The sequence below is a fragment of the Strix uralensis genome, chromosome 5 (genome assembly GCF_047716275.1).
Source record: "Strix uralensis isolate ZFMK-TIS-50842 chromosome 5, bStrUra1, whole genome shotgun sequence".
In the NCBI taxonomy this organism is placed as follows: Eukaryota; Metazoa; Chordata; class Aves; order Strigiformes; family Strigidae; genus Strix; species Strix uralensis.
Window position 1 is genome coordinate 69,228,792 of NC_133976.1, and position 67,033 is coordinate 69,295,824.

Consider the following 67,033-nt stretch of genomic DNA (forward strand, 5'->3'; position numbering starts at 1 on the left):
TAAAAGAAAAATAATCAGCTTCCCACGTTGAGGACAGCAGGATTTTGCCCCTTTTCATGGGAGATTGGCTTCCCAGTCAGGTAACCACGCCAAGAGTATTGGGAACGGAGCTCTTAATGCTCTTCACCCCATCCTAATTTTCACACAGATGCATATTTGCAAAGGACAATATTGGCTCTAATGGTAGCGTGAACTGTCTTTGTACAAGAAAAATTACTTTCTTGTGCAGCTAAGTAAGGGATTTTGGTGGGATTACAGGTTGAAGAGAGTTGGAGAAATGTGATTGACTGTATCCTAAGAACAGAACAAAACAAAGGAACCTGACATACATCTTCCTCCTAGTCCATGTCATATTGCCCTGGCAAAAGCGTCCCACAGTATACAGATCATGACCAACACATTTAGCTCTAGTGAAGTAAAGAAGCTACAAGAAGCTACAAACTGAGGATCAGTATATTGTGAACAATATACATGGGAGCATGGAACACAAAAAGTAAAACGAATCGTAGAGACCCATGTTCTTAATGCTGTTGAGAGGTGTCCTTTAAATGTAATTTTCTTTCCAAAAATCCTGGGTTAGAATGCAGTCACATAAGGGACGGGATGTATGGTAAGAGAAAGGAAAATTGTAGTAATGTTGCTTCGCTACTTCTAGTGAGATTGCATAACTGCTATCACATAAACCATGTTGGGATGGATATATATTTGGGCACTGCAATCCAATAGAGACCCAGATACTGATGCATCCTGGTTTCAGAATTAGTTCATTTGCTTTGGTGGGTTTTCATTCCATCCTCACTGCTTCTTCTAAAAGGGTTGTTTATTTTGTGATGTATTTAATTTCAGTGCCTCAAGATTCTGTGTGTGCACTCACACTGTTGGTGTTTGTGGGAGTATGCTTGCTTGAAATGGTGCTTTTAGTAACAAAAAATAGTCATATGTGTGCAAATCCAATCATTTACTGCCTTGTCTGAGAAATTAATTTGTTCCTGTTTCATCAGATGATCTTACTGACAACAATTTTGGGTCGACATAGCGCTTAGGGATATGGTGTAGTTGAGAATGGTCAGTGTTAGGTTAATGGTTGGACTAGGTGATCTTCAAGGTCTTTTCCAACCTAGATGATTCTGTGATTCTTTGATTCTGTAATTGTCAAAAAAGTTATTCAATAGCAGTGATATTCATGCCTTTTACATATTTTCTTCCTGAAACTTTATAGCCCACTTGAGCTCAGAGAAATCGTCTAGGAAACAGATCTCCAACAGAAATTTTTCAAAGCCTCTTTACCCTTTTAAGGGACTTTATGTGTGTATGTATTTTTATGTTTTGTGCTGTACTGTTCAGACTCAGCAAGGGATCATGAAGAATAATGATCTTGCTCAGCTGTGCACAGTATGGAGCACTGTACATACAGTCGCATTGAGGCCAGTTATGCAGTAGTTCATGAGATACAAACAAACAAAAGTTGATTCAATAATAATAATAATATGGTCCATATTGGCCAAGTTCAACTTGTAATGCTTTGTACTGAGTAGGAAGTTACCTGATTAATCAGATAACTTAATCTGAGGTGGGGCAGGCAAATGACAATCTTCCTAAAAGGGCAGATAATAATACTTAGTATGTTGCTCCCCCTGTCCTTTTTCCAAGGACAGGAATAGAAAAGCTTGTTATACCCACCGCAACAATGACCTGAATGAACTACAAGGAGAGGTGAGAGAATAACCAGTCAATGATGACAACTCAGTTCTTGGATCCTCCTGTGAAGCCTGACAAAAATGTTGCTGCGACAGTCACATACTGTCATTTGCTGGGAAGTGAACTAAGATCCTGGACTTGTTTCAACAGCCAACTGAACAATTAATTGTCAGATGATGATTTTTGGTCACTAGCCATCCTGACATTATGATAGTAGGAATGAAGATTTGATGCTCCACTTCTACCTTGTGGGCTTCATAAATGTGTCTGTGTGCAGTAGGTTTTGGTCTTTCAGATTGTGATCCAAAGTCTACCAAAGTCAATGAAAAGACTTTAGACCTTGTGTTCAGTAAATGTTAAATACCCTTTCCCAGAAAACTCTGTATCTAAAGTCAGTGAAGTTCAAGTCCATGGATCATACACGGTCCTTCTAGCTCTGTATCATCTGGACCTTGGTGATCTAGGAACCAACAGCTGTCTCACTTTGGTAGTTCTGTTGAAATCTGTTGCTGAGTACCATGGCCAGGTGTTCACAGAGTGGTTTTTATCACAAGCATCCATTATAACACTTAATCCATCCTTATTGATGGGCAGCCTTTTGAAGAAGAAGCTTCAGATGTTGTGCTTACTCCAGGATGGAAGCCAAATTCCATCCTCCTGTGTGCTGAAACTGACTGCTCTTCCTAGGCAAGACTAAAGGATTTGCCCCTTAACTTCATAACCATTACATAATTGACTTGTAACAGAGTTAAGTGACTATCCCTAGTTTGGGAGTGTAGTTTTTTCCTATCCTTCTTTCATTTTTCTCAGCTGTTAGCACTGCACTGCGTGACACGCTCAGTCACTTCATTGCTTTCCCAGCCTACAGCAGTCAAAGCTAATGGCTGTTCAGCAGCATAAATGAACCCCTTTGTCTGCCCTGTATAACCCAAGGGCAGATTCTAGCCCCATATATTTAAATTATGTATGTGTTCACCATTATTCTTAGTTCATGTTTTCTTTAAATCTTTCATGAAGTTACTTAATTCCTTTAATTCTGAATTTTCAGGAGCAGTTTCATTTTTAGCCTCTAAAAAGCCTCTCTGAAATTGTGCCCACTCTACTTTCGAAGCCAGTTCAGGGACTCATCACTCCTTCTTACCATTCAGTATTCCCTCTACTCTTCCCATGACAAGGCAGATAAATTGATATTAATGCTACATAAGGGAGATCAAGGGCACATTACAGTGGCCTGATTTGCCTGAATGCAGTCTTTCTGCTACAGACCTTCAACAGAAAGTCCTGTTAAATTCTGTGGACATTCCATTAATTCCATGAGCATCAGTGCAAGTTCCCTCCCTTTACTAAATTTTTTTGAATAAACAGACCACCTAGAAAGTTTCATGACCTTTTACGATATGTTCAGACACATGTAAAATATAACTGTTGCTTAATGGGCTGCTACTCGCTTGAAGTCAAGTCCTTTGACTACCATTCTTGCAGAAATAAGAGTAGTTGACTTGTTTCTTCCACTGCAGTAGACTTGATCCAAATCCTATTGAAACCAACAGGTTTTTTTTTTTTCTAACTTGTGAGATATGGCTCACACTCAGCTTAAGTGGCTCACAAGGATTTCAATTATTTTTATGCTTTTGAAAAATAAGCCCAGTCACAAGTAGTGGTACCTACTTTAAACGTGAATGTTCCTGGTGATAAAGAAGATTCATAGAGCGGATGCTGAATGAGTAGGGCCTATCTACTCATGTGTTTAACTCTCACAAGTGCAGAGAGTGATAGCAATGGCATATATTTCCTAAGAACTTTACCCTACAACAGCTAGAGATAACTTATCAGAATAAACACTGATGGGACAAAGTTTCCATCTAGTAAGTCCGTGCCAGCCAGGAATCTTGACATCTATTATAAAGCAGCAAAATTAATTTTTCACTTCTGCACTTTTGTGCAATAGTTTTAACAAAGAATACTGGTTGTATCCCTGTCTAAATTCCTTAGAGAATCAAAGTTCATTGTATAACACTGGAAGGAAGGAAAAGAGTATTGTATTGTAATGTCTTTCTGCAGACTGAGTGGTGGTTAAAATATACTAGCCAGGGTTTTTCTCAGAGTCTTTTATCTGTTTGTTTTACATACTGGCAATGGTGGAGGATTATCATAGAATCATAGAATCATAGAATGGTTTGGGTTGGAAGGGACCTTTAAGATCATGTAGTTCCAACTCGCTGCCATGGGCAGGGACACCTTCCACTAGACCAGGTTCCTCAAAGCCCCATCCAACCTGGACTTGAACAATTCCAGGGAGGGGGCAGCTTCTCTGGGCAACCTGTGCCAGGGCCTCACCACCCTCATAGTGAAAAACATGTTGTAATAAAATGTGGTTTAATTTCTCCACTTTTGTTGTGGTATCAATGCTCTAAATGTAGCATAATTTATTAAAAATAATATGAGTAATGTTATTTGATATTTTAATTGGAGCAGTAGTTACATGTTCCAGTTTAGCTACATGCTCTAAAAGCATAAAATAAAAGACAGACCTGTCACAATGCCTTAAAGTGGATATATATACTTAACTGTGCTATTGCTTTAATGTCAATAATGTGTATATTGTATACAACTTTAGGTGTGACCATAACTCATTGCAAGTTTCAGACTTACATTGGAGCAGTGGTAAATTTTGTTTACATTTACTACTAGTTTAACAAGCAATAAGATAGCGTGGTGGGAAGATTCAGAGGTTATACTCTATACATTCTGAGGCCTGATTATGTACTGCACAACCCAGTGATGATTCCTGTTACATTTGTGGAAATACATGAAAGAAACTACAGAGCGATTTGGATAGAAGGAGTTCAGGTATTTATGGAAGCTCCCTGTTGTTGGCCTTGTGGGGGCTGGGTGAGTTGAACTTCTCCCACAGTGCTTAACTTCTTCCTTACAACCTGCAGGTATTGACTTACGCAATTCAGTGTTGTTTCTTGTGATCATGTTGCAAGTTCTTTGATACTTGATGTTTTTCCTGAAATCCAAATCCTTCAGGCAGTGAATCTGTGAGAATTTTTCTTGGTAATCCTTTGTGCTAATAGGGCAGGAGGGAGTTAAAAAATGTGGCTGAGTACAGCCCTAAAGGTCAAGCCAGCAGAATACATAACTCTGAGAAACAGTGCTCTCATTTAAAAAAGGAAAATCCATTATAAATATTTTTACTTACAGACTTTGCTTTTTCTAAACCTGATTTTTTTTTTCTTTTAAATTGGTTTACTTTCTGAATCAGTTACTTTGGTTTTAGCTTGGGTCAAAGGTTTGGCAACTGTTTCCCCTCATTTTTATTATAATTAGACAATCCTGATTTTTATATTCTCTATTAAAAGATTATTTTTAAACTGCAAATTCTGCAAGGCCTACTTCTCTGGTCAGTACAGAGTGTCCTCACATCATGTTGCTCTTAATGGAAATTAGTTGTATTGTGCCTACAGACCTTGGAGCAATTTTGTAGATATTAGATTCTTAGACATCTGTGGTGGTTTATTATTGATTAAAGAATGAGAGGAAATCTCATGGCTTAGGACCTTGTGCTGGGATTTATGAATTACCTTTTTTCCTGTGTGACCCTTGGCAGGTCATTGAATCTGTCTTTCAGTTTCCCATCCGTGAAGCAGGGAATAACGATGATTTTCTGCTGCTGCTCTTTGTCCATCATGCCTACATAAATAGTTCGCTCTTTGGAACAGGTCTTGTTACTTGCTAGGACAAGGAAATCTCATTCTGGGTTAGGATCTGAACTGTAATACAAATAATTACTATCAGCATTAAACAGTCAAAGGTATTACATCCAAGATGCATTTGTCCTGAGGCCCACATAGTTCTTAAAATGATGGATTTTTAATTGATTATTTGGAATGAGACCTTTTTACAGACTAGCTAAATCACTTAAGGCCCACGCATGCTAGCTATATTTAGAGGTGAGGAGGTGGCAGAGTAATTCTTAAAGTGCTCTGTTTCTAATAACCCAGGTGAGTGACAGTCTGTGAGTGTTGCCTCTTTTAAAACAAACATGACTTACAACCCCCAGGCGGTAAGCATGTGCAGGCTAGAAATTGTATTGAACTGTCCCCATTCAAGAAACAATGAATACAGCCATAATCATAAACATTTGATTTAATAATTTCACATTACTACAAGAGGGTAGGCATACTAATGGCTTGGCATCTATAACAGCAAAATGCAAAAAGGCTGTGTAAAATCTGTATGTGGGGTTTAAGGTGAGTCTGGAGTAAACAAGGCAATATTTTGATCCCACAGCACACCCTGATTTCAGAAAGCAGAGATGTAACTGGAGTATTACACGTTGTTATGAATTCTGCAGAAACTACATCTTTACAAAAATAAGATTCTCTCCAGTGTCCGAATCAAAGGCAAAATGTAAATGCCTTCTAGATGCCTTGATATTTAATTCTCACTGAAATGGACCCCCCCACATATGGCTGTTTCCCAAGCATTTCTTGTCCCAAACAATTACCATCACCCATGAATGATCTTAGAGCGTACATGGTGATATGAAGCTATGTCCTTAGAAACTGCCAGGGAGGTGCACAGGAGGAGCGAGTACCACCCTAGCCTTTTCATATCTCTGACCAAATCTAAAATTAAGCAGCTAAACAGGGAAAAGCTGGTTTCCCAGTGGGAGACGGAATGCTGCTGTATTCTTGAAAGGTGCTTTAATGCCACTTGTGCTCCTGGGGACAATGGGCCCAAGTGATTCTCATTTTGTGTCCTAAGCTTGTCACTGACCTTGGCACCCAGCCACATTGCACTGTTTTCTGTAAGATTACCCAAGTCAAGCTTATCTCTGGGAATCTAAGACAGCATTGCCAGGAACTCCCACTGATGCAACAACTTTCTTTCATCATGAGCTGCAAAGTTAAAAGCACACTTTGGTCTTAACTGCAGTACCAATGCTCGGCCAGGCTCTGGAATAGCCATATCTTTGTTCCAGCAGATTCGCATTAAAGAAGTTAATGGCTACGTGAAAAAATGAAGCCAGTTCTAACTACTTACCTTCTTAAGGTAGTTTCACTAGAAATTAGATATGGTCCTTCTTCCCCCAAATCATTGCCTCTTTTTTAATAGTTCCCATGTTTCATTTCCAAGAATTCATATTCCATGAGCATGAAGTGACATTTTTGTGTAGTTTGCCAGTTAATGCAATACAACATGTAACAACACTGAAAACTAGTTAGGTTGAAGACACTATGCAGAGGCTTTCGTTCAGAATTTCCTTGCCTCTTGCTTCCTTTAGATCAAACACAATATTGATTCTGCATTTGCCTCCCAGTTCAGTTTCTCAACAGTGAAACTAGTGACAGGTGAGAGCTGGGCGTAATACCTGCTTAACAGCAAGTGCACACCCAGCTCTGCTATTGCTAATGAAAACTCCTCTTGTCAAAAAATCAGGTAGACATTACTCAGTGGTTTTGCACCAGACTAGGAATCTGTGCATTTTAAAACCTCTTCTTTATGTGGGCTTGAGGGAGCCTGACAGACCTGGAAAATAAAGACCCAGCACCATGTAGCAAGGACTTGGTAGCAGAAACTGTTCGATGTCCTCCCACCAATCTGCAAATGTGCCTTCAATTCCGACCCACCTTACTGGGTGGTGTCTCATGTAACCCTTTCTCTTTTTAAGTTTTACGTATGTAAATAACTGTATAATACTTATATATAATCTCTTCCATCAATGTAAGTAGGCCTCCAAGCTCTGAAACTACCAGGGTGTACTAGATATAAGCTGCATCTGGTACCTGGGGGTGTCATACAAGCTAAGATCAGCTTAATAAAAGTACCGGAAGACTGAGAATTAGTAATATCTGCAACGTGCAGTGCTTTATGCAATATCTCCTTAACTGGAAGTATTTCGTTCAAGTTATTGCCTAAGATTTAGATTCTGTTCTACTTTCAGAAGTTCCTTTATTTCTACACCACTACAGTTAACTATTTATTTGCAGCTAACCACATTGAGCTGCTCATTGTCTTTGTCAGTTTGGGCTGGTCAGTTTACAATTGCTAAACATCTGAAATATGAGATTTAACATCTTTTCCAAACATTTGTGTTGGAATTCTATATATAAGTAAGTCTGCATAAATTTCAGTCTCTTTTTGTATCTTGTAAAGTTCTTGGCTTCCAAGAGAAATTAATTTCAAAGTCCAATTATATGCTGGGTAAAAAGGTATTGTTTTTTCAGGGTTGGGTTTTATTCTTCCGAATGGCATTGAATTGAATTTGTCTTCTGATTCTGTATTATGAGACAGTGAGAAAATAAGGTCTTTATATCTTAGTTACTGATACACACTTTCAGGATTATTCTTTTTATAAAGGACGCTCATTAGTTTCAGGGATAGATGCAGTGATTAACAGATGAATCACACTTACATTTCAAGTTAATATTCTCAGGTTTTTTTCTTCCTTAATATTTGCTACTATCACAACCAATTTCCAAGAAGGCTTTCCATCTGCTGCTTGTGACCCCCCCCACCCCCCTACCTGCTATAGTGAACATTTCTCTTCCAACCACACTGGCTCCAAAGTCCAATAGAAACAGTGGAAGATTCCCATTGATTTCAAAAAGCCTGCAATCAGGTCATAGTGAAGTTAAAGCGACAGGTTTTTTTCTTTTTTTTTTTTTCCCTTCTAACTCAGCCTGGGAAGATTTGGCACCGCTTCTAGACTGCTTCAGTCTCTCTCTGCCCAGGATTTAGTTTTATTAATGTATGCAGGAAAAGTATAGTACAGAAGGTGACCTTTTCTCCTAAAACCATGCCTGTTTATTCCCTTTAAGTTTCTACTTAATAGGCTGTTGCCCTGAGTTGTAGCTCCTGTTTCCTACAAGAACTAGCTTGCTTTGTTTGTCTCCCCCCACAATACAGGACTTTTCTCCTGAAATCATATCCCATATAAGCCATTAGTCTAATCAGTCCAACTCTTGATGAAGCTGATAAATCAACAGTAATCTAAACCCCAGCCTCCCTTCAAGTGCCAGCCTATGTCAAAGGGCTTTGGAGTTCATGCCATTCTATGTAATGAGCTCTGCCCTGGGAAGACGGAGAAAGTACAGCTTGATAGATGATGAACGTTTGAGATTCTTTCTCCTTCTGAGCAGGATTGTGATTTTCTTGCATTTCAGTAAAATAATAAAAGCTAATTTAATCAGTGTGTTGGTGGTGGTTAGATGTGGATGCTTGACCGCTAAAAACTGAGCTGGCAAGCTACACGCTCCTTTCTCCTTAAAGTCACTTAAGAGAAGGGAAAATGATTATCTAGAGTGAGCTGTCAACCTTTATGCCAGCTTTGCTCCTGATATGATTTATAAAACAGCTAAGATAACCTCTTGGGGGGAGCTTTACAATGGAAATAGCAAGTGATTGTTATTCTAATGAACATAACACTGTCACAAGTTTAAAGTTCAAATCTGAGGTACGAAGGTTTGGGGGAAAAAAAGAGTCCGTAAAATATGAATGTGACAGCATATGTGTTCCTTGCCTGCACAGTGTATGAAACAGGAGAAATAGGCAAACTTTATTTTTCTAATGAGGTTTAAAATATTTTTCAGTCTTTATCAGGCAGAAGTTCCTCAATACTGGTTCATTTTTTGTTGCAGGTTTTTTTGCTTCACACTCTCCCTGATTGAGATGAGGGATTTTTCTCAGAGCAAGTTGTGTGCCCTTTGGTCCTTCAGCATTGCAAAATGTACTGTCACAGTTGGCACTCATTAAATAAGGCTTTATTGGTAGCTGCAGCCAACAGGCAGAAGGCTGAATGGACTACAGGAATTTAAACTCCTGGAGGAGGCTTGTTCTGACCAGCATTTAGAAACACCAAGTGAGGATTTATTGGAGAACTTACTTCTTCCCATTCTCTTAAAAAAAAAAAAAAAAAAAAAAAAAAAACCACCAAGGAAAAGAAAGAATCCCATTACTGGGTATCTGACAGCTTTCACTGATACCTAGCTTACTTCAGAACTGTTTTGAAAATAAAAACAGATCCTTTTCTAGAAAGTTACATGCAAAAGAACAAAAAGAAAAACCTTAGAAAGTTTATAAATCAATGGCAGGTTAACCTGCCCCTGAACTTACCCAGCATATTTTTTATGACAAGAGCTGTATGAATGCAATTTAGATAGTCAGTGAACCATAGTATCTGCAGGTTTGCTGAGGCTGATAGCTTTTCACTGTTTGGTCAGTATCTTTCTGCTCAAGACTAGAGTTGCACTAGATCCTTGCTATCAGCTGAAGTAGAAAGAGTCAGCTGAGTAGAAAAGGATAGTGAGCTAAAACTTTTAACAAAGCTGTAAAAACACTTAGAGTAATTCTGCTTATTAGCCTCACTTTCTGTAGGTGTATCTCACTTTGAAGCCTTGTATTAGTAGGAAGCTCACATGCTGTACTAGCTTCTGGGTGCGCTACCCAGTTGGAAATGATGTGGTGGCATCTCGTGGAGTCCAAGAATTCTGTGTTGGTCTTTCCTCAATGGCCCAGCCCCCCCTCCAGGTACAGAAGGAGACAACGTGCATGCGGCAAACTCCTGCCTCTGTGGAACCATAGAACTTTTCAGTGGGACACCAGTCGAATGCTTATGACCTGGAAGAAATATTGAATGTATCAGAAATTTAAAAAAAAAACCCTTCTGCTGGTTTGGTACAGTTCATGTGAGTTTTGCAGAAGGTGTTCCCAGCCAGTAGGAATACATGCCACTGCCATGTACTTGCTTGCTGTGGAGTCCTGCCATGCTGAAGTTCCGTAACTAGCAGCAGTATTAATTTAATCCCACTTATTTCTCCTTCTCACACAAAAGCTGTGTATTTACAGAAAGGTACTGAATAGCCTGAAGACATAAAGCGTTAAAAAAGAAGAAGTATAGATCTAAGTTATGTTTTCCAATGTGGCACACGATTGCAGCTCACTTTACTGTGTTGCAAAAACAAAAATGTAATCTAAACTACTTTCAAAAAACCAAAACCATGATTGAGAAGTATTTTCTTAAGCCTTATCTGCTTAAGTAACTAACTGGTGGGACAGAAAAAGAAAGATGGATGTCCAGAAACCCCCAACATCCTTTTTGAATTTCTGCAAAAAGAAAAGGAAAATGAACAGATCCTATCATTCTCCAGCTGTTCCCAAATGATAGATGCTACCACAGCATTAGGGGGTTTGCATTTACTCTGGGAACCTGACTGCATATGGGAACTACCTGACATTCAGGGAGCAGCAGCCAGGTGACAAGTACCCTGTCCCTCTGTGGCACAAAATGCGAACTGAGTGGGGACGATGTAGCTCAATATTTCTTTCCACAATAATGTCTTCTGAGATACAGTCAGCACAGGTTTGGATTAGGGAATACAAAAGCTCAGTATCACAGCTTCTTGAAAAAATCAGGAAAACACTGGAAATTCTTTCTCTGTTTTTCAGCAAAGTTTGAATTTCCACAGGGAAAATAAAATCAGTAATTCCTGACAAATATGAAGCTTAGTATCAAAAAACTTTGAAGCTAATAAAAATAAGCAGCCTCTCTGTTTTTCATTAGCAGGTGTCTGAAGCCTTGTTGGGTCTGTTACTGGCACAGAGACATGCTAAATGCAGTATTTTGCCACCACCATGGGATGATTTATCTATGGAATATAATTTTTTATGCAGCTGTTATACCTCAAGTGGTAAATAAGGCTTTGTCTGTGCTCCAAAATTGTGCCACTTTAAATATACCACTGTAGTTAGAGTAATACAACCCATTGGTTGTTGTTACAGCCCTGTAAAACAGCATCCAGTCATGTAGTCATCCCTGTACAGTGAGGGAAGAATATCTGTGGTGATTTTGTACTGCATTGCACACTGAAGTTTTATTGGTGTTACGGTAACAGCTAAAAGAAAATAGACAACCAAAATGTTATGCTGGTTAAGGTCCTGAGTGCCGATAAGGCCCAAATCAGAAAAATCGTGAGCAGCTTCACGTACAAACCACATTTTCCTGTGGTCAGGGATAATGGCAACACATTATGTGCTGTATTATATATCATTAACAATGACAAGAGTGTGGCAAAAACTTTGCTGACGCAGGAAAATATGAGTCCTGGCAGTAGCCTTACAACTGAGCACAGAAGAATTTCTCAGGATCCAACTCTTGTGCAGAATGAGACCATTTTAGGTCTGCTAACTGTCAGAAGTCAGTGTCATCGTGTTATGAAGATGCTCCTGAGAACTGGATAGAAATCTGTGCCATTGTAAACAATTGCTAAATACCTTACAATACTTGGAGTATAGTATTTGTTTGCTGATTTCAAATAGGCAGTGAAAAAACAATTCTTGCCAAGGGATCCAATAAGGATTACAGCTGGGTAAAGATTATTTTAATGCCTGATTTTGGAAAAATCAGATTCACTTAAATTAATTGCCTTTTTGCAAAAGAGAGCAATTTAGAGAATATCTGCCTGGAAAAAATCTGTAGGTTCAGGACAGAAGTTATTCTCTGAACAACGCAGATATCAGCATAATGCTCAGTACCAGTGACAGGCTTTAAATGGTGTGCCCCACACATCAACCCCATGATCTGATTGTCAAACTTGGATATTTTGAAAAGGCTTTTTTTTTTCCCCTCCCATGTTAAATTTGGAATGGCTTTGATTTCATCCTCATGTAAGTAGAGTCATTACTTAGGATATTAGTTTCTCCTCTGATCTTATTTAGGATTCTTCATTTCTATATTTGGCCCTGCTGTTGATTTGCAAGGGGGCCACAAATTCTCTGTATCATAAATGACGCATCTCTAGTGTGGCAAGTAGCATTCCCTGCCTATCTGACAGAAATGTGCCAGACTTAATTAGCAACAGACAATGTTTTCAAAAGTGACTAGTTAGAGACATCCTGTGAAAACTGAGACTCTTGAAGACTATCAGGTTGAGCCTCTGGATACACATTCACACTTAAAAATTCACAGATAAGTTGTTGAAACATGGTTGGTCCTCTGATAAGATACTTTTTAAACACACTACTATATATCATAGCAAATATATTAATGAATACTTTCATACACATATTCTGAAATCTAATTTTTATTCTTTCCCTTATTCAATGCCAAAGACTTGAAATCATGGAATCATTGTATCGTTTTCATTCGAAGGAACCTTAAAGATCATCTGCCATGGGCAGGGACAAGTCCTACCTACTCTTGGTTGATATATTCCATTTTGTCTCACAGAGAAGGGCAAACTCTGCCAGACCTACTGAGGGTTACCTGCAGAATCCAGAGGTGAAACACACTACAGACTATGAGAAGAAAGAAGTATTAAAATTTAAGTTTCAAGCTTAAATCTGCTCAGGATTTCACAACCCCATGAAAGCATGCTTGTGTGACTGACAAAGTCTGTCACTATGAAAAATATGTATCATGATTTCATCATCAAACTGGAAGCAGCGGCCACTTGCACAGCACATACAAGTGCTATACAGCTGTTTTCATGATGGATCTCTTGCTTGCTGACCTGATTTCATCTGGTGTCAACTCAACACTGTAAACTTTGGATGATTAGAAAACATTCCCCTGAAGTATGCGAACAAATGTGAGCTTCAAGCACTGGGTTGGAGATTATTTTACAAATGTAACATCTCTGCAATGGGACTATATAACTATGCTATTTTTCTTCCATCAGCTGCTTCAATATTAACAGGTAGTTGCAATCATATTAAACATCTCCCTGACATTTTTTTCAGCAGGAAGCATAATTCTTTTCTCCTGGGAAGAGCCAGATCAAGTTATGTGCTCTATCAACAATAAGTAAATGTAAAATCCAATCTGAATTCGGTGTGTATTTTGATGTAGTGAGGTATGGTAATCTGAGACACTCATTGCAAGTCTTCCATGGAACATGAACTTGAAATTGTGGAAAGGCACTGGAGCCAAAGATACCTTCCTTATCCCTTGAAACACTTGCCTAATATGCTAAATATTTGTCTGTATTTAGTAACTGCATATTCCTCTGAAATCTTAGTTTGTATGCCGTGGAAGGATTGTTGGATTTGTAGCATCAGCATCTCCAGAAGATTCCCTTTGCACAGAGCATACTCCATCCCCTCCCTGCTCATAAGCATGCACCAGACTGCAGACAGCAACAACATCCATTTTTGCTGGTTTTAGTGCTTCTGGCTGTCAGAAGCTGCTGGTGCTCTGGGCACTGGAACACAGAGGAGGAAAATGCCATTTTCCAACTGTCTCAGCTAGTCCCCATGCAGCCTGCAGTGTGGAGAGGGCTAAAAAAATAATAATTCAACTTGATGGAGTTAGTCAGTATTTCAAAATTGTGTTTGTGGCAGCTTTGGAAGAACACCCAAACATTTCTAAGTTCTCATCAATGAAAACACCCGTGCTGGTGTGTTCCAGCTGTTGGCCTGAGGATTCCAGCCCTGGTAGATGGTTAAAGATATGTAGGCTTTGGAGCATCTGTCACTCCTGACTTGAAGGCAGTCCAGGCAGTAGGCTGCCATGGGAGTGAAGGACAGCAAGGCAGGCAAGTTTTACACAAGTCTGGCCTAACAAGCATGAACCTGCTGGATTTTTGGTAATCTGGACCCATGTAGTGTAATTGTTCAATTTTTAAAGAACTGGCATTTCTAAGAAAATAGTTTTTACCTCTTTCTTTACCTCTCCATCCCCTCAAAGAAAAGGCAGCAAAACTGTAGAAAGGGAGAATGAAGAAAAAGGTAGTGACAAGAAAAGAGTCTGGGAACAGGCTGAAGAGGAATAATGATACAGACATCTCAGTTCCTGCTATTCTCTGCATAATAAGAGTGTGCAGTGATAGAAGAAAGTAAATAAAGGCCAGGTTAAATTGGAGATGCGTAAAAATAGCAGCAGGGTGGAAAAATGGAGAGGATGGGGAAGAAATTATAGCAAAAGAAAAAAGGTGGAAACTGGAAGGAAAAGTTGGAAGCCAACCTGATTTCCTTAGCTTAGCACTTGGGGTTAGTAGTAGTCTGTACATCTCTTCATCAACTCCATACTTTCCATACTCTGCAAAAAGCTGAGTTTTACAGAAACTCTCATTTGATGGCAATTATCCCCAGAGTAAATCCACCTTGTACTTTGAGATTATTAACAAATTTTATTTTTTAATTAAAGACTATTCACAGTCCAGGAGGAAAAAAAAAAAAAAAAAAGACTGAACAGATTTGCACAGGTCATCCAAAGTTTAACACTTACTATTTTTAAAGTACTTGCCTTAAAGTCTTAACTGTTCTCTCAGGTATGTTTGTGGCATTTTATTTGGGAAAAGGGACTGAAGGGAATTGTGTATAGCAGATAGAAAGATACCATGGTAGTAAAACTTTACTAAATCTTTACTAAAACTCTGCAAGGTGCTGAGTTATCGGTTCCTTTTACATGTGTGCAGCCTGATTTCTTGGGCCACCTCCAGACTTTCTTCTGTTACAACTGGAGATCTTCCCTCCAAAATTCATGGCAACTGTTACACATGGAGAAAGGCAGGCATTTTGTTGATATGGCTGTATTGTTAAACAGTGTAACCATGTGGTCCCCTTGTGCATAACGTGGCACATAGGCTTCTCCTTCACCATTCCTTCATCTCTTCTGCCACAAATATAATTACTTGATGTATGTCTCGCTAAGAGATTTCATATCTAAGATCTTCAAAAAGTCTGTCAAGGAGAAAGCAATAGGGAGGAAAGCTGAGAAACTCAAATGTGGTTTTAGGTCAATGTGTAGTATGAATGTGACAAAACTTTACTGATGTACAAATGCTTATATATCTAATTGTAAAACATGAACACCTAATAGCAAATTTATTTTGTTATTATTCCTTCTCTTTCTTTTTGGGTTTAGCCTTTCTTCCTGTAACAGTATCAATTATTTTTCAATAGTGTCTTGCATCCCATTATTTCTCATCTCTTTTTCAGTACTACCCTTTTCTCTGCTAAACCATCAAAGATATTTTTGTTCTTTTACCTATTGTGGCAGAGTCTGTAAACACAGTCCTACAAAGAGAATTTTTAAGTGTAAGTATTTGTGATGCATTTCACTAAAAGTTTTGAATTTCTATCTCTGATAAAGCTATTTGGTCTGATGATATTGTTTTGGAATTGCACATTCAAGTGCACCTCTCTGAAAAATGAATTTTTCAAAATGTAGTATATTGCATGTCTCAAAATGGGGGAGGATTATTTTTAAATACTGTGTAATCCATGTAAGCAATTGTATTTCTATTCTGAAATTCACACACCAGCAATTAAGAGTGAAATTTAAAGTCCAGTGTTTAAAAACCAACAACTCCTAATCTTAAAGATGTATCAAATATAAACAAATTTAATAATAATTATTCTGGTTTTCATTCTCTTAAATTGCTTCCGTGCTTTGAAGACTGCACGGACAGATACTGCAGGCAGTTCTTGTATTGAACATGACAAGCAATCTGCATAAGCACTGAATAGCAGGTGTAACAACCATTGATGGTTGTGGTATATTTTTTAAGCAGGAATTGAAAACCATATTTCCAAATACAAATTCAGATCTCACAGGCTGGAATTTGACTGGAATTTAGGTGGCAGTAACTATGCTTTTGGAAATTCAGTGATGTCTTTACAATAAGTAGTCAGGAAAAAGTGTATTCAAGTCATCAAGTAGCAGAGGCCCAGAAGTACAGCTGGCTATAAAGTTACACAATGTATTGATCTCAGCATTTGAGGCATGGGCAGATGTTCCCTTCCTAAACCTTTGCAGCTGAAGACATCACTACCCTGGGACAGACATCACAGCACCCACCAATTCCATCAGCGGAAAGGATTTTCTTGAGCCTTCTTTAATCTGTTTCAGTCAAAATCAGTCAGGTTAAACAGCAACTGAAGTTGAAAAAAGTGAATCCACTATGTTTAAGTTGAAGTTAATTACCAGGATTTTTTTTACCTGCCATGTTCAATGGCAAGACATCCGGAGAAATTAAATGTAAATGCTGCCCACACTTTCATGTTAACAAAATATATTTCCTTACTCTCACACGTCATCAGTGCAAGCACCCTCTGAGCCTCATAATGTCTATTGATTTTCAAAAGCACTTTCCTTGACAGAGCTGAGCACCCTCTAATAAGAGTGTCAGTGGACCTTTAAAATCATGCTTCTGCAATGATGATTCCATAGCCATGTTCTCAAAAATCATTTTTTTTTATAGCAACGTACTGATTTCACTCTCTACTAAGTTAGTATCTGGTGCCCTTCTTCTTTTTCTATGTATTGATGGTTTTAAAACAAGGAACTGAATTGCTTTTAATAAAAAAGCTGCCTTGTTTGAAATGGTAGCCAAATCGCTTATAACATGTAACAGACACTAGTCTGTCTTATCTCCAGTAATAAATCAGTAGCATACATGCTGCCTTATGATATTTAAAGACAACTCACAGTACTTCATTATAAGCTGTACAATGGTTTAATACTGTGTTTTACTCCAGCTAACTAAGGAAAATCAGAGAGAAAATGAGTGAATCCAAGGTTTCCTTCTCTTTCTGCTTATGTACAGTGTACTTAACCTCTCCATTACATCTCTTTGAAGGACTGTAGGAAGAAAGTACTAGATGTATTCAGTGACAGCATTTTAGTACAGCATTACAGAAATTCAGAAGCAATCAGCTGAGAAGTTGGGTTGTGTTAAAATCTGAAGGTATCAGTGCCAGAAGATTGGTATCTGAGTACATCCCATGCCTTTCCTTAGGTACCAAGCAGCCGTAGCTTTTGTGGACTGATGTGAAGACTGGACATGCTAGGCATTTCCGATAAGGCAAGCCATTCTTAACTGAGACTCATATCTGGATCAAGGATTCTGCCCTTTGCTAAAGTTCCTGTGTGCTACTGGACTAACATTTGGAGGCTGTAAAAATCCTTGAGAGATTTGGTGAGATATGGTGAGAGCTAAGCGTCGACTGTGCAGCCCCTTTCTCAAACTCTGGGACAAGGGTACTGGGAAAAGGAACAACTAGAAAGAGAAGATGGAGAGTTTATGGCCCATACCACTGGCTGAAAATTATATGCTATCCCAAGCACTGGCTGACTTTCTTGGAAACTAAATAAAGCAGTTTATGTGACCTGCTGCTGCACACAGGATGTGCTTTCAGAAGCCATGCGTGGAATTCCCCAGAATTATTACTAAAATATTGACTGTTTGTCATCTGCATTTGAAAGTCAGAGTTCAGAAGAGCTGATTGGAACAAAATGTGTACATGTATGTCTGCAGACCAATATGCTTCAAATACCCATATGATGAGGATGGCTTCACTATCCCATACAGGGCAAAGACAAGAAGAAAGAAGGCTGATTATTAGGAAATATATATGTCTACAACTAAACACATGGAAGTAACATGAGACAATCCTCCTTAGCAAGTAGGGAAACTCCTAATGACCTGCCTATTTCAAATTATGGATGAGCCTCATTCCCAGGGATTTTAGATCTAGAATTCTTATTCAGGCTCATTTTTCTTCACAAAGGTTTCAAAAGACTCAGAAAATAAAGAGCGAGCTCAACCTGGGTTGTATTGTCTGTAGTATCCTAAGAGACCTTTGGTTTCTTATTTCCATAATCAAAAGTAAAACTGCAGCTACATATTTACCATTCCTTAGGCTGGATTAGATCCTAGCAGTAGCATTTTGTACTACTTGTAGTTTGCTAATTTGGTGTGCTGGGATTCCAGTCAAAGGTTATTACAATAGTTAAATGCAGGTGACACAGAGGCCCTAATGTAGTTGTGTGCCAGAGAAAAAAAGAAACAACATGTGGCTTCTCACTTTAGTAGATGGATGTGGCTTCCACATTAGATGTCAAACATAGGAGAAAGCTTAAAGAAGTTCCTGCACTTGGGAGATCACATCAAAATCCAAACTTGCCCAGACCAGTTCAAACTCACGGTTTCGGTTCAGATCCACATTTAGAAGATATATTCTGAAACCCTAAAAAAAATAATCTGTGTTTGGATCATGCTTGGTACAAAATTTCAACCTGACTGTATTTACTGCAAGAATAAGAGCTAGTTTTAAAATAATTCTACTGTACCTATCCCCATATTGCAAGCGTAACTTCAGTTTCACTCCTTTTAGGCAAATTGCTGACAATAGAGGACATTGTACCCAGTACTCCAGACATCCCCTCATCAGTGCCGAGTGGAGTGGAAGGATCACCTCCCTTGATCTGCTGTCAATGCTGACACCTTTCATAAAGACTGAAAACTCCATTAAAAACCAATTTTAATGAGAAAATATTCACCATTACAAGGAGAAGCATTTTCAATTCTGCCAGTTTCTCCCTCAGTCAAGCCACACAAGGTACTGTAGACAGGGTCTGCAGTAACTCACAGAGTTTCCAGCTTGTGGACATTCATGTTTGCAGCTGAATAAATAAAGTTATGTTACGCTCTTTCCTGTAGCAGATTACAAGGGGAAATGTGTATGAACAGATGAGGGAAATAAAAAAGGTTTCGGGATGGCTGTCTGCAACTTTCTGTTATCAACTTTTATGCGATCATCTGTTTATGAGAGCTTTATATGGACAGATGATCTGGGTTTCATATGATCATTGACCTATCCCATGAAAATTTGTGAGATTCCAAATATTATTTTGTGGACAAAACTGAAAACTTTAAAGTATTTCTTTTCCCTTTGTAAAAGAATATTCTGCTGGCTCTAGCATTCAGCTCTCATTTTCTACCATTCTCTTACATCCAGTGTGCCAAACCATGCTTTTCTCAGATAGTGCTTTCTCACTGCTGTCTGTTGAGGACTATCTATTTTGTAGACATAATTAACTATTCATTGACACAGAGCCTTGAGTTTGCCTCTCCCCAAATTCCAGGAGAGCAGCCCTAATCTCTAGGTTACAAAGTCAGCTTCCCTACAGCTCATAAAGCTTTACACAATGTGTTACAGCTCCAGCAGGAGAGATTAAGAGACTATCTGGGCACTGCAGTGGTTGGAAAGCTCTTCAGTGAGGTGGGAGATCTACTGTCAATCCCCTATTCTGATGAATATTTGCTTCCAAAAAAGATGCTGACATCTTTTCCTGGCTTCTCTGAAACCAGTTACATTGGATCAGGGATGAATTTAGAGCAGAAACTCTGCCATCACATAGTACTTATATATGTATTTTAGAATACTAACCACAGTCTACTAAATGGACTTGAATATAAATGAACTGTCACTCTGGGAGAATAGTTGAAATCATCTTGGATGTACAGATAATATTGTCTCAACTGTGAACCCTGCTTTAGAATCTCATTTCAGTCTCTACCTAAAAATCTATATGTCAAAAGAAAATATCCTGAGTGCCATCTACAAACTATAACATGACACAAAAAAGCCATCTTTCTATATGATAGAGCTACTTCTAATTTTCCCATTAGGCCAAACGACATCATAAAGAATATCTGCCTACAACGTGATATAAAACCATACCATGCATCATGAAAAATAATTGCAATTCAATTACTCCTGAATTATAAAACTGTCAACTAGGTGCAATAAGACAAAAGCCTTAGAACATATGAATAACTGCTTAGCATAGATAATTATATATGTTTGAACAAAATTCCAAAAATAAAACATGTGCGGTTTGAAGGAACAGGGTAATCATGCCAAAATAATTCTCATTTATAGCAAAGGTTTGAGGATCAGCAATTTTAAAACCATCTCCCTGAAAAAAAAATTATAAAAGTAAATTAGCAAACCTTTCTCACTCTTAGAGGGCATACCCAACAACTGGCCAAGAAAGCATTTTTTTTTCCTCTATCATCTTCTTGCTTAGATTCTGCTTTGGCAAAATATTTAGTGTTGTTGCTCAGAATCACAGAACAGTTGAGGTCAGAAGGCACCTCTGACAGTTGTCTAGTCTACCCCACCTACTCGAAGCAGTCACCTACTGCAGGTTGCTCAGCACTGTTTCCAGCTGTGTATCTCCTAGGTTGGAGACTCCACAACCTCTCTGGGCAACCTCTTCCAGTGTTTGACAACCCCAGAAGTTTCTACTTATGTTTAAATTGAGTTCCCTGTGTTTCAGTTTGCGCCCATTGCCTCTTGTCCTGTAGCTGAAAAGATCCTGGATCCGTCCTCTTTGCACCCTCCCAGCAGGTATTTATATGTATTCATAAGATCCCCTGAGCCTTCTTTTCTCCAGGCTGAACAGTTCCATCTCTCAGCCTCTGCTCATATGTGAGATGCTTGAGTTCCCTCATCATATTCATGGCCCTTAACTGGACTTGCTCCAGTATGTCCATGTCTTGTACTTGTATTTGCGCTTGCTTAGGTACTGTGGAAAAAGCTATGGAAGTTTTGCTTCCTGTCAGTTCTGTGCTTTAGCCTGGTTGAATAGGAGAAAGAGAGAAAAAAAATTACACTAGGGAAAAAGTAGGACTCAGGGAGAAATAACTGCAGCAGTCTTTTGTAGGACAAGCAGAGAAAAGAAAGCTTTTTGCAGAAGAGAAGGTTCTGTCTGCTGTCCCCACTGGGGCCTCTTGGGTATTCTTGAGAGAGGGATTTGATTCTCTTTCTTGATGTGTTACCTTTCAGCAGAATGAAGAAGAAAATGGCTTTCCACATCATTTTTAATTATGACTACACAAGGACAAAATAACAAATATACGTCTTAAAATACAGCTTTTCCCTGAATTAAAAGTCTCACTCACGTCTTGCACTTTCACAGACAAAAGTTGCCATGGAGCTTTACAGAAAGACAGACATTACATCTATCCTGCAGCAAGGCAGAACTGGGCTAAGGTTCCCGGTTACATCTGGCTAAAGTGTGGAAGGTTTTGCAAGAATACTTACCAAAGGGAGAATAAAATTATTCAAACACGATGTGGTACCATAGTCCCAGAACTTCCAAGAGAATTTCTCATATTAGTAATAGTATAGTAATTTTAATAACTGGTTATTTCATAGATGCTATTTTTCAGTTTCAAAGTGTACTTTTGTAACATTTAATAGATCTTTATAAAATATAAACCAATTTTACTTGAGTAGATTTGCTAATCTAACAGATTTCACAAATAAGCTTTCTCAATCTCCCAGTGACTACATTTCAGTATCTTAATAGTCCATTTACATGATTCACAGAGCGCTTGAGTTTTGTGTGTATTTGTTCTTCTGGTATGTAGTCAGATAAATATTAGTCAGCATTTTTACTGACGCTGATGAAGTTCTTCAGAAGCATCAGATACAGGTTACCAACGCTGTGAACTCCAAAAGAAGCACTGTCATATTCTGTCCCAGTTCTGATTGAAGGCTTTCTGCACAACAGCCAGAGTACTCTGAGACTGTAGTGACAGGCAGTGCAGAAATTGCTAAAATGGTTGTCTGAGGTAACATTTTAAATAGAATAAGTTTCATTATTCACCTGCGAAATAGGATATAGGACATAGGAAACAAGGCATTGTCCAAAGTGATACCTAAAGATGAAAAAAAAGGGACAAAAACAAAAAAGTTGACAGAAAAAGACAAAGAAAGTTCATACTAGAAGTTAAATCTATTTTTTTGAATATGAACCTTTGCTTTACCCCTTCTACAATTAAACTCTGTCCTTACAACTATTTTGAAGTCCTGTGAAACATATTCACAAGTGGCAAGTCATCTCCAACCTGTGCAAGACCACAGCTTTCTAGTACTTATTTTTTATGCCTCAAAAGACTGGTAATTTGCATTTGCTAATTTTTCCCCTGCTATAGATGTACCTGCAGGGAAGGGAAAAAAGAGAGAAGGATATACCTAATACCAGAGTGCCTGATGCTTTCTCTGAGGCCACACATTTTGCTAGACAAAAGCAGGCATGAGCAGTACCTGCAGAAAGCAATGGTTAGCTGCCCTTGCTGGAGGGCATCCTGCAGGGTTCAAATTGGGCTGGTAACTGCTGTTATGTGTTAAATTGAGAATTTCTCATATGCATAAGAGAAGGAAATTAAAGTGGTGATTTTGAAAAACATGAAGTCTTCTTAGCCTGTGCTTTTACCACAGCTCTTCTTTCTGTCACTAACCTTGTAACTCTTCCAATTAGGCACCCGAAGCTGTAGCAAGACACTTAGTGCCAGAAGCATTACTCCAGACTTGTCTTTGCAGCATTTTCCTGCTTCCTCCCTTTGTGTCATCCAGCTTTGAGCTGTGTTTCTTTACTGTGGCTGCCTGCTCAACCTACCACCTTGGACCTGTGTTTACATCATCAAGCAGCAAACCTCAGGCATATCTACCTGTGCGTGGCAATGCTCTTACCCAGAGCTTTTGCTCTGCCTTTCTTCTGACTTTGAAATTGCAGTCCTCAGGTCAGTCAGTGGTCATTGAGCCAACTTCTCAACCCATGCAAGTTAATAGGAATCCTGGTGCTACTTAGAAAGGTTTGACCCCTGTAATTTTTTATTTACAGTGTCAAAATTGTTGTGTTGCACTGTCAGTCTTGTTCATGTTAATTAGGTTTCCATCCCCAATATTTAGCAGGAACAACAGCTGCTGCTATGGTGAAGGGTAACACCTCTCACACGTTCTTTAAAAGAGTAAGAGTAAAGCTGAATTAGATTTGTTAAAACATTAGAGAGGCTGACCCTTCTAGAACATAAACAGAAATCTAGAGCCACTACTGTCTTTTAGCCAGGGGAACTGTTGTGCTAGATACTGAAGTTCTGCCTCTTCAATTGCAATAAATTATCCCCATAATAGAAACACTGACAACTGTCACTTGTCAGAGAAAATTAGGAGAAAATTTCAGTTCCAACCTGTCCAACTTAATTCACGTGCCTAATGCTAATTTATAGGTTCCAGTATGAGTAAAGTAACCTTCTACCTTGAGTGACAGGCTACCAAATAGCAACTCTTTTATTAATGGCCAGACCTCTAGTGAGCTGACACTGTCATGTTAGAGCAAGTATTTTTATAAACCTCTCTCCAAGATCTGACTGCCCCATCTTGAGAGCTATCCTTTAAAGAAGGTCTGTTTAAAAAAAATTTACAAAGTCCTTACCAGCAGACAGAATTACTGCTAGAAGGGCTGGATTTTGAAATAGCGGTTATTTGGTGCAGCTAGTTTCTAGCTGCTTCAATATATATAAAGCTCTACATATGTTAATACAAATAATAGAGTTTTTCCATGAGGCATTATGCAGTCCTCCTACCTTGTGTATTAAGAATAAGCCAAGTGAATGCCAGGTGATTCAACTAGAATTCAACTAGAACCACATCAAGTAACTAGATAGACAGACCACTTATAATTGCTGCAGAACTGATTAAAAAATAAATCAATAAAGATCATATTGTTCTATGAATTTGTATATTCTCTTAGCATTGAGCATGTTAATTCATGTACTGTTTGTGATCTGTGACTATCATAACCATCACACCCATATTAGTCACATGCAAAGGCAATTCAAAAGTAACAATGAAAATCACCCACCTTCCCCTTTCTATGACATTTATAAGGCTCAGTCAATTATTCCTTTTCCCTAGCTTGTAACCCACAATTAGGGTAAATGAAACCACATGAGGACTAAGATACAGCCATCCTAGCTAGTAACCCTGCTGTCTCTGCTTGTTCTGATTATATGATTCACTTTTAATTGCTAACACTCATGAGAACAGGTAAACTTTGCGCTCTATAAAGAAAAACAGACTATTTTACATTGAAATGTCTATAGGAGCAAGAGTGTATTTATCCTGATGTGTTCTACCTGATTTTAAAATACAGTTGTATTTCCTTAAAAAAAAGAAGAAAATGTTCTTCATGAACAGTTAGATAAGGGCAGCTTCATGCAACAGAAGATATATGCACCTTTCAGTTAAAATACTATTGTCTGTCCTGATTTGGGATTGGCTTTATTAGGCTTTGATGGAGAAGCTAAGATGAGTTATAAGTGATTTCTAGTTTGGATTTCTCTGGTCAGTTCATCCAAATGAAGGTCATTTTAGCTATTATAGATCAGAAGACAGAAATAGTTCTTGGCGTGCTCCAAGTCACAGTGACTTTCATTCCTACCTGTATGACTCTGAAAACTGTAAGTCCTTTGTTGTCTGAGTTCTTGCTTTTAGACCTCATCTAGATTATAATATATATATTTCAGAATTATTTTAGGGAGCAATCTATTGCTACTTAAATTTAAGCTTCAGAGCTTCTAGGTTTTGTGTTTGGATCACCTTTGCCTTTTTTTTTTTTTTTTTGGAGGTGATCTTGGAATCTGTCTTTATCCATACTGGTTCTATACTATTGTTCATCTGTTTTGGGGTGTAGGAGTTCTCATACACTAAAGAGATCTGAAGAGGTAAAATTTGAGTAGTTATATGGACAAATGGAAACAAACAGCAGAGCCTATGTCTCAAAAAATGCCATCAGAGGCATTGAGAGCTCTATTTAGAGAAGCAGACCTGATTTACCACTGCCATGTAATGTGTATGCATTTATGTTTGTGCAAAATAAATGCAGAATGCTTCTCATTCTTAGTTGGGAGTATTTTGAACAGGTGTTAGTGATCTTAATGAGCTCCAAAAAATGGAGAAACTGATCTGGGAAATCAGCAAACTTCTCTGTGGATAAGGTAGCAGGAGCATTATAAAGCACTATAAGTTTAGCTCTTCCTGATTTCCTTTCAAGCTTGTAATTTCTTTTGGTTAATATGAGAGAACACATCATCTGTGCCCCTGCCCCTGATGATGCATTGTAGCTATAGTGCAGTATCTGGCTTGAGAAACAGTTTTGGTTTAGGTTGCTTTTAGATTGCTTTTTTTTCTTTGCTAATACATTCAACTTTATTTTAAAATTTGCTTTCAATGCAGTAGCATTACTTATTTTTATAATTAACTTTATCTGAATTTCAACCAAAAATAACAAAAAATGTAATAATGATTAGATAGTTAACCTTAAAAAAGAAATCCTTCTCTTTATCTTTGCTTGCAGTTTTTTCACTTGCTGCCTAGTTAAAGTATCAGATTAATTTAACCAAATTATTTTCTTGATCTATTATTTGAGTTCTGCTGAAAATGTTAGCTTTCAGGTGTATTTAAACCTTTATCTTTAACATACAGAGTGAGTTGCACATACAGTATTGGATTCATACAATTTAAGAGGTAATATAATTCTGGGGAAAAATCTTGTTCACCCCCAAATGGATCAATTAAATAAACTGATTGAGTTCCTGAGTGTTGCTATATTCAGAAGCTGAAATGTTGATATAGTTCTTTGATTTTTTTAAAAAAAAAAAATAAAATATTCTTTGATCCTATATGTAATGTCACAAAAGTGACAGGTGCCCTGAGAAATTGTAGTAGTGAAGTGTGGAATTCAAAGTGAGAGTCTTACCAGTTTGCTAATTACAGTGGAGGAGAGCAGAAGTATACCTGTAACTTAAGCTGCTGTACTCAGTCGTACTCAAAAACAAGCGTGCCTGGTGCAGACACAAGAGATATGCAAGAAAAGCAACTTCTGAACCAGATGGCTGACAAGGAGCAAAGACCATTACCTGGCAGAAGCAATCATGCTGGAAACCTGTCTCAATCTGAGAAGAAACTCCGGGAGGCTATTTGTGTGCTGCTGGTGGAGCTGTGTGAGAGATTCACATTCTTTGGCATCGTCTGCAACATGATCCTCTTCTGCACTGCCAAACTTGGCTATCGCAACTACCAGGCAGCCATTGTCAATATGTGCTTTGTAGGCATCTCCATGTTGACACCAGTACTGGTTGGCTGGCTTGCTGAATGCTTTGTGGGGAGGATCAAGCTTGTGTGCATCTGCATGTTTCTACACTTCCTAGGTAGGTGACACCCTGCTGACTATTTCATGTTTTAGTAATTCTGTTGCAGAAATGCATCACTGAGCATTGTTTTTGAAATCTAAGAATTTTCTCCAAGCTTGTGGCCACCTTCTCTAACAGCTAATTACTTAGTTTCTCCTCTACAAAATGCACTGCAGTATTTTTGCCTGTGTAGTTTAGTGAGGGAGTGCTCTGAACAAGACTAAGGAACGTTTGCATGTGCATCTTGTGATAGTTGGTGCACAAACTTGACTCCTCTAAAGTGGCTTGGCTATTCATAGCACAGATGCTCAACTGTTAAAATTGGCCCCTTTAACAAACATCTAAGGTTATCAGTGTTTGGCACAAATGTGAGGCTTTAGTCGGAGACATAGTATGAGAGAGAGTTTGGAAACTGTTTCCTAGCTGTTGGTAGTAAGACTTTATTGTATGTGAAGGTATATGACTTGTATTTGGACAAGAAGGAAAGATGTATTTAAGCACATACCAGTATAAACAAACTTTGCTTTAAGTAGTACCTGTGTTGAGAGCCTGCTTTCTGCTAGCATAGAACACAACCACTTGTTATTCTGAAGATCTTTTACATAAAACACTGTTTAAACTAAGTATGAACTGTTCTGTAGCAATCAGTGCATCTCACAGCTGATGGTTATTCTTTCAACTTAAACCAAGCTGATAGAAATACTTTTTACTTGGACCAGTTGTTGAGCGTAAGCAAGTCTGATTTCTTTGATAGCCAGCCACGTTGTTATTTGGACATGCAACAAAGTTAAAAATCAGAGTAATTCCTGAAATATTCTTGAGCTGATTACAAAACCATTGTGCAAGCATCCTGGAAAAATGATTGCCATTATGTTCCACTATTTCTCACATGGGTTTCTAGTTTGGAGTCTCCTTCTGCCACTTGTCCTTTCAATGAATATCTTAAAGTAGAAGACTGGTGACACAAACAGAATTTGATATATGTGGGTATCATTTTAACGAGAACTTTTTTTTGGAGATAGATCGTTACACAATCCTGATGTATTAGGGTTTGATGCACAATCGTAGTCTCAGTCATGGCTGATGTTGGTGGCATTGACACATCAATATATTTTGAATTTAGTCTCCAATTATAACTTGGAGAATCTGTAGCTGATTAAATCTGAAAGACTTGATTTGCAGACTAGAGGTGGTAAATGCAATTCATGGCAGTGTTTCTATAAGTAAAGTTTCTGAAAATCATTTGTTTTCCATGAAGCTGAAGCAGAAAAAATTTTTTTCACAAATAATTTGAGAATTTGCTTGTTAAATTATGATTCCCGTTGCATATTCTTTAAACTCCAGAACTGTAAAAAAGGCTACGCTCCACCATGGGGTGTTTTTTTTGGTTGATTGGTGGTTCATCGCATGAAGTTACACGTTTTAGTTGGCACCCTCTGGCAAGTGGAGAGCTACTGCAGGCAGTGGGGAAGGTCAGTGAGAGGAGCTACATTTCCAGAGTGAGGTCTTCAGTTGCTTGAAGAACCTGAATCCGTACAAGCATTTCAGAGGAAGATTGCTTTCTTGGAGGCCCTTAGTGGTCTTGCCTTACTATGTATAGCAACATCCAGAAAGGTTCTGCCTCTCTATAGAATTAAGACTATCCCTCTTTGCACTCTTTGATTTTTCATCTGTCTTTTCAACATAACTGCTTAAAAAAAAATGTGTCTTATTCATCAGTCTGATTCTAATCCATTTCAAATGACAATTTTCTTTCCAATTCCAGGCACAGCACTATTACCGGTTGTGGCATTCCCCTTTGAAGATATTTACATTGACAGACGACATATTCTTCATACGCTAACCCAAAGGGAACAGAAAATAGTATTCTACTTTGCACTACTCACAGCTAGTCTGGGAATAGGAGGCATAAGAGCCATAGTTTGTCCATTAAGTGCATACAACCTTGAGGACTGTGGACTGAAGGAACTTCTTTCTTTTTTCAACTGGTTGGTAACTTAATGTCAACTAAATGTCTGTTGGGGACGATAGAGCATTGCCTTGAAACTCACTGCTGACTTACAAGGCAGATTCTACAGATGGTGGGTTTCATGTTTTGTTTTTAACTGCAAAACATTTAGATTTTGGAAGAGTTTCCAAGAATTTCTGTAAAAACTTTTTTCTAAATTTTTCCTTTTGCTAGGACCAGTAAGTGATCATCTGTTTTGGCCTCCTACAGAAATCTTCAGTCAGAATTAGGATGAACTGATTTGCCCAAATACTCAAAGACTTGACAAACTAGTTACTGTTAGAACAACATATTTTGCTTGGGTTTCTACCTTTAACATGGCTATTTCTTTAGGATATTCTGCTGTTACTCCCTAAATAACAGTGCCAAAATTCAATGATATATTAGAACTTACATCAGAGTAAATTTTAAGCAATGACAGGCAGCAGTAGAGTCTGTTGGTTTGCTGGAAATAGGGATTCCTAGTAGTCTCTAACACTGCTAAGCTCAGTGGCAGGAATCTGCTGTATTGTTTCAGCTCTGTTGCTGTGAAATTTTGGCATCAAATAAACCACTTGACATTTGTGTTTTGGGTTGAATATTTTAAATTTTTTAAGAAAACATTGAGGAAAAATTGTTCCTAAAATGGTTCTTAAAATTCATTTTTTTTCCTATTAACTATTTCTCTCTCTCAGTGCATCAGAGAGGTTATTTTTGACGATGTGTTTGCCTGTATTTACCATTTCTGTAGCACTACACAGAGTGCTATATACATTCACCTGTACTTTCTGGTTAACCTGTGGAGTGAGGATCAAAGAAGTCACAGTGGGAACCTCCAGATTCCTGCTTCAAGGCAGGGTGAAATAAGCCCTATGCTGTCCCCCTTTTCTCTCATTTCCCTATACATGCACAGTTATTAAAATAAAAACTGAGCACATTTGCATATTAACAATGCAATACTGAAGAATCAATGAAGATCTTAGTGAATCAGATCTCTCCTCCATTGGGGATGGCTTTTCTGACTATTCTTTTTTCCTCCAATTATGTTAATATCAAAGAGTTTTGAATTAAATGCAAACTTCAGTGAATAAGGCAGCTTTACCAAAGGTGGATGAGACTGTTTAGTTCCTTAGAGCAGATTCTGCCTCCTTGACCTGCCCATAAGAGAGAAAAAAAAAAAAAAATCCTTCATTTTTACTCTATTCTGAGTTTTAATCCTTAATTAGCAACATCATTTTGATTAAATAAGACTCTGGGGGATTAAGACTGGAGAGCAATCAGTTGTTCTGAAAGATAGCTCTGGAGAATTTATTGTACTGTGGTCTTAGCCATTCAGAATTGTGTTTAATCAAAGTGACATTTCTCAGTGTTGATTACAAAGGAGATATAATACGACTAAAAAGTTCCTTGGGGGAATCCAAATGGGTCAGTTCTTGGAACTTTGGAAATATCAAGAAAGGCACATGTGCGATTAAAAAAAAAAAATAATATTTTTTGCAATGAAATCCAAGGAGAAGCTGTTTGAGTGCACTCTCAAGATTTAAAAAATGGGGGGTTCATTCTTAGCATTCTTAATCTCATTAAAACCTCTCAGAATACAATCAGTTTTTCTTGGTAGGCTGTTTTTTCTTGGTAGGTGTTTGTCACAGGACTGAATTTTAAAGTAATATAAAATGAGATGGTTGCATACTCTTGGTGAGTTTGAGTCTGTGTTCTTAGCCAAGTTCTATTTAAGCAGTCAGAATTATTGGTTTGAAGATTGGGTTAAAAGACCCTGTCATTACCTGTTGTCTAATTCAATCCTTGAAGAAGATTGCTTTTCACATCTAGGGCCTGGTTCTAACCCCTAGTATGAACTATGACTCTGACCTTTTAAATAAACAGAATATACCAATACTATGTGAAGAAAGGACTTGGCTTCTGCTGGACTAAGTTTCCCTAAGGACTTCTGCCTTTCTAAGGTTAAGGTTAAGACTGGTACTATTTTTGCATCAGGAATATTCTGTCTATGGGAGCGGAGAGTGAGAGCAAAGCGTACAATCCAGACTAGGGATGAGAGTTATCAGTGTTGTGTCTTGTCTAAATGATCTGCTGTAAGAAAATTGCAGGGAACATGGAACCAGACTTCCCTTCCCCTAAATATTTACATTGTATATAATTCCAAATTACCTAGAGACTGCTTTCAGTGGAGAGGAAAAGTCCATGATTCTGATAAGTATCACCTCCTGAAAATCTAAATTACTTAAAAGAAACAGTAATTGTTCTGGAACTTTGGATGTGTCTTGGTGTGAGTTGCACCAAGCGGGAGAGCTCACCACTGTGCATATCCTTGAGGTTCCAGGAGAGCTTCTGCTGCCTGGCTCTCGGCAGCACTGACTTTGCCCTGGTGGAGTACATAATTTTTCTTCTGCCACTTGCCCTGGGTCCTGTGAGGCAAGCTGCATAAGCATGTTCCCATGCCTACTGATGCACAGCCCTGTGGTCATTTCCCATCCCTTTGCAGGGGGAGAGAGTGTTGTCTTTGTAACCAAACAGACCTGAGTAGCATTACCAAGGTCCATACTGCTGACATGATAAAGGTGTTGCTTTCTTGGCACTAGCTAGATGTGGTGTAATGGGCAATCTCAGAACAAGTGGAAGGAATGCAGCAGGCACTTCAATACTGTAACTTGCAATAGAACTATGGTTTGTCTTGGCAATTACGGCGGGCCATCTAGAAATTTTAAATGAGTGAAATGTGGTTGAAGAAGTCTCCTAGGTGTCAAGAGAGACTTGCAATCCCCCTTTTAGGATTTTCAGATCAAAACCCTTTGCTGTGATTGCTGATACAGGGAGCTGCAATGAGAGGCTGATACTTTGCTCCTACCCACTCATTTGCAGTTGAGGAGGGATCAATCTGGAAAGCTTAGGAGTCGGATTGTGGAGGGGTAACTGGTCTGCCACAACATATTAAGATTTTTCTTTTATTGTTGAGAATGTAATTCTAAATGATTTGGGAGACATAAATACTCAAGTCCAAATAGCATACATGAGGCAGAAGTGGCACCAGACAAGAAAGCAAGCTTTATTTCCTCAAGCAATATGTATTAAGCCATATAATTATGTATCAATGTCTATTGTACCTTTAAATGAAAGCATTTTGCTAAGGGTCCAGCAAAGGTGAAAGAATCTCCTCTTGCAGTTGCTTACAAAATGTAATCTGTGATGTATGGAGGTAGTACTACTCCATTATTGATCCATCTTCTTTGTTTAAAATACAGTTGTCTTTAAAGCCAACTTGGAACTTGAAGGTTTAGTCAAAGTTAAAATTCTTAACTTAAAATTTCAAAGACTTAAGTCTGCAAGCCAGAGTCAAATCTGAAGCAAAAATTACTGAATTGACTGACTCTGACTCTTCAAATGAAGTGTTATACTGATCCCTGACAGTTAGTATTTTTGGAAACTGTGACTCCAACAAAGTAGGCCCTCCCTAAATCTGATCTCTCTACTCTGAGATGCTGAATATTCATTGAGTCTGCTCTGTAGCCTCAAATCCCTGTTTTGTGTGAGAGTTATGTTTAAAGGGAAACCTTGGCTAAAGCTCTGCTGAAAGCAGAAAGACAGCACAAGTGGCCTGAAAAACAGTGTAAGTGGAGCAGCTTAGAATTTAAAAGAAGTTAGAGGGTTTATAACTGAAACACTTGTAATTATGAATGGTAAAAATTGGTCACTCGTGAGAAGAGGGCTATGCAGTAGAAGAATAAGCAGTACATTTTGTTTCACTTATGTTTCACTTATGTTTCACTTTATTAAATAGCTATATAGTTAATTAAAATTCAGCTTTTTTGAGAGGTTAGAAGAACTCATGATTTAATGTGTTATGTAGGAGTCAGAATCCAAGGAGAAAATATGGTGACAATATACTCCAAACTGTGCAGAAATAAACTTATTTGCTAGAATAAAGAAAATAAGTAGTTATTCTTTTGCATCCTATCAGGAAAATGCATTGTTTTGTCATTTTTTATTTTTGGGGGTTGTTCAGCACTTACTTGAGAAGCACCTCTGCTGCCAAAGACAGTGTCAGAGCAAATTATGCCGGGGAATCTCCTTATGAAGATGTTTCCAGAAGCCAAGAAAAATTCAACCTGAGCCTTGCAACTAATAGAAAAGTCATCCTTTCTGATAAATCTAATATTTCTTAAACAAGGGATGGTGGCATTAAGACTGGCATTAAGATTTCTCTCTTAAGACTAAAGTATGTGATTTGATATTGCATACACAAAACTTACATTATCAGATATTAAATGTGTAAATGATAAATGTTGATGTATTTAATTAATCTGATCCACAAGAATATTTCCAGTACTAGATTGATAATTTATTCAGCTCTGCTGCCTTAGTACAGTCACTTTAATCTTATACCTCTTGAAGCTGAGACATCCAAGTGAAATTTGGTGTAATTGCTGTGTCAATGTGTTCATGGTACTGATGCTGTCCATGCTTACTATACTTACCATGCCTTTAATTTAATGTTTTAATCGTCTCTAAAGGCCTTATATTATTCAGCCTCTCCACTCTTCTCTCTTGTCTCTGTGTACTAGGTTTTATTGGCTCGTTAACTTAAATTCAGCAGTTGTCTTTGTCAGCATTTCTTATATCCAGCAGTCTGTGGCCAGGAACCTTGGTTTTCTTATCCCATTTGTGTCCATGCTTATGGCTATGATCACAATTCACATGGTGCGGGGTGAAATGATTTACAAACCCAAAACAGGTAAGAGGCAACTATATCTTAGGAAATATCTTTAGAGATTATTCTCACAAACGAGGTCAACTTGCATATCTAACTGTTCTTCCACAATACTGCCCTGTTTGGTTGGAGATACTTGGGTTTTATCTCTACAAGGTCTGTGCGTAAGAGACAACATCCATCCTTTGTAAAGGTAGACCTGGAGATTCTGGATAGGCTGAAAAGGGGGGAAGCAGCCTCTGGTAAACTTATGTACTTTTTCTGTTGTGTCAAGGCATGTGTCAAAGCATTTGCCTGTGCAGGAGGAGGTATAATATACATGCTTCTGGTGGACTTTATTTTGTCATGTTTGGTTCAACCTATGCCCAATGTGTTTTGGTCAGTTGAAGCAGAGTTTGTGCCTATGCTAAGGCACCAAGCACACTTGTGTTTTCTCCCTTAAGGGTGCTCCATGGCTTCATCTGAGCTTGCACCTGGGCAGCCAAACAGTGTGGTTAGTTAGCTAAACAGGAATATGCATTAGTAGCAAAGTAGTTTTATAATGCCTTTATCTTGCAGAACATCTGATGCTTATCGTTACTTCAACGTGCTTGCTTATACAACATCGTGTTTTTACACATTTGAAAATAACTAGAAATAATGAATAGCTCTAAATATTTTCTGTGCAGACTGTGCAGATATTTAACCAGAAGAAGTTCTTACACTTCTGTGGCCTCATCAGTTATTACCTGAGCTCTACAAAATCCTTTGATGGCTGCTACCCCTCTCCATTCACCAAACACACAAATATAAGTGGAGCCTAGCTGACTTGAAAAAGGCTGTATATGGCCAAACCTTGCTGCTCTTTTTCCAATAGAACCCAGAAACTGAAAGCAAGTTGTTGTTTCAGTACTTTTGTTACAAATATAATCTAAGGAAAAATATATTAGCAGTAAGGGAATGAATGCATAAATCAAGTGCCTGGGAATATCATACTGACTAGTCACTAGAGAGGTTTATTCAAAACAAATAGAGCCAAAGAAATGCATCTCCTCCACAGTGCCCTAAAAATGTCATGATAATATGCAGCTGAGGTCTGCAAAGACTAGCATCAAATTAGCTAGCTGCTTATGGAGAGAATGGTGGCTGTCTGGCTTGCTGGGGCTCACTAGAGGTTTTACAACCTGAGACGGTAAAAAGATTCTTTCATATCCACCCCTGAGCTGGACTATTTCATACGGACTAAATCTGTAGTTTATACTCTAACTAGTTCTACTAAGTGGAATAATATGAATTTGCGGATTATGTCTATCTCGGCCATCAACAAAGCTAGCAGAATATTTTTTTGTATCAAGTGTTTTTCCCTATGAGTGTTGCTTGATTTATCATATATTTTCCAAGTCTTTGCAGAATGCCAATCCCTACACTAATATCTGCGGTTTTTCATCTCCTTAGTCAAAATAAAAGCTAATATATTCTGTACCTTCCAGTGAAATTATGAAATTGGAAATTCTTCAGAACCGTGATTCAAATCTACAGGTGACCTTAAATGATTTTTATATATGCTGCCTTTTTTTTATTTTAAGGTAACTCTTTAAATATGGATCATGCATTCAGTTATGTTTAGCTGTCAAGCATGGGGTTCATTTGCATTTCTTCCCACTGCTATAATTTTGAGGACTGGCAGGTGACCAGAGATGAGTCAAAAATGTGTATCTACCATCTAGGGTGTAATGTAGGCTTTTTATTGTAATTAAGTAGCATAGATAATCATGATTAGATCAAGGTCAAAGTAGCAGAACATTATAGCCAAGGGCTGAAGTATAAGGGAGAAGGAAAATCACTTTCTGAAAGTTGCAATTTAATATCTATACAGATAGATTTTTTTTTTTTAAGAAAATGTTAGAAATACAAGTATAGAGTGTATGATGTTGATCTACACAATGTGCACTGATATAAATATTTATGCTCTTAAACATGTCTCTTACTAGCTGATCAGATTTGTAATCTGAAGAATTCACCACTTTGGAGTTCTGTGGGGTTTACTACTTTTCCTTTAAAGAAGGGATGAGATACTCTAACTACATCATTGGCAAAATCCTCTTGATATTGATTAGGTCTGTGTATCATTCAAGTTGCTTTTTGAACTACAACTTCAAGCAGCTTTATCTTCCTAGTTTACTAGATTTTTATAATCTGCTGGAATTCCATGCTGAGAAACACAGCTAAATAATGTATTATTTGTATGTTTGTTTTGCCTCATACAAAATAAAGTTTCCTATGTAGTTGACTGAAATTACATTAAAGAGGGTCTCAGCTGATCCATTAGGAAAGGCAGGGAAATGTCAGGATTTGTTGTGCGTTTTAGCCTTTTTTTTTTCAGTGAGAGTAAGAAAGAGTCTGCCCAACATCTTCCATTCCAAAGGAAAGGAGATGGCCATGACTATCTTCAAGACTAAACCAGGACACAGCCATGCTGTTGCTTTGTTGGGGTACTCCTCTGTACATCTTCTGATTTCAACACTGACTGGGTTCAAACCCTTGTAGAGCACCACATTACTGCTTTTCATTCCTTCTTTGTGAATGTCCAACCTCTAGCGTAGGGCAAATCAAAAGATCATCGCTTTTCTGACCTAAAACATGTAATTATTAGTTCTGCCAGTGAGTTGAGCTGATACTGACTTTTCTGCTACCTTCTTTTTATTTCTGAAAATAACTGCTTTTACAAGAGCCCCAAGTCCCACTTGTTTTCTGGTTAGCTTCTTAGTCAAGTCACTCTGGAATTCTGCAGATTTTTCTTTTAGTCTTCAGATTTGGTCTTGAAATAGTCTAGATCCTAAACTTAAACATCACTTATGATGAGTGGTAAGATTAGTTGTCTAGTACAGTCATACAGAACAATAAAAACTGTACCAACTCTGTGTTTGCAAGCTTTGATATGTTATTTCAGATTTTATTGAATAGTGCCAACATCTACAGGTTAATGCTAAACAGCCAGAGAGTTTTAAATACCAGGTTATCTAATAAAATGCCCTTTCTTAGTACTCTAGAGCAAATGCTTCTAATAGGTGTCAACGGATATTTCTAAAAAATCATTTCCATACCAGCGATAGCAGGGAGACATTTTGCCCCTGCAATCTGGGTTCACCTTAGTTTTTTGAGAGTATTTATTTATAGATACCCAAGTTATTGTAGTGCTTCAACACTCAGAAAAGCAGAGAAGTGCTATAATCCCTATTTGCATGGATGGCAACTTACCAAAGGTAAATGAATCTGCTTTCCCAAGCCTGAAGCTAACAGTTTTGTCCTTGTTTTACTTCCATTTCTATTGAGTCTGAGAACTAAGTTAGCAATTCCTGAACCCAGTAACCAGTAAGCAAGTTTTAATAGGCCAAATACTAGATTGGAAATTTCTCCTCTGCCACAACATGCTGCTTGGAAATCCTGAGATAGTACTTCTGGCTTTGAAATGCATCCATGAAAATTCTCTTATCAGCCCTCTTTTGAGCTCCCTTTCCTTCTCACTTCACTACTTTCCTTCTCTTGCTGCTGACTTCAGCAGATATGCAATATTTCAGTACCATCTTGAATTGAAAACTAAACTCAAATAGAAAGCAAAAGCAAAGGAAAGTAATACTTTGCCTGCTCAGCCACAACAACAAATTGTTGTGGTGTGTTAAATAACTGGTAGAAAAAGGAACTTTTCTCTGTGGATTTTGGGCTGGATTTCTTTTGTAACAATTAAGTTGTGAACCAACTGGCTTCCAAAAAAAGACTGTTTTGAAACAAATCCAGCCTGTTTTTGCCTTCCCCCTCCCCAAAAAGACATAAAGGTGAATATATCAGGTTGTATTTTCCCTCCCAGAGTGTTTTGTCTTGTCTTGTTTATTTTGGCAGCAAGTAAAAACATACCAATGTCTAATGTCTCTGTTTGCAGACAGTTCCCTGCTGACGACTTTTGGGGTAATTTCTAGTGCACTGAAAGTGTGTTGTGTGCGATATCACTACTTCAGTGGTGGCGTGACAAACTGGCTAGATCATGCCAAGGAAAACTATGGTGGTCAGTACAGTGAGACTCAGGTGGAAAGCACGAAGTCACTTGCCAGGCTCTTCCCGCTGTTTGCTTTCCAAATTCTATACAGAACATGTATTATGCAGGTGGGTACACAGTTTTTAAACAAAAATCTTGAAATATACTGTCATGTGTTTACTACTATGTCTCTAGGCATGTTCTTTTTAACTGTCCCTTTACCAGCAGAGCAACCTTGCAGGGTAGTTTTAATTACCTGAGATACCTTGCTGTATCCTCTCATCTCATCAAATAAGTAAAATTGACCTGATCAAGACTCATTAAGGAGCTTGTGTGACTGCTTGCTACTCATTTCTCTGAACCCTTACTGGCTGAAACATCTAGCACTAGAGTCCTGTGCTTCTCATGCTGCTGTGTTGCAGTTAACAGAGGCTCAGGCTCAGCATTCTTCTGAAAAAATGTAATTTTCCAGTTTCTTAAATGTTCACTCACTTTTTGGGAGAGGTAGAAAAATCTTTATTTGGTCTTTTGTTTGTATATTTCTTCTACTGTTTTGACAGGATTATGTGGCTGGTGTACCTACACTGGACATAGGTGGTTTTCCATTTGTGGAAAGAAGCAGCCCTTTCACAGCCTCTATATCAGGCTATGGGGTCCTTTCTGCTCTAAGTGCATGTATGTTATATAAATGCAAATGTGTCAAGAAGATACTTAAACTGACATGATTCCTTCAGATTCATTTCTGTCTGGATGATCCTGGCTAAGCAGAAGTTTGAGGTAGCTTACTCTTTGGCAACTGGAATAACAAATTTATGAGTTAGCTCAGAAATTCAGTTTTACTTATTGGTGTTAAAATGCTACTTAAGGAAATTCTTACAAATATGTAACGTATAGTGTATTATTGACATTCCCTCTTGTCCTCACCCTACATTCCCACCTATCTGCCTCATTCTTTCTCCTCTTCCCTCCCTGTTCCCCCTGCCCACCCACCTCCCCCATAAGCACAAAAAATCCCAAGCAAACAAACAAAAAACCGCAAACCAACAAATGCACACATATGGCTGAGGGTATGCATTAATGACCAGATGAAAATGAACCAGATATCATTCATTGAGGTTGTAATAATCAGGTATATATCTAGAAAAGATAAAAGTATTTGCGCTGCTGAAAGAGATTATTTTTATTCCTTTGGCAGAATTTCCAATATGTTTAAGGCTCTTTCTTAGACTAGGCTATATATTGGTATCTTTTTTGTAAAGAGTAATAGTATTTTCTCCATATTATTAAGTTAACAGCTTTCAGTGCTGTGATTCATGTTGATGATATTTTAATTCCTATTAAGAAGTCAATTCTGATTTGCAATAGGCAGTGGAAAGAAGGAACCAACAAAATTTGGCTCAATTCTGATCTTTCATAGTTCTGTTGCCATTTATTCACCCTTTTACAATTTATATCTTCTTTTGGAAGAGGAATGTAGGTGAAAAATATTTTTAGTAAGAGATAGCATTTGAGCAATTCTGAACAGACTCCCAGTGAGTAGGGTTGACTATAACCATTGATGAGAAACCCTACACAGGCTCAGTTACTAACTACACATTGATTTTTCAGACAGCTATAAATCAGTAATATTCTGCCTGGAACTGGCATTACCAGTCATGTTGAAGAGCAATGCAGAATGCTGCAGGAATCCAGAACTCTCTAAAAACAGAAATAGAGTAAAAAAAACAGTTCTACGTCCAGCTCTGTCAGGACTGTACTCTGTGAATTGCTCAAGTTACCCCTTTCTTTTGCCCATTGGTCTGTAAAATGGAGTGGATTATAACTCCCTGCTGCACATGAAATTGCAATGCTTAGTTAATCAAGCTTTGTCAAAAAACTGTCAGTAGAAGCTGTTGTGTGTTTTTTGTTTGTTGTTTGTTTGTTTAATAAACTCAACAGATCTTCTGTAGAGCCTCACACAAGCAGGAGGAATTATCTGCTTTTGAAGTGAGAGATTGTCTTGCAAATCTACCTAATTTCATCCCCTGATGACTGCCATTGGTGGGTTCCTCATCCAGTTATTTGTTTTCTTCTGTTTTCAATTCCCGGAAGTAAAAGGAAGTCCTGTATGTAGCTGCTATGGCTGTCAGTTACATTAAACTGGTTCTAAGACTGTGGCCTAATCTTCATTCCCTGTAGCTTTTAAAGTCATGTGCTGGGAAGAGTCTTAAAAATTACTCGTACCTTGAGCACACAATCAGAAGTTCAAAATAACTCTGTATCTTGCTATTCTAAAATTCTGTTCTGTTGAACACTGTCTATGAGAAGTGACCAAAGTATTGGGCAGAACCACACAGTATATTGGCTGATACCTCTAGCTAGGGATGATCAAATAGATTCACGGACTGCTGCTTAGACTTGTTAAATTCAGGAGCAAATGAAATACAAGGGAAATGTTATGTTCTGGCAGAGAAAGAGAATGTCACTTGACATTCATGATTTTCATTGTGAGTGGTGTTTCTTTTGGCCAGCAGGTATTTGGTTTACTGTGACTTCTTCAGAAAGAAGAGAGTTGGAGAAGTTTGCAAATACAGTAAAATCTTATCCATGAAAGGTACCTGCTATACTAATGGAGTGGGGTTTTATTCTTCAATACAGATTCCTTCAGGATATTATCTCCAAACCATGAATTCCAACTTGCACTTCAGTGGATTTGTCTTGCCAGTTGCAGCAATGAATGTGATAAGCATTGTGCCACTACTGATTCTTGTTCCTATTTTGGAATGCATTAACTTGTGTCTCTTTAGTTCAAAGGACACTGGACAGTCTCTAACAACTTACATTGGTAAGTATAAAATACATGTGATTATACTTTTAATACGTATTCTTTTTTTGAAAGAGAAGCTTCAGTAGCTGATGGATGATCCAATGCAATTATTCCTGAATATAAATGTTAAGATGTACTGGTTTGGGGATGATGCTCAGAGATTAATATGTTTCAAAGGAATATTAGATATCAAGGTATCATATTAGATATCAAGAAAAAAATGTGTAGCTTTTTTGTAGGACAGACTGAGACTCTTCTGACCAATAAAAATTTGAGACACATTCATAAATAACTAGGAGTTGTCCTAAGGAATTGGTGAGAGAAACAGTACTAACCATTTAGGCCTGAGACTTACCCTGACTTGATTGTGTTCTATGTATTTGTTTATTCATTAACTTTTGGAAAGTGAATTTACTTTGAAAGTCTTTTTTGGGGATGGAAGAGTCCTTCAGTTAGTTGAGCTCTGATATTGGAGAAATGTTCCTTGCTCAAAATGGTGAGTTTGGATTTAAAAAACTAGGTTATGAATGAAGCTTTGTTTTTCTGATATTTTTATGTTATAACCGCATTGAGATTAGGACTGCAACTCATAGGAGGGAAAATGCATTATCACTAGTACAGTTTATTCCAGACTCTGCAGTTGTATCACAAGAGAAATAGAAGTATCTAGTCTAATTCTGTATCTGCAATAGGTATTTTTAGAACTGGCAAGCAAAAGAAGACATGCAGAAAACTATGTAAGACAAATGGATGTATATCACGGGACTGCTGTTCCCACTGAGCAGGCTGAATGTTTCACAGGTGGAAGGTTACTTAAGAGAGGTGCAGCTTTCCTCTCTAGTACTAGAATTTTCATTTGAATATCTAGTATGGGATAATTGTCCAGATGTTTAGTAATTTTATTTATTAAAACCGTAAACTGAAACATACCTTGTTGTACACTCAAAGTAAAGCAAAGAGGGATCTCCAGAGGTGAAGTATTATCTCTTTCTCATAGAAGTGGTACAAAGAAGTCTTCTCTGTTGTGAGTCCCAATGTTTTCAACAGTAAGCGTTGTAAGCTCAGGCTTGAAGATTGGCACTCATTTTGGATAAATTAATAGCCTAGAAGTAATGATGGCTTTAGTAAGGATTGGGCCTCCTTCCTTTGACACTGATGTGATTTTTTTTTTTTAATTTTTTTTTCATTTTCCCCCTAGCCCCAAACCTTTTCTAGGATTTGGAGGGATCCTCTGCAACGCTTTTCTGGTATCAGCTACATCTAGTACCACCAGAAGAGCAGCTTCCATTCTGTGTTCCCTTAAAACTATTCCCTTTAGTAGATACTCTCATTGAACTTCCTACATTTTTTATCTTCCAGCCTGCATTACAAGGCTCAGACAAAAATATTTATAAACTACTATTTTCTCAGTGTGCTACTATTAATTCAGTGCCCCATGGCAAGCAGCACAGTGAGTACTGACACACACAGAGGTATTAATCTGACTAAATTAGCCTAATTAAGAGTGTTATTAAGTTTTATACAAACCAGATGCATATAACACAGCAGGTTGCAATTACCCTAGTTTTTAAAATAACATCTGCATTAAAACACAAAAAGCACATTCAGATAATAATTTTCCTTAAAACCATGGAAATTTCAAGTTAGTATTAATGTTCTATCCTGTTATGTTGAACAGCAGTAGAATATATGCAGTGGTTTATTCTTAATAGCTTCATTTATTAAAATAGCCTCCTGTTAGGGGTGATAAATTACCTGAGGCATAAAAATACCTGTGAGTACAGGGATGGCTTTAGGTATCCAAGTATATGACTGCACCTGCAAATATGGTAGACCTCTAAGTGCCAATATTTTTGCCAACAGTTAATTAGGTTCACAATTATTTTCAGGAACAAAATTGGAAGTATAAATAGGCTGTTGGTGTTAAGCCAGCCTATAACTATATTTTAATTCAAGTCTTGTAAGAGAAAGAAATTTAAATAGTTTTCTGGAAATTTTCAGTAGGTTACGAATAACAGTTTTCAAGGACAAACCATACAGACAATGTTGAACTGAAATATCTGATTGCTCTGTAATAAGGATCTACATAAAAACTGTAATCTATGTTACTTTCTATATAGTTGTTGGTTTATTTGTAAATTAGGTATGATCTAAAAACCATTAAAATCTTAACATGAACTTAGATTGTGTCCCAAATACATTGAGTATCTGGACCTCATTATGAACATGAGTATTTGGTAAACTTAAATTTTTTCCAGCTTCATCATTGTTTGGTTGGGGTTTTTTGGTTGTTTGGGGTTTTTTATATGTTATGCTGCTTGATTTAGCCAATAGTATAGAATTCTGATTCAGCAGAGAACTGAAGGTATGTATCTGCTGGATAGCTGTTAATCAGCTACAGGCAAGAGGCTCTAGCTGAAGTACGTGAGCCATAGAAGTTCTTACTCTAATATTTTTAATGCCTGATTATACTGAAATGTCTTCTTAGTCGTGGGTTTGCTCCATCTAAGAGTGATGTGGAGAATAGCTCTCTGTACAGTACACAGAAGCAAGCCTGCAGTCCAGTGTCTCTGAGGTGATTTGGGAGTTGATGATGACCATTTCTCCCTAAAAGATGTTCTAGTTTGAACAACTGTTAATTCCAGGAAAGCTTTTTGACCTGTTTTACTTGGGATATGAGATCAGGAATCACAAATGTCTAATACAACCGTAGTCTCTAGATAATATAAACAACTGTGTCCTAGAATCAGCCTCAAATGTTCCCAGAACAGCCTGTTCTCCTATAAAACCAAAGCCTCATGTGGTCGTTCCAAACTGCTTGTTTTAAAGAGGACTGAAGGGAGAAGTAGGAGGAAAAACAGGTCTCCAAGGCACTCTGTTTCTTCCTCTGCCACATAATGTCTTACAATTGTTGGGCATTCAGAGGTTACTTTTTCTGAAATGTTTTGGCTTTTAGTAAGGAAAATGCTTAAAATATAACACTGTGTAGTAATATTGAACTGCTTGAGGTTTCTTTTGTACTAACATAATTTTTTACTAGGAGAATTCTTGCTCTAGAAGATTACAAGAATCTCCTTGAGGGCTTTATACCTGGCCTTGATAATGTGCATTGGCTAAAAAATGCTGTTGAATTCCCTCCCATCATCAATTTTCAAGAAATAATTCATTGCTGTTCTTATTAAGCACTAGAGTGGCCTTAAGAGCAAAACAGCTTCCAAGCCTCAGGTTAAGTGGAGGGATGCGTATTTAAAGTTGTGAAAATACAGGAAAACTGCTGGCGGAAGGGTGTGAGAGTTGGCTGCTGAGAGAAGAAACACAGATGCATGCAAAAACATAACAAAGCTAAGGCCATTTAGCTATGTGTTTTCTGCTTCTTCTGTCCTGACACCCAAAGAGACAAACTTTATATATGTTATAAATATAATACGAAACAAAAGTCTTTCACTGTTGATGTCAAATCTAAAAAGTGTAACAATTTGCAGTCATGAAGGGAGACAAGGGTTTGTAAGACAAATGGAAAAACATAGTCCAGATATTTGAGCCAAAACTGTCAAAAGAATCCAAATTCTTACACATGTACCTACTTTATAGACTAAAAATGCTGAGGAATCACAAACTTAGTCAAAATTATTGAGATCGCAAAACATCAAAAGTATAAATGTTTCAGGAGACTTACTTGAAGACTTTGCTTTCTTTATATTTTTCTGAGAAGCTACAACCACTTCATACTGTCAACATCGACAAATATAAAATTTGTGTGGTGTAGTGTACAGTACTTAAAATACATCTGAGTTTATTGGAAGTTTTTATCTTGCATTATGAGACTAATCATATAGGGTTTTTTTCCTGCCCTGTGTGCTTGTGCAGTACTTGTGCCTTCCCACTGAGGCAGGTGGTAAGACTCCATGCGTTGCAGGTGCTGTAATGTATTGAAATGAATTGCAGATCCAGTGTATTATGGATCATGCAGTGATACTTCTTCAGGACAGCTGAAGAAGGCAGGAGGCAACTGTAGTCCAATGGCTTCTGTAAACACTGAGGAAGCTCGAGATTATCTCTCCCAGTAATGCAACTCATCTTCAAATGTTAAACAGTCCAGCAAATGCACTATCCAACAAACTTTCAGAAGTAGTTCAAGGGAACTCTATAGTGGAAAGAAAGGGGAAAATGTAGGAATGATTGATCTCCTTAGGCATGATATGCACTGCTGATCTTTTTCTCTCCCATCTACCATGGCCTGAAGCCTTAGAAATCCAGTATTCAACTGCCTGCACTACCTCTTTATGTATAGAAAACAAATGGGTAAAGCATATGGTGTATGTGTATGTTTCGGAATCTTATTGCTGCTTGAATAGGAATATTACTCCCTGCTTGGTAGTCTTGTTCCTACCCAGTCTCTTGTGATATCTGGAAGGGCTGCTGCCCTTTCTTTCTCTCCTCCTTTCTTACCTTCCCCAATCTTCAAAAAAAGTTCTTGTGACTGCTATTCAGAATATTTCCTCTCTCGTTTATTCTGCGTTTCTAAATTCTGAGCTGGTGTCCATTTGCCATATATTTACAGTTAGGCTCATGGTGTAGTGAGTACTCTTTATTCATGTTTATGTGTCCAGAGAGATGGGGGGGGGGGGGGGGGGGGGGAAGCTTCTTTTGTATCTCCTAGAACTTTGTTTCCATCTAAATACATGATGATCCTGTAACTACAGCGTTAGTGAATGTTCTCTGTGCTCTTTACCCAGTTGTAGGTCAGTTATCTGCTGCACTTTCTGTGATGGTTGCTGGCTTCTCTGAAGTACACCGAAAGCATTTCCCTCAGTTGGAGCAGATGCTTTCTGAGGAGGTTCTCCTGGTCTCCTCCATGCCTTGCTTCCACTTAGCTCCTCAGTACATCCTACTTGGAGTGGCTGAAGCCTTGGTAACTCCCTCCTGTAAGTAAAAATCTAATAGGCTAAAGCAAGAGTGTCCTGATTTGCAGAGAATAATATCAGTTTCCTAAAAATAATTACTGTCATCTGATATTTTATCCCTGGCTCTCTTCCACGGGCTTAATGAACAGATCTGTGCTTTACCTGCCTCAGAGTAGCATAATTTGTCTTGCTGGCTGTAACTCAGAGTGAGCAATGACATTTTTCCAGATTAACTGGAAGGTAACAGAGACTGGTCAGGTCCCTGGGGTGTGTAATCCACCATTCAGCGGGGGGATGATCAGAGCAGTGGGACTCTGGGCTCAGATGTGTGACTGGTCTTGAAGCTGAACCTGCTTCAGGAGGGCTGGACCTGATGAGCTCCTGAGGTCCATTCTGACCTGAAGTCTTCTGTGATGATTTTCTTGAGATGGAACAAATACGCACATGACAACTGAGCTGTGGTCATGGTCTATGAGCAGTTTTTGGACCACAGTCAAAGCAAGGTAAAACAATTTAGCTTAACCCTTTTTATTTGTGAACCCAGCTAATAGAACTATTACGTGTTTTTCACTGACACAGAGCATATGCAGGCCGGTAACACAATTCAACTGACAGGCTAACCTGGAGAATATTGTAGACAGATGCAAAATTTTTGTTTGTGCTCCAATCAGGAGCCATGTGAACATGCCTGCACAGAGCATGATGCCTTAGCTTGTGGCATGGAGCCAGAGATAAACACCCCTGTTCTGCAGAGCTTAGCTCATGCCTGCCATCCGTAAATTATGTAGACACAATCTTGATTGTGAGTCTGAACCTTCTCTCACTTCCATAATTTACCTTTCCACATCTACACTGACATTCCTGAGGCTTATTTTCTTCTGAGGAGCATGCAGAGTGCTTACCAGTGTTTTACCTTGCAGACCTTAAAAAAATGTTAGTATTACAGAAATAATCTAATCAACATCCATTTAAAGAGGCACAGGTATAGTAATTGACTAGCTGATTTTTGCAGGCATTCAATTCTACAGGTTGAGTGTCTATTGTTCCAGTACAACCCCAGAAATGTTCAGATTTTTATTTAAGAGCAGGAAATAACTTCACTGTCTCAGCTTCGTTCTTATAGTCTAAGACTACTGAGAGCTGTGGGTCACAGTCCGTCACTAAAAAGGTAATTTTCCCTAGTTTTAAATACTTAGCACTTTCATAATGCCTCTTTATCCAATAGCTCTGAAGTACTTAACTGAGACAGGTTTCTAGGCAGGTAATGTGGTTTCTAGGTTACAGGCTAAGTGTAACTGAAAACTGTGACCTCCTCTGTTTAGCTTAACAAAAAAAAGGTTAGGAGGTGGCTTGCTTACAGTCTTCTCATGCAGAAGTATGAGAAGAATATTACTGGTAGAATAAGGCTTTTTAATCTAGCATGCTGGGACACACAGAAGTCCAATGACTGGGAGATGACATTAGCCTTTAGAAAAGAAAGCTCTGTCTTGGGGGTGGGTTTTGGGTTTATTGGGTTTTTTAAAATCTTTTTAAAGGATTGTGATTAGAATTTCTTAGGAAGAAAAGTTGTCTTCCCCATTTAAATAAAGATTAAGCATCTTGCTAAGAGCTGCAGTTAGAGGTGAGATTCAAGAACCCAGGTAAATGGGACTAAGTCTGAATTTGAGACGGGCATGTAGAAAACTAAAGGTAGGTGTCTAAAATAGTAGATTACTGCTGAAGTTGATGAGGATGCAGGCCTCCATTCACTTGCCCACACATAGACGTCTGACACCATTTGTCATGTGGTATCTAGGCTTTACACGTGGGGCAAGCAGGCTCTCTACAGTACCTGTGTGACCTCCAGCAGCTGCTGGAGAAGAGCATGGCCTTCCTATGGGTCTTGCATCTTAGCAGACAGCCCTGTGCAGATGGCTAAGGTGCACTAGAGCATTTCAGGCAGCACTGGGCATCTGTATTCAGGCTACTGAACTGAGCTCTAGGTTTCTACTTCAGTCTGAACTGAATTGGTGTTCAGGAACCATTCAGTGGAACTCTATGGACGGTAATGACAGCCTAGACACTTAAATAGTTGTTTCACCTTTCCTGACATTTCGCTGCCTTTGTTATGCAGAAGGTCAAATTCAATTATCATAATAATTTACTTGACCTGAAAGTACATGATCCAAGTTGAAGACAGAAATGTTCACACTTGTAATCAGAGGGAAGGGAGGAGATAGCTCATTTCTGAAGTGCTTGGTTAGAGGAGCTAGATTTGGCATATTGAACTCTTTATCCACATTTGAGCCCTGATACTTACAATTGTGCTTATACAGTAGAATTCATTATCTTGTTGATAGGAGTTTTATATAATCATCTGCTTCATCAGCATCTCTTAGAATAATATCGGCATTTAATGTTTCCCTAGCACTGAGGTACTCTTTAAAAAATAAAACAATGATAAAATAATTACTTTCATCCACAATATTAGAATGTAAGATCTCACAGGTCTCTGACAGCTTGAATTTGTAATCCTAGCTTGGTTTAAACTAGGAAATTACTCTTTTAAAGCCCAATGATTTAAACGAAAAAACACACACACACACACACACCCCAAAAAACCCCTCCACAAAAACCCCCCTAAAACAACTCCATTCTGTGGGGTGATGTTAGCAAGCATTTGCCCCCACAGTACATGAGATTGCTGGTGAAGGGAAGCCAGCTGCTGGCCACTGCAGCTGTGTTACACTGCCAGTGTGCAAGCTGTCTGGTGCCCTGTAACTGCTCTGCCCTACAAAGGGTTAGCAGATTTGCAGTGTTTGCCGAAGTGCTGCAAGAATATCATCTGCCCATCAAGATGTCTCAAAGCACTTAGAAGTGGGAAGCCTTGTAACAAACAGCCCTGTTAGTTAAAGGATATATTGGGGATCACTTCACCCACCGATGAAATGCAATAGTCTCCAGGGTGAAATGCAGCAGCTGTTTAATAGCTCACAGCAGCACCGTGGGAGAAGTGAGGAACGGAGTATGCAATTGAAACAGCAGGGGTAATTTAGGTAAGTAGGATGCAATTACCCAAGCTGAATTTGGCCAAGATGCATGCTTTGCACCCTTGCTTTTAGAAAGGGGGAATAACCAAAAACTTTGCAGGCTTTTAGTGATTCAAATTAGCTAGGACACTAACTGTACAATGTTTCAGACTGTACTGTTGCATCTACAGATGGTGTCCCAGGATCACCCGTTTTCTCTTGGTCTCAGGCTTTTGGTTCCTATTGTGAATGAGGAAAAAATACTGTCCATGGTATTTTTTTCTTTTCTTTAATATGTTTCCAAAGCTCTCATTTGGACATCCAAATTAAAAAGGGTGGAAGATGGTGACTGCAAAGTTTCATTTGTATTCAGAGATGCTTCAGGCAACTCAGCATCCAAATAGGATCCTCTGCTGACAAGTTTCTCAAGCTGGAGGACATTCAAACTCAACTAATAAAGCAGGCTGGGAGACACTGGGTCTTGGAGAGCAAGTGTGGATGAGGGCTCAAGGTGTGAAATTAGGAAACGAGGTTTTGATAATCAGGAAAAGTTACTCAGAAAGAACAACCATCATAAAGACTGTTACTGTAACCTAGTTTAGCCAAATTACAACTGGTGGGATTATTTATAGTCATGCTACAACAGCATGCTACAGCTCCCCCTCACCACCAATGCTGTTGTTTCTTTTGGTTTAGTCTTCTGGCAAGAAGATGAAGAACAGTGTGTTAAAAATTAGCCAGTGACTCTGGGGATTCCTCTCTGGGGAAGAGAAGCATTATCCAGCCTTAAATTAAAGCAAGTTAATCATACAAGTTAAAGTAGAGCTCTGGATTTTTGAAGTATTTACTAGTGACCATGCTGCATTGGCTGTGGCATAAGAGGTCCCCCTGTCCTGCAGTAAATATCACATCTGCTGTCTTCACACTTGCTGACTGTGGTGGTGTGTCTCTTGTCTTGCTATGCCTGAGGTTTTAAAAGATGAAAGCAACTGTCTGGGTGAAAAATCTTTACGTACTTGTGGAATATCAATAGTTGTGTGTGAGATGGTTTGTTACAGAGATTAATTTAAACAGTTTAAATAATCCTTTGTTAATAGGGTACATACTAACATGTCTGATTACCCTTCTGCAGCAAATACGTTCTCTGTGTAAAATATGGAAATTCCCTATTAGAGACACTTTGGATTTTTTTCTCTTATTTAGCCTTCTTTTATTTTTATTTTCTTTTTTATTCTTTGTCTTTTACTTATGATTTAGTTTGTTTTTTTTTTTTAAACGTGTATCTGCTTCCTTTCTAAGGTTCCTTACTTTCATTCTGGCTTGTGCCAGAAAGAATTAGAGGGATTTCCATGCATTTTTTAACTCTCTTTAATGGAGCTGGCTGCTTTATGGGAGCTTTCTTTGTTCAGACAGCCCACGCAGGCACTCAAGGTAAGAATATGCTCATGACCGGTGTTCCTGAGCAGTTTTCTAACATTGATTTGGAGAATTAGGCAGCAGAATTAAGGGGGATGCCAAAGTTTTATTGATTTGCTCTAACAATTAAGATGATATTAAGATAGGAAATAGCCTTCCAGCTGGATTCATCCAATTCTAATGAGTCTTCTTTGTTTTGATAGTTGAAGTAAGTAGAGGATGGCATCTTGAGGAAGCCATCACCTCCAATCTCTATACTTCTGTTCTAGAAGACAAGAAAATAAATTGTCTAGGAAGCACCTTTTTATGTTCATGGAGAACTACATTCATGTTAACCATGCTTACATGGAAGCCTCTGGATATGAGTGCAAGATTAGTGCTTCAAAGAATGGAGAACATGCCTTTCTTTCCGTTCTACAGTGTTGTAGGGGAAAGGAGATTGAGTGTTTCAAAGCTGTCTAAGGAATTTGTTCCTCTAGACCCACCAGTTCTCTTTTACCATCTTATATCTCTCCCTTTGCCCAGCTACTGGAAGAACCAGATTCTGTGACAATATGGTCTCACTGTGGTTTTACCCTTTTGCAGATGAATACTGCAATTCCCAGAGAACTTACTGTTTCAAAAGGAGTTGCTTCAGAGTCAGCCTGTTGAGTATTTCATGTAAACCCTGAACTGGAGATTTTTCTGGGATCCTGACTTTCAAGATAGGCCAAGAGTTTCTTAAAGTCTTTTTTCCTTTCCTGATGAATCTTTGTTTAATACAGAAAAGACTTGTTTCATAAGTGAATTTAAAAAGTAAAGCACTTGAGTTCTTGAATCAAAGGATAGGTATCCCTTTGTTCACATACCTGAAATAGTTCCACTTGCTGAAGGAGTACTTCTAAAGATGCTTTCCATTAGTAAACTTTGTTGTTACTGTATTACAGAGAACTGTTCTTTTATAGAGCACAACTGTTGGCCCTAATGCACAACACTGCTCCAATTACCACGGCTGCAGAATTTTGTAACTGCTCATAGTTAAGTTTTGGGTTGTTCTCTTTCCTACATAAAGAACTGTGTAACTTAAAAACAAGGGGAAGTGTTTTTTTTTTTTTTAAAGTATGACAAGAAATTGTAATTCCTACTTGCAAGATCTGAACAAATGAATTGTTCTTTGACATGCAGTGCTGGTTTTAAGTTAACAATTCAATTAAAATTTTATTACGAAGTATAAAAGCATCACCTAGAGATGGGTAAAAAACAGGAATGCTTACCCAGATGAATCAGGCAAAGACCTATTAAGTACCAGGGCAACCAATGTGGAGAGCAGAGCTCCTTGGATGTCCCCCAGTGGAATAGATTTATTTTTTTTTCTTCATTGTGTAATATGAGTTCAGTGAAACTAACTCTTCAAGAAAGACTGTGTTGATGACTCTTTTTCTTCCCCTCTCCCCAAAGGTATGGTAATTATTAATTTTGATAAGGCTGAAATATTTTGTTTTAGTAAAATTGACATATTTTACTGCAATTTGACTTTGGGTATAATTAAATATTTATAAAATAATTAAGCATAATATCAACATCAAAACATTTTTACTATGCTGTGCATCTATATATGTAATTTATTCCTTTATAGAATATTTTTATACAAAGTGATAGAGGAAATCAATTTTCGCATTTGGTTTGCAATTCAGTAGATTTTTTTTTTGTCTAATTTTATATCAAGGCAATTTATTCTTTTTCTGTAAGTCTGTATGAAAACATTTAATTGATTCAAAAAAGAAAATGTTCATTTCTTGCTAAAAATACTGTTTTATCAGAGCCTTCAAATTCTTATCCTGGCTGGGACCAAAAAGCCTGAACTCTCCAAATTCTCCACAGACTGCAGTTGCCGTGTTCTAACCCTTTTTGCTCAAGATTTTTGAGCAAACTGAAAAAGTTTTCTGGCTAAAATACTTCTCACTTTTATGAAGCTGGGTGGCAAACTTCTCTACTTAGCTTTATAAAAAAAGGTGTAACTTATGTCTTTATTTAACTTTGTCAGATCTGCTGTTCCTGTAGATGCAATTGACCACACCATTATCTTGAGCAAAAGTCACTCTTAAATTTCCAAGTGATTCAGTGACAGTCTGTATTCAGATTACGGTGCTGTAATGGGACTGAATAAGCCCCTAAATAAGGGAAGTCCTCTGCAAAACTTGAAAAGCTTTAGAGAAAATATAGTGAAAAATGTTTAATGTTTGTTCTGTTGCTTTAGTTAGTAGAGATTACTTTCCCTATTAGTATGTAAACAACATATTATTGGGCTCTCGCATTTTATTTCTAAAAATAAGTGGAATCTCACTGGGTGTCTCTTTCCAAGTGTTGCCTGCTTGAATTAGGTTAATTATTCCAAGTCACTACAATTCATGCAATTCACAGCTTGTAAATAATGGAGATATTCCTGTATCTTAATTTGTTAAAACACTTCAGACTGAAGACTTAGAGTATTCCTCTACTCATCCCAGCTAGACTTTTGTTGTGCTGACTCATAAATCAAAGTAGGCTTGGGATCAGACTTCTGGTGCTGGGTATAGACTATAACAAAAACAAAGAGGCGTTTAGGCTTGGTTTTGTTTTTCTTCTAGTTTGATAGGAAACGTTACATACAAAATTCTATTGTTCCATCTGTATTTTTTCCAAACTCTTCCATTGTGTTCTTATGGTGTTCTTTGGTGTTTGATGAAAAGCTTAAGATCAGCAAAATAATATTTTTTTAATTTATAAAACTTAATGGTTACCTACTTCTAAAGATGACAGCACCTCAGAGAATAAAATTGTGACCCCTCTTAGGTCAAATTAAGGTCAAATGACACAAGTTAAGCTCTCATTACTTATATTTGGGGTTTTTTTAGCTCTGTTTAAAGAGCTTGTAAAACGTTCGATAGATGGACAATTTATGGAACTGGGAGTAAAGCAAACCAACCAAAACTTTTTTTTTCCCTAAAAAGCTGAACTCATTTGTTTATATTGGAAAACCAAAGTCCTTTCTCTTTTGTTGAAAGATGATAGTGTTTGTGCAATGGTTTTGTAAGATTTAACAAGGTTTAGCATGCACATGTTGAGCTATGGGTGCTTTTGTCTTGTCCCATGATTCTTGTTTCACTAAAACCTGAGCCAAGACTATTTCTGGTTCTCCCATCTCTAAGCAATGAGACCATGCCTGCCATGAAGCAATTCAGGATACAGTGAAGTAGATCCTCCAGTGTGTATTTTGAAGTGCTGAAGCACAGAGGGTGTTGACAAAATTTAAACATTTTTATATCCTATTTCATGTCACTAGTTTAGAATTTTATTTGGGTTTTTATTGGCAAAGTTGATCAGATATCAGTCACAGTCAAAGCTGCATTAATCATTTTTAACGCATCTATGGAGGATGGTGTGAATATGATAAAATAAGACTTTTTTTAAAAAATCTGACGAGTGCAAACAGATGACGGGTGACAGTGATATTTTCAGTACAAGCTGGGAAACTGATTTCTTTTGGATCTCTTACCTCTCCTAACATTTTAATGGAAGAAGATGCAAGACAAAACCTGTCCTCCTATGCCAATCATTTCAGAATACATTTCTCTAAAAATATTAATGTAAATATGTATGAAAGAAAAAAAAAAAAAAAAAGGTCAGAGGAAAGAGACTGCCCCAGACACAGTTTTCCTTCTTGTATTTTGAGAACTAGGATTTTTTTGTGTTTTTTTTTTTTTTCCAGTTTGGAGCCTTGTGTGGTTCTAAATACCAAAGATGATAAAGCTAAAGCATATTTCTTGCAGTCCAGATGGTGGTGTCCACTGGTGCCTACTTAGCTAATAGGGATTAGAGGCAGACCGAGACTTTAATTTGGATGTGATTAAACACTAAATATATGCCCACTATCTTGATGAAATGATGGAAGGCAATACAATCCTTTTCTAAGATATGAATTAAATTTTTCTATAATCATAGTCTATGTTGCAGGATAGCTGTAAAAAATGTGGTAATCATACAGAATAGGCTAACTTCTGGCATGTGACTGTTTTGCTTTGTCTTCTGTGTTTTCCCAATACTAAAATATGATGGTGTTATTCAGTAAATGAACTCATACCCAACTTTGGGCTTTGTTGTGAATCCATTGAGAGCTCCAAGGGTGCCATCATAGTAACAGATACCTTGTGTGCACTACTATATGTCAAAGACTGGTTTACAGCCCTTTCCACATCTTTTGATGGCTAGTATTGCCATCAGTTTGTTGCTGCCAGTCATCCACCAGAAGCAGCCCAGGAAAGTGTGTTTTTCTGTGTCCTAATCCCTGCTTCACCTACTTTTCTGCCTGTGTTGGTAGCATCAGGTGTTTTCTCCTGGTATTGTATAATATTCCTCCTTGTACTACCCGAGCGTTTTTGATGCAAAATTGATAGGACTGCCAAATGTCGGTGGAAGTTTACCAGGCACTTTATTTCAACAATGTATAGTATAGCAGGCTTGAGGAACTGACTCTGCCTAGACTTAATCTTCTAGTTTGTTCTAAATTTGCCATGAAATGCATAACCAATTCACCTCTAACCAATAAGAAAAGGCTCTTTAAAATATACACAGCTAAAGGAAACTTCTGATTCTCTGGGGTGATTCATGCTACAAAGTATTTCCATTGTTGGAATAAAAATGGAAATCAGGAGCTTGTTGTAGAAAGTTAATTCCCAGTGAGCAATTATCTATGTGACAAACCAACCTTGTAATTGGCACTTCTGTTGGCAATCTCCATAGAAAAGTAAAGGATTGACAGAACCCAAAGGCAGTGTCTTTGGGGGGAAAGTGAATTGCTAGCATATTGCATGCTGATTCAAGGATGAGAAAGCGCTGGACTCTTCAAACGCAGTAGTGCCCAGGGCGTCTTACTCCAGCAAAAACAAACAAACTGTCTCAATAAATTCCTGATTTTCATGACTGAGAGTATAATCCTGAAAGTGTGAACCCCAAATCCAGTCAGTGGAGGGTGCTGGAGTCTGCAGACAGCTTGTGGAAGGTGTTAGTGGGGTAAAGGGTGAAAGCCTCTAGAGGGAGTTTTGTTGCCTGAAACACATGGTTGATGTTTTAACACTGGGGGGTGTTCTCCCAAGGCTTCTTCCCAGCAGAGGATTGTCCATGCAGTGAGTGTAAGTATAAATAAATGTAGTCCAGTAGTTCAGGTCTATCCCCTCTTTCATGGAAAACCAACTTCCATTTAAAAATGAAAAGAAGAAAAAAAAAAAAAAAAAGAAAAGAAAAGAGAAGTAAATATTTTTGACTGAAAATAGGAAATTATTAGATTAATCTTTGCTATATTCACTAATGAAAATTCATATTGGCAGTAAGATAACAGTCTAGATATCTCTAGGATTGCTGCCACCCCTATTTCTCTTGTAGAGAAAGGCATCCCTGACACACCTTGTTTAACCTCACCGAAAGGAAAAGAAAACCTTGCTGCTACCTCTTGCTTTGGATAGAGCAGTAAACTAGAGAGTGTGCTATGGGCACTGGAGTCTTATCATGCCCAATCTAATTTTGACCCTGCCTATGCTGTTGCTCATTTATACTACAGGATTTTCTAAAGGCTTTGTGTCGTTATCCTGGCCTCATTGTTTAAACACTGGCAATTACTAAAAGAAGCACAGAGGAGACAGAGCAATGATCTTTGACCCAGGCTGTGGAGGATACCAGTGGTGAAGTGGGGGCAGAACCCAGATCTGCTTGCCAAGCTGCCCTCCCACCCTGATAAATCCAACCACTTTCAACACTTCAATGTGGTGCCTTTGCTAGCATTAAGACAGTTTCAAAGGTCCATTTTACTACGTTCTCTTAGCAGCTGCTAAATTCATACCTTTTTTTTTTTTTATTGCTCAGTGCTATTTTTAAGTACATATTTTCTGTTCAAGTTCCATTGTAACACCATTCCATTAGGAAGCTCCTGCTGCTCATACAGTTAGCCTACCCGATGTAAATAACCTAGCAGACAGTGTGAACTCTGCTTTGACAAGCTGTAGCACCGAACCCCATGCATGCTTTCTCTTTCATCAGATACATACACTCTCTCTGCGACTTCTATTGGCCACTGGGGGATGTGAAATGAAAAACTACCTGATTGTGAATTATGACAGTAAAAGTTTATAAGCTACTAAAATGAAGTTATAGCACCTAGGAGCTCAGTCAACTGACAATGTTAAATGATACGTTTTAAAACTCACTCTGAGATAATGCTACAAAAGGAGTTGCACACGCGGAGGTGAGGTGCTGCTGCTCTGTGACAGGCAGAAAGGTAACGTGGCATGGAGCAAACTGCGGAGGAGTTAGGGAAAACTGCTGCACTGATGGCAGTTCCTTTCTGTTAATCCCAGGAGAGCTAAAAGTAACTGCTTTGAAAAGAAATGTGTTTACAACTCTGAGATGTGGAAGAAAAGAGAAAAATGTAAATATATGTATATGGAGTGGGGTGGGGTGTATCCTTTGACTGCTGGCTCTCTTGGGCTGTGGAACTGCTCTTTCTCTCTAATTAGACCGCTTTGACAAGATAAGAGTGACACTGGATGGCTAAAGATGTCATTAGTGGCCAAAACATCAGTTAAGGCTATCAGGTTTGTACAGCACAGCTATGGCAAAGAAGGCTGTTTTTTCTCCTCTCCCTTTTAGTTCATTCAAGTGGTGAATAGCCACTCTATTTAGATGGGTAGGATTTGGTACCAGACTTTGAGGGAGCAAAGAAAGACAACTTTGGGCACGTTGATGATGGTGTTTCAGTTCAGATCAGGAGTGTGCTTTTGATCTGAATCTCTGATTTGCATCACAGAGTGATCTTGGAGCACAAAAAAACTGCATTCCTTTTGGATGGAACTAAACCCAAAAAATGCTCATGCCTGATGTGTTCCAGCTGTTAGTGGGAACTGATCTGATGTGAAGCCCCCTGAGCTGTGCATGGTGTGGACATCCTGTTCTTAGCACCCGCTGTTTCATGCTCTGTATTTGCTCCTATTATACTTCACTACTTGCTAATGAAGACAATCCCTCTTTCATCTTCAAAGGCGATAAATATCCTGTATGCCCAAATAGTGCACAAGGTCATTACAGCACTGTAGAACACTCTCTGATATACTATATCTACTGTAGCTTCTTTTTCAACCTTGGTTTTATGTTTTTGCTCTAGTTGACTCTGATACTTCAGGTACTGATTGTCTTCAGATGCAGACTGACTGGGGCTGTCTTTCTTTTAAGCATATTGATTTCCACAGGTATTTACCATCTGAGCTTGTTTGCAGACAGGTTGCAATGGACAACACTGAAAGCAAGACAGTTGCAAACTAAAGCACATAAGAATACAGGCAGGGAAGATTCTGGGTGTATATAGGTGGTACTGTCCTCTGCTGAATGGAGTTTAAGCTGCCAAAATGTCCCAGACAATATTGCCAAAAGCCTTGGTAGAAAAAGGTCTGATTCATGCAAATAAATGCCATGTGCAAGACAAGGACACGTTGCAGACTCACAGCTAAAGACAGCTATAAAGGAAGATAAAGTAAAATGTCAGGTAGCATCTTGGTAATGGAGCACCATCCAAGGCACTGAACAAATGCTTTTTATGCATTTTTTTTTTTTCTTAAGAAGGGCCTATTAAAAGCATGAGAGATGTGCATAAGGATTTCTACAGACTACCTTAATTCTAGCTCTTCCTAAATTTTTCACATTTGACATTCGTCTATGTGCACAGGATAATATAGTGGGAAGATGGCCCAATCATTATACTAGTATCTGTGCAGAGTTAGGTTTTCCAGTACACTTCAGATTTGTTAGAAAAGTTATTTAGTTTCTCTAGATCTCTATTGCCTGTCTGCAAAGCAGGAGCAAAGTACACTGTAGATTCAAAATAACATAGATGCTGTGAGAATGAAGTCTGTATAAATAGCTACAGAGGGGGTTCAAAGCACCTGCTGTGATTGTGTCTTACACAAAGTTATCTTCGTGTCTTTCATGTGAGCTGTGTCTCATCCTGCAATGTAAACTAATTCTGCTTCAAATGTCTGCTTTGTCAGGCAACTGGTTTCCACACTTGCTGCATGAAGGTAAATTGGAGAGATTCTTCTTCTTCTTGGCTTCCTTAATGATGGTGAACACCCTAGGGTTCTGGACCATCGCGCACAGGTATGTGTGAGAAAATGAAAGCTTGATGTTTCATTTGTAGATACGGGTAGAAAATCTTGCAAAACCTGTAAACTAGTGTGTAATAAAGAATTGGTAGTGATAGATCATATGTTATCCTTCAGGGTTCAGACTTCAGTATTTTTCATCTGCCTTGAGAAGAGAGATTTCACAGTTAAAATTATGTGGTAAGGTTAAAGAAAAAAACAAAACCAACTGATGTAATTAGCCTTAAATATTTAAGGGGTCTTCTTAGTATAAAAATGCCTTGAAGAATGAAGAGCATCCTGTTCTTTACAGAAAGATGTAGATAGGTTATGGAGTTTAGACCACAGCATCAATGTATCTCAGTCATGGAACTGACCTCCACTGCACTTGGCTTTGTACCAATCTACAGAAAACGTTGCTGTTATCTCAATGAGCAAAGAAGGATTTCTATCTTTAGTATAGGACAGTAGGGGAATGGGTTGCAAGAAAAGAGCAGACCACTACTGGTTAATGCTGTATGCAGCAGTTTCAACAGAATAACACTGAAATATTTTCTGATACTCTACTGGGCAATGAGATAAAAGCAACTTTCTGCTGGAAGCAATGGAATTGCTCAATTAGCCCCCCCACAGGAAGCAATTTAATGCCTATAGAGCCTAGGTTTAATGCCTGTATGTTGCCTGTAAAATGCAAAGAACTCACAACTGCAATTCCTTTTTACATCCAGGGTGGTTTGAAAGTTGTCCTGCTTTCTGTATTCCGGAACATTAATCATAGTTAACTTTCTGTTGTCAGTGTTATACATAATTCTCACAGCCAAGAACAGGAAGGGAAGCAACCTGTGTCACCAGGAGTGGGAAGGTTCACGTGTGAGTGGCATTCTCTCTTAGACATTGGGCTGCAGTTCTAGGGAAATCCGTCAGAAACCTTGATGAATTAATGATTTGATAATTGAAATAATAAAAATTTTCCAAAGGCAGTGTACTTGTAGAACTCTTGAGAAAAATACTGCTTTTCCTATTATATATAGCACTAACTCTGCAGCACCAAAGATAACCATAGCATCTTGTCAATAATTTCAATGTAACCCGAGACACAAGTGTCCGTTTACTCTGGTGACTAGTTCTTAATTCTCTTGTTCTAAATGTGACCTGAGTCATGATTAGGAAAGTTTCTCCTGCATGTAGTTTGTCTTCCTTTTATAAAATGGGATTTTATTCTTCTGTAAAATGAAATTTTCATATGTGACATTTACTGCTGAAAACTAAAAGGTTTTGGTTATCAAAAAGTGGCCATAAAATTGCACTGAACTCGACAAATAATTTTGTCCCAAATTAATATATTTTTATGAGGAAATTTGTTGACCTCCACTCTTCCTAAATAAAAGAAAAATTTTTAAAAATTTTAATTCAAATTGGTATTTTACTTCAAAATAAAGGTACCTAATTTTTCAATAACACAACTAAAACCTACATGAAATATGTTTTCTGAGGTTGAATGTAACTGTTTCATTTTGTGCTGAATAATTCTCCCAGAGAGGAGAAAAAAGGGTGAGGACTATTCAAATAAACACTGATTTAGTGGTGGTGGTAAACTCTGAATTAGAAAAAAGATACTAAAATTTATCTGAGGGAAAAAGTATGTTTCTTTTTTTTAAATTTGTTAAAATGACACAGTACAGCTGTTATTATCATCTGCATCCTGTTTGGCACTTCTCATCCTGAAGTTCTGAAAGGTTCTAGGAAAGTGCCTATCACTATCTTATGTTTTTGGCTGCTTAGAAGTCCAGGACTCAGAAGGCACTGTAGCTTGCAATATATTACCTAATAAACAATGGGTGAAGCTAATTCCAGAAAGGATAATCATTTTAGTATTTTCCTTCCCTATCCTCCCTCCCAGATACAACAATCTGAATCAGGAATACACCAATGAATTCAGAGGAAGTCTTCCTGAAGAAAAACTTTTGAAGCATGAAAAAGCCATCAAGCATTACGATAGTGTCCTGGAAAGTTCTCCCATTTTGTGTCCTATGGAGAAAACCTGATGAAATTTCACTTGTTTGACTAAATTTTGATTGCGTTACCAACTAGGTTTCTAATGAAAAATTACCTAGCATACTTAAGTGGAACAGTCAATGTATTTATGAATTATCTTAGGAATAATAATTTTATAAATAAGCTTACAAAGTAGCAGTCATCAGCATTTGAACCTGCAGAATGCTGCAGGTTGTAATGCATGTCGAGGACAATGAGAGCTCGCTGCTTGGAATGGTGGATGAAGAGAGGCTTTTAATCTCTATAGGGAAATAGATAGGTATCCATGTGTATTTGTGTATTTGTACTTAGAAATAGTTTAAAATTAATAAACTCATGTATATGTTTGTTTAGCAAATTACTTTGTGGCAGTATAATTTACAAATAATTTTGGAGTCTGGTATTTGCTGGTTGATGCTTGCCAAGGTGGGAGACTCGTGTGCTATTCTTGGCTCTGCTACTTATCTGCTACCCAGCCTTCAGCAAGTTGCTTCTTTACCTTAGTTCCCCCATCAGTAAAATGGACACAGTCGTACTAACCTTCTTTGTAAATTGCTTTGAGATCTACCAAAAATATACTAGATGCTGAGGCATCTAGTCTTTTATTTGACAGGAGCACTGTGAGATTTGACATTCCGAGAGGGTGATATAGAGAAAATTGCTAGTAAGTAAACTGGAGACTAGCATTTATTTACATCAAAATTACTAATTGTAGCTCAGGTAAAGGGAATTAGATAAAGAAGATCAGGAAAGGGTAGATGCTGTTGGAAATGAAAGAAAAAATTATTAGTAAAATGCATTCCACTTTAAAGATCTAAACAATGTTAAACATTCTCCAAATTGGCTGACTTGGGTGTTGTGAGCGGTGCTAATCTAGCACTTAACATTTTATTTTTTTAAAGTTGTATTACTAAAAAGAGTGAAGATAGAAGTGGAGTCTCTATGTGATAAGGAAACATATTGAACCCAAAATCTAAAAGAGCATTTTGATATCAAGATGTTCATATTAGAAGTGGTTGTCAAATCAGAATGCTTGCTAGATGTGACAAATGCTCTACTGCAGAAGAAACTACATTAAAGGAATATAACACACTCAAGTGACACAGGGTAGTTTGTGCACTGGAACTATTAAAGGGCTGGTAAAGGGAATCATCTCTCCACCGTTAACCATATTTAATGCTGTAGCTTTGGGTTGGGTGTTGCAGGAAGGGGAGCAAAACATTGTAAATACATCTAAAAAGTAGGAAGGCAGGCAATCAGGAGCTGTTAGTTTGATCTCACTATTACTTAAGGCTTTTTTAAAAAAATTACAAGAGATTATTTGAAGTCATGAGACAGAAGAAAAATTTATTAAAATGCAACACAGATGTATCAAAGGTAGATTTGTGAGACTACCTTAATGTCTGTGTGTAATGAGAATTAATTTTCTAAACAAAACGTAGAAGAGATGATCTGCCTTGATTTCAGTAGAGCATTTGACATAGGTCCCATGGGAAATAAATTGTGAAGATGGAGATCAGGGTCAGCAGAAGAGCTACAAGGTGGCTGAGGGACCTGTTAAAGCCCAGATGGCAACAAATATTGTAGAAAGGGGAGGAACCCATCGGGAAGCAAGTTTTTTTGTGTAACTTATTAGGTATCTTCCTTCGTGGTAAAAGAGAATGTGATCCTAGGATGCACTGGTGGAGAAGGAACTAAGTATATCTTTATACAAGTTCATCTGAAATGGTCATCCATGTCAAATGTGTGCTTTTTGACTAGTGTGGGACATCATGCCTTGATGGCGGAGCTGAGTGTACAACTCCCTGTTTGCCCTGTTGGAAGTGGTGTGGGGAGAAAAAAGGCTGCCTGATTGCCTTTTCTGGCTCTTGCCCTGCCAGCAAGAGACAGCCTCTTTCTTCAAAAGTGACTACGTAAGCTGGGCTGGTGCTGGGGCTGTGAAAAGAAGAGGTAGCAAAAGGCTGAAGGATGTAGTCTCCAAGGGTACCAGTGAGGCAGACAAATTTCCACATATTTGAGTAAACCTGTCCATTCCACCTGACAGTTATTTGCTTGTAAGGTACTGTTTTCTAAATGGTATTTGTATTGCAATAAACCCAGCTTTAAGCCACGGAAACTCCTAGTTTCTTTCCATAAAGAAAATGTGAGAAATTCCTGAACATTTGACTTGACCTTTGTCTTGGCACAGAAGAGCTGCAAAGATGCTGGCTGGAATCTGCTGACAAGAGGTATGTGGTTGCTGTCAATGTGTTTGAGAGTTAAACACAAAAGGGGAAGAACTATTAATAAAAGGGTAAAATCTAAAATTTGAGCCAGTGAGTATAATTGGGATGGAGATCCTTTTATCAACTATTGTTAATTATATAATTAAAGAAAAAACCAAAACAAAACACAAAAATAACAGCAGTTTGGAACCATTTACATCAAGAACAGAAGAACGAGAAACCTAACTTTCTTTTAAGGTAAATTGTTTCCTCTGGTGCATGTTCAGGCTGAATGACCTCAAACTTCCTAAGACCCTTTTTTTACCCTCAGAAAATGTGAGAATAGATGACAGCAGAGAATGGAATGCAGCTATTGCAGTTTAATTGTCTGATGAAGATCATTCTGCAAGAAAAAGAAGATTAGTTAGCTCCCTGAATGGGATCCCTCTCGTGCAATCATGCAAGAAAGGCTTTCAGCAATGGAGAAGGAAGCAGTTGGGCAGCCTCATAAAGAGGTACTCTGGAAGATATGGGTTAGAATGGGCTTTGGGATGAATAGTTGACTACTGAAAACTCTCTGCCCTCTTCACAAAGGCTAGAGGAAGGCTTTTTCTATCGGATTTAGTTAAGAATTTGGCCTTTTGGATGGATGGCAAAAGAAAAGGGGTACTCATTTCTGGATTTTGACTTATTTGAGCTAGTGGTGCAGAGGAAGCTATATGCAAAAGTCTATCAATCATGCTCACTGTTACGACAGAGCAATTTAGCAGTTATACCCAACAGATGGGGATGCTTCTTGAACTGCAGCATCTGGGACTCCATACAAAGCTGACGGAATCCTTTGTACTTTCAGAGCACTGCCTAAATTTTATAAATCTTGTACCAGCACACAGTGAAATTAGGATAAATGACTCTATAGGTTTGGTCTTGACTATGAAAGAAGCTACTTTTTACATCTGGTTTAATACTTTAAAAAAAATGAGGGGACAGAAACAATAAGGACATGTGTGTACGTATGAAATAATGCAATAAGCAGATGGAAAATGTTAGAATAGCCTTCTTTTGTTCAGAATCTTGTTGATCTGTGGGAGATAACAAAGCATTCAGATCTGATTGCCTGTGTTTGAGGTCATGAGTTGATGTTGCTTTGCACAAAGTAAATGTTTTAATCCTCACCATAAAGGATTATAATTTTGAAACTGATTGTGGAAGAAGTTGCTTCCTAAGTGAGGTTAGGAGTGACCAGAAACATCCTGGTTCAGCATCTGGCACTCCATACAAAGCTGATAGAATCCTTTGTACTTTCAGAGCACTGCCTAAATTTTCTAAATCTTGTCCCAGCACACAGTGGAATTGGTATAAAGAACTCTGTAGATTCCATCTTGACATTGAAAGAAGCTGCTTTTGTGCTGTCTACCAGCTCTGGTTATAACTATTTGAATAGATGCTGTGCTCAGCAGAGGTTATTACTAACCTTGAATAGCCATATACGTTGCTGATTACTGCTGGTACAGTTTTGGGGGTTTTTTTAAGGGTTAAATGTGTGTTTTATACTGTATTCATGTATGCACATACAAAAAATACAAGTTTTGTCCCAGACAGTTCATTGAGCACCTCAGTTAAGTCTAAATGCATGGGACACCATTTTGAGTGAGGGAGGGTGAAGAAAGATAGCTGGAGAGGATTAAGATCTCCATCTGTTAAGTTTGCACTGATGATAAAACACATGCTCCCAGTTGGAACAAGATGCATTAAAAGAGCAATTTCACTTCTACTGCCTAGCAACAATGTCATTGAGCACCTGCAATAGTTTAAACATTAAGCATAATTGGCTTTGCTTGACATAAATCTGTAGTTTTGTAAATAAGAGCAGTTGAGTTTCCATGTAATACCAATTAACTATAAGAAATGCTTTGTTTGCTGAAGCCTGCAGCTTTGCAGAGGAAAGAGGGAGTTGTAAGACTCAGCAGTAGTAGTCAGAAGGTAGAACTCAGATCAGACATTACATAGGCTTTGAGTGTCCTTGTGCAAGTTATTTAATCTGTTTCAGTGAGGTTCTCTAGGTATGAAAGGAAGAATAACATTCAGAAGTCAAGAACTCTGAGTGTGCCTGATTAAAATACCTTGGATGTAATTTTACAGCATTAATCTGAGCTGTCTGGGTCTGTGCTGGCTTTCTTTTCCCTTCTTTTAGTTAGAGCTACTATTGCATCTTGAAAGTTCTTGTAAATTTCCCAGAATTGCTTGCCTTCTGCCAGTGGTGGAAGAAAGAGGTGTGTGACCCGCTTGATATCAATCAGTCTTGTTCAGATTCTGTGGGAACTCTGAGTTGGAAAGATGAGGTAGGAGAATGCCTTCCTGTGGCCCTAGAGCAGAGCTGCAGAGCAGAACTAAAGCTTTGAGACTTCAGCTTGGTGTCTGTTTGCTGTAACATGTATTAGATTTGCCTTGGCAAGGGCAAATACAGCTACCTTCCAGAGAATGTTCTAAAAGTCTGCTTTTATTTAATCTTTTAAAAAAATTATCAAAAATTCACTAATGTCATCATGTCTCTGTTCTGAATAGAATAAAAATTACCTTTTCTTTTCTATTACCTGGTCTCTAGAAAGTCTCACCATAGAAGTAATATTCTGTTGGTGTAGTACTTTAAATTATTCTTGTTTCAGTGTCTGTCTGTAACCATAAATATAGATTTCCTTGATTCAGAAAAGGTTGATGTCTGAACCTTACGCAGTCTACTAGTACTGGTGCTTACTCTTTAAAGTTAGTTAATCAGTTCTAATACTCAATGGTAGTAAGACTGAAAGGAACTGCTCTGACAATGATTTTTCAGTGTTTTGGAGATACTTCATCTCTTCAGAGTAGTGTAATGCACCCTAAGACTACCAAAATGTAGATACACTCTACACATTTTGTTGGGGGATACAAGCTCTCGAAAAGAAAATTAGCAGAAACTTTTTTTAAAAGTACAGCATGATCAGCATCTTTTCCTACTTTTTGTTGTTGGCTGGTTGGTTTTGGGGTGGGGGTTTTTTGGGGGGCAGGGGGGGTGGTGTGGTTTTGTTTTGGGATTTGGTTTCTTTAGTTTTGATTTTTTTTCTCCAGATTGAATAAAAAATATGGAGTACGTATAGCTACAGTTTGGCTGGGGGGTAGTCCATCACCTTTGCAAACACCAGCATTTTGTGTAGAGCCAATATATGCTCATTCCAATTACCTAATACACTTCTGAGAAAAAGCACATGTCTAGAAAATATTGCAGATATTAACTTAAAGTTTTGAGGGTTAATCTTCTTTCCTGTCAATATGGGAAACTCCTGTTCAAGTGCTTGCTCTATCACATCTGGAACAGCTTAGCTTGTAGATGGCCTAGCTTTATACAAAACTGAGTCTTGTATATTCAGCAGTGTGCTGACTGAATGGAGCCTGAATGTAACGTGTGCATATTTTCTGGATTCTCCTTTTATTATTTAAATATATATATATATATATTCTTTTTCCTTTCAGATCAGAAGAAATGTTTTGAAATCTGAAACACTTAACAAACAAACCAAAAACCCCAACTATGGGGCGGGGGAACCAACAAAAAAACCCTTAAAGCAGTCAACGTTTGTCCTACCCACTTTGTAGCCTGGTAAAAAGCATCTTTTGAAACCAGATCCTGAATGCTTTTATTGTCATGTCATGTGAACTACAGAAGAAAGATTGCTGATGAGGTTGGGGATGGTAGTTATAGTAGCACTTAGTAAAAAGGCACAGCAAGTTCTCAGCTTTGTTTTTCAGATGGTCGATGAATATGATATGAAGATACTGTCTATTTAGCTGGCAGAAAGAGGCAATCTTTGATACCAACCAAACTCATAAATTCAAAACAAATGTTGAATAGTAAACCAAAAGTTGCAATAGGATGCTGCTTGAAAGTGAATCCAGCATTACATGCAATTCTGAATTTCTTTACCTTTATCATAGAGTTTTCCTATTGTCTTGAAATCATTCCTTTTTAAAATATTCAGGTGAAACACCTAAGAGATACTAATATCATGCTGACAGATGATAACCCCCTCAACAAGCTTTGTCACTGTTTGTAAAGAGCTGTCATTTAGTGGAAACGCTCTTTAAGCTTATGCTGTTTGTAAACTAAACTTTAATGTGAGAATTTTGTATAAAACCTTAAGCAGCAAAAAGTTCTGCCTTATGTATTCTGTGAAAAAGAGCTAGGGAAGGTCTGTGACTTTAAGGGAGAAACTTCACTGCAGAGATCTAAGTACAGAAATTATGCAGGTCTTGCAAAAATAAGCAAATAGTTTCAACAACAGAGAGAGCAGCAAACTGTACCAAGAGGGGAGGAAGGAAATTATTGCCTGTTTGAAAATGGTGTTGTTTCATTATGGAAGAGCTTTTAATTGCTGCTCCTTGCTTAGGGAGGAAATTCATGTTTATGAGAATATGTGAGAGTGAATGGAGGTCTCATCTATTAGGTTGCATAGATGTTAAAAAGGCTAAATACAGTAGTGATGAGGGCACACCTAAAGTACATATTTCTTGTATTTTTTAAAAAAATTGACCAGAAAGAAGATACTCTTGGAGTTGTAGCTGAAATAGTTGAAGGGTATAACTTAGTGAATCCAGTGCTTCATATCTTTTCAGTTCCAATGTGAATTATCAGTCAATTGATTCTTGCCTTTACAAAGTTTGTTCATCTGATTAATGGCTGAAGTGGACTATTGTCTGCTCAGTTATTTAAAATAACAGCCCCTGTTGTAGCAAGGGTTAACTAAATCATGGTTATTTTGTTTTTGTTCTTTCCCCCATGTAGCGTTTTCAAGCTATCTTCCTATGCACTCAGTGATTGTTACGCCTACCTTTCGACATTCTTTAGAAAACAGTATTTTCACTTTCTTCAAGCCTTTTTAAGATGCAGTGAGTTCCAAATAATCACTTGCACAGATGCTCATAAATGCTTTTTTTTGAGATACTTGTGCAGTTCCGACACAGGCTCAGGCATGTAGATCCTTCAGAAAAGCTCAGAGAGAGTGGCCCAATTTAAATTATCTATTGAATGCTGAAACACAAATTGCACATGAAATCCCCATGCTTCAAGGGTCTCTGGCAGGTCACATCCTACCAGTCACTCAAACATTTAGTCAGTGCTACCCCCATGCACCTATGAAACTGAGGCTGTTTGACACCTCTGAGAATATTTCTCATGTTAGATCTGTTGTAAATGAGCACATGGTCCAGAATAATTAATGGTAACACTTCAGTCCTTTTTTGACAGAGTTGTGTTTCTTATGCAGTTTGTGCTGGTCTGTCTGTTTAAC

At 38.0% G+C, this 67,033-nt stretch overlaps 1 protein-coding gene across 1 annotated transcript; it reads left to right on the forward strand.

The window, feature by feature from the left end:
* The first annotated feature begins 26,176 nt into the window (after nt 1–26,176).
* SLC15A5 (solute carrier family 15 member 5) lies at nt 26,177–59,519 on the forward strand. The gene is made up of 9 exons (XM_074869462.1): nt 26,177–26,495; nt 28,243–28,465; nt 33,045–33,214; nt 37,107–37,327; nt 39,837–40,023; nt 44,742–44,930; nt 49,217–49,348; nt 57,382–57,490; nt 59,375–59,519. The coding sequence occupies exons 1-9, from the start codon at nt 26,177–26,179 to the stop codon at nt 59,517–59,519; spliced, it is 1,695 nt and encodes a 564-aa protein (XP_074725563.1).
* The last annotated feature ends 7,514 nt before the right edge of the window (nt 59,520–67,033 follow it).

What these genes read in the sequence shown, in the direction of transcription:
- SLC15A5 (XM_074869462.1), top strand. Translation starts at nt 26,177, where the DNA reads ATGGCTGACAAGGAGCAAAGACCATTACCTGGCAGAAGCAATCATGCT. An exon ending in AGCCCACGCAGGCACTCAAG is followed by an intron (nt 49,349 to 57,381) that starts GTAAGAATATGC and finishes CTGCTTTGTCAG; the next exon opens with GCAACTGGTTTCCACACTTG. An exon ending in TTCTGGACCATCGCGCACAG is followed by an intron (nt 57,491 to 59,374) that starts GTATGTGTGAGA and finishes CCTCCCTCCCAG; the next exon opens with ATACAACAATCTGAATCAGG.